The following is a 60,948-nucleotide window of genomic DNA, read 5'->3' on the forward strand; positions in this document are numbered from 1 at the left end:
ATTTTAAGAGCTCCTAGTCCCTTTAACACTTCTGCCTCGGTTATGCTAAAGTTATTTAAAACTGGATAGGAAATGGATGACATGTGGGGCATGTTGTCCATATCTTCCTTTGTAAAAACTTGTGAAAAGTAATCATTTAATATATTTGCTATTTTTTTCTTCATCTATGATTTTGCCATTTGTCAATATTGAAAAGTTCTGCCAGGCAAGTCAGAAAAAACATCATTAAACCTTTTCACTAACTGGTAGAACTTGTGTTTCTGATGCAGAAGTAACTATTCCCCCATTGGAATATTAGTCGTAGCCGGTGGATTGACAGTGGGACCAAAATCCTCTTCGTAACTGTCACCAGCTATAAATAGGGCCTCCCTTTCATTCAGCAGCCGGTTATCCTCTACATCCTTCCCCTCAATAGACCAAACCTGCCCCCAGATGTGTGCCAGAAAAGGGTCGTTCTTTTGCTCCAACGCTAGGTCCACATTTCGGTCCCAGAATTTCGGGATATCAAGCCGAGCTAAAGTTGCTTCAGCACTGGGGGCTTCAGTAACCCTTCTCCCTTACATTTGACCAATTCTGAAGTTTCCCACACCAAACCCCTGGCTTGTTTCATTAACATTCCTTCCCATTTTTCAATCTCTCTTTTTGTTTTTCTTGGGCGAAATTGGGAATGGAACAAATCAGTGTGCAGTGGAAAAATATCCCCAATAGTTTCCCTTGCTGCTCCCAAGGTCTTACTGGAGACTGGCTTCATAGTATCAAAATGTGACCAGTCTCGACCCAAAATAACTGGATATGGCAACTTTTCAGCCACAGCCACGATTATGCGGTGGGTATGACATCAAAACGTCAAATCTAATTTAGTGAGGGGGTAGTCATTGTTATCCCCATGGATACAAGAAATGACCACGACCCTACGTGACCAACGAGGTACCCCCGCCAATAGAGCTTTTCTAATTAAAGTTTGCCCACATCCTGAGTTAACTAATGTGTGGGTACTTACATCACTGATCTGTACATTAACAATACAAGGCCCCTCCCAATCATTACCCTTGGACTTATCTGGTGCTGTCAGGACATAATGGGAGGTCACACCACATTCCATAGCCACCGGGCAATTCCTGGGGAGGTGGCCGACCTCCTGGCACCGGTAACAAGTGGGGCGAAAGGGCGCCCACGGAGCTTGTAGTGTCCCACTGCCGGTTTGACAGCGGGGAGGGGTACTCTGCTCTTACCCCGCTGGGGGTCGCCCTCAATCTCCATTGTGTTGGAGGGAGGCTGCCCATGGAGTGACGTTGCAGCACTCGTCCATGGGCAGTGGGGGTGAGGCGTTGTGGCGGTGCCACCAGTCAGGGCTTGTTGGAGGAAGGGGCAGATGTGGTAACCACTGGAGGGGTGGACAGGGCATCCTCGAACCCATTCAGCCAATCTGACCACAGTGTTCAACGTGGTGGGACGGTGGCGGCTGACCCAGTTCTGGGTGTCTGGCCCCAGCACCTTTATGAACTGCTCAATCGCTATCAGCTCTGTAATCTTCTCAGCATTGTTGGTGCCGGGGCAGAGCCACCGGGTCACGTGGTCCACAAGTTGTTGCTCCACCAAGCGAGGTCACAGTCCTGGGGGTCGTTGGTATTCATGGAACCGGCAACGGTGTGTCTCTGTGATTTCTAGTCTCTGGAGAATGGCCTGCTTCACCTGGTCGTAATCAAGAGCATCTTCATTAGTTAGGGCTTGGTAGGCTGCCTGGGCTTTCCCGATCAAATTGGGTCCCAGCTGGGTAGCCCACCACTCCCGAGGCCACTGTGCTGCAGTTGCCTGCCTCTCGAAGGCTACCAGATAGGCCTAGGGATCATCCTCCAGCGACATCTTCATCACCCTTACCTTCGGAAAGGACACCTTTGGTTCAGTCGCCAGTTCCCTTCCCCGATTGGCTTCCAGGAAAATGACGTGCATTCTTTCCATCATGGTTGCCATCCCCTCCTTGTGTCTTCACTCCTGTGCCTCCAACATCACTCCCAGTGTGGCCACGTCCATCCTGGATCCCACTACTGACACCAACTGTGAAGTGTGTGAGTGGTGTGGTGAATAAAACAATGTCCAAATAGTTACTTTTCCCCAAAATATCTGTGTTTTAATAAATGAACACAAAGAACTACCCCTCTACCAGCAATGGTATTGGGGGGAACACGGCTAGTTTGCAGTCCAAAAAAAAAAACAATATTCCACAATAATCCCGTGCACTAAAGTGTGCTCTTAATCCTCCGGGTGGTATGTGGTGTCGTGTGGTGAGGGTAGTGCTCTGGTGATGTGGGCTGGCTCCGTGGCTGCAGCCGCTGGCTCTGTACTCCTCCTCTGCAAACAACAAAACAAACAACACGTAACAAACAAACGCAATCCTCCAGCCAGTGGTTACGTTCTCAGCGCAAGGCAGCGTACCGACGTAGCTGCTTCCCCTTTGTACCCATACACTCCTCCCTGAAAACAACCCGTCGCCATGGTCTCCCCAATAGAGGGCTGTGCCAAAGCTGCTTGCAATGGAGTCATTCTGGGTACTTGCAACTACGTGCCCCTCCTAATACGGTCACCTTCCAGTTTACACCTACCATCAAGGCAGTCCATCTAGGAGGCAGCATATATCAATGTGTGGACAAAATTTGAGTAAATGCCCTATAAAGATAGCAATTCCTGAAAAACAATGTGTGTTGTCTATTTTCACACTATGTGTCTGACTGGAGTTAGAAATAGTAAATAAAAATATAGTGAGAGTCAATGAGAAGACCCCACAAGTACAGAAATGCAAACATGTGTGTGTGTATGGGTGTATGTGTCTCAATGTGTGTGTGTGTCTTAGTGTGATAGTGTGTCTCAATGTGTGCATGTCTCAGTGTGTGTGTGTGTGTCTCAATGTGTTCGTGTCTCTGTGTGTGCGTGTGAGTGTGCCTCAGTGTGAAAGTGTCTCAGTGTGTGTGCATTAATGTGTGCATGTCTCAGTGTGTGTATGTCTCAATGTGTGTCTTAGAGTGAGCGTGTCTCATTTTGTGTGTGTGTGTGTGTGTCTCTCAGTGTGTAGCTTATTGATCCCAGAATCTCATCAAGCAGCTTCTGAAGGATCCCAGGTTGTCAGCTTCAACAACATTAACGGGGAGTTGGTTCCAGACCCTCACAATTCTCTGTGTGAAAAAGTGCCTCTTATTTTCTGTTCTAAATGCCCCTTATCTAATCTCCATTTGTGACCCCTGGAAAGTAGTCATTTAATATATTTGCTATTTTTTTATCTTCATCTGTGATGTTGCCATTTGTATCTCTTAGACATTTTACTTCCTCCTTGAATGTTCTTTTGTTGTTATAATATTGGAAAAACATTTTGGAATTGGTTTTAGCCCCCTTGGCAATGCTCATTTCTATTTCTCTCTTGGCCTTTCTAACTTCCTTTTTGACTTGCATTTGCAGTTCTGTGTACTCTTTCTGTGTACTTTCTTTTTGGTCCCTTTTTAACGCACTGTAAAATGCCTTTTTTCGTTGAATATTTTTTTAATTGATCTATTAACCATTTTGGCAATTTAGTTTTACTTTTAGATTTGTCTACTTTAGGGATGTAATTGTTTTGCGCCTCTAGTACTATATCTTTGAAGAACAGCCATCCTTTTTCTGTGGATGATCTACTTATGTTAGTATTTGTTTCATTCATAGTTTGCCTTTCTAAAATTGTAAACCTTAGCTTCTGTCGTTTTTTAAAAAATCACTTCAAATGAGACCATGTTGTGGTCTAAGTTTGCCAATGGTTCTCTGACCTCTGTTTTAGTTATTCTGTCTTTGTTATTTGAAAAGACTAAATCAAGGTATGCCCCCCCCCCCCCCCACCCCACAAATGTGGTGGGAATTTGCACTTATTTGAGTTTGATCTTATTTTCTACTGACTTTATTGTACTTTGTAACTCTTCTTAACTGTAATGTGATTTTTTGTACTGTGATATTTTAGAAGTTGATACTTTATATTGTGATATTTTGTAATAACTGTAAGTCACCCTGGATATGGGCGTCTGCTAAGAAATAAATAATAATAAATAATACAAGCCACGACCCGTTCCACAGTGCCCCATAAGTCTGTGCCCCGTTCTCCAGTGCCCCATAAGTCTGTGTCCCGTTCTCCAGTGCCCCATAAGTCTGCGTCCCGTTCCACAGTGCCCCATAAGTCTGTGCCCCGTTCTCCAGTGCCCCATAAGTCTGTGCCCCGTTCTCCAGTGCCCCATAAGTCTGTGTCCCGTTCTCCAGTGCCCCATAAGTCTGTGTCCCGTTCTCCAGTGCCCTGTAAGCCTGCACCGGTTTTTTAGCCATGTGTTCCAATCATCGCTTGTCATCTTGGCCCTGCATGTGGCAGCGGCAGGATTTTCGAGAAAACTACCATAGAGGCTCTGCTTTTAATCCTTGCCAGGCTCTATAAATTCATTTTACAGAGCCTCCTGACTCTGTTTACATGTTGTTTGTTCCCACGTGAACAATAACAACTAGATCACGATGCCTCTAAAAGTATTAAATACGCTAACATTCTACAGACAGCTGCTAGAGAAATGAGGAATTTAGTTGTAATCTTCGACCCCACTCTTTTATTTGAGAAAGGTATCAAAAAGATTACAAAATCACTTTTTTGCATCTGAGAAATATTGCAAAACTTAGAACTATAAACTATTAAACATTTCTTGAATAAAAATAAAAGTATATTTTGACTAGAAATCTAAACATACCGGTGGGAGGCTTTGTTTAACCAAGGATATGCTGTAATGAGTTTACTTAAACTGTTTCAGTACCAACTGTCATTTTGGAAAAAGGTGGGAGTAAAAAAACTGGAAACACCATTCAAAAAATAAAAGAACTTTCCTCTTCTGAAGCACATCTACTAGGGATGGTACAATGGAATGGCTTAAAAACATGTTAAAGCATTGACATGGTAAACAGTGAAAGGCAAGCTATGCTAGAGCAAGAAAAACAAACAAATAGAGAGATTTCTACTCGGCTAATAGGCATTACCCTGTATCTGGCTAGGCAAGGTATAGCCTTTAGAGGAGATGATGAAAGTTCAGGAAGCTTGAATAAAGGGAATTTCTTCGAGCTTGTTCGTCTATTTGCAAAGTATGACAGTGTGATGAATTTACATTTAAACACAATCACAAATTTGCAGAGCAGTAGAAAGCGTCCACAGGTATCTCTGCTGTCAAACAGCACGCAGAACAATCTTATCAAAGCTTTAGGTACACATGTCAGAAGAAGCATCCTTCAAGAAATTGAAGAAGCCAAAATGTTTTCAATTTTACTTGATGAAGCAACAGATGTGTCTCATGCAGAAGTGTCTTTTGTTGTTCGTTATGTACATGATATGAAAATAACAGAGCGGTTCATTCAAGTGTGTGATAGTCAATCCACAACTGCTAAAGAATTGGAAAATGTAGTTTTGTCCCTTCTTGAAAAGATTGGCCTGAACATTGACAACATCAGAGACCAAGGCTATGATGGGGCTGCCAATATGAGTGGACCTTCCAAGGGACTGCAATCTCGGATTCTCCAACAGAATGATAAGGCTCTCTATGTACACTGTTATGCACATTGCTTAAATTTGGTGCTAGTAGAGTCTGCTAAGTCAAGTCCTCATTTTGTTTCATTCTTTAATATGGTAGAAAATGTGTATGCATTTATTTCTACTTCAGGAAAATGTCATGCTGCTTTTGTGCAGAAACAATTGGCAATGTACCCTGGACAGCGGGTCCATGAGTTGAAAAGGCTGTCTGACACCCGCTGGGCCTGTCGTGAAGAAGCACTTAACACCCTAAAGAAGATCTTTGCTGAGGCAGTACAGTTCAAAAAAGACATGACTGTATGAATGTGGCAGGAGACGACGTTGCGGTGACCCAGACCAGAAGAAAGCACAACAAAAACAGAAGGTACGGTATAAGCTAAACTCCTAAAAACTAAGCTGTGTAGCCTTTGCAGGGAACATAGACTGTCAGACCTGATGCCATTTACCATTGAGAAGAACATTTCTTGTGTGTTTTTCTGATAACAAACAAGCTGAAACTCGGAGCAGCTGATTCAAATTCAGCGCCGTTCTGAGACACGGGCGAGGGGAGGAGCCAACAGCACAGCAGAACAACACAGTTAAACGAGGCAGTCTTCCCAGTGACAGAGAATGGAAGCGACATCAAGTGGGAGAAGTACAGGCGTGGAAAAGTACAGAGCAGTTTAGAAGCAGTTTGAAAGCAGGATGACGGCTGCAGAAGAAACTAAACTTCAAAAGAAAAACCCTCAACATGATATTCAAGCCAATAATCTGTGACACCTGCTTGATGTGGGAAATCCAAGAAAACCCAGTGGAGCTAAACCAAGTGTGCGTAAAGTGCCGCGCGATCCAGGACTTGCATAAACTAGTAAGTATGCTAGAAATGGAGCTGGAAGAAATGAGACAGCAACAGGATCTTGAGGAACTGGCACACCCACAATTCATGGAAGTCTGCATCACCCCTAACAGACTGAAAGCCACCAAGGAGATAGAAGGTCAGAACAGCTGGGTTCAGGTAGGCAGAAGCAGGGAAAAAAAGAAACTTTGTCAAACACAACCACCAGAAATCAAAACAACCAACAAATTTGAGTCACTTCAGAATTTTGATGAGCAGAACCAACAACAAGAGAATGAAAGGAACAACATCCAGGACCCCATTGACAGTGGTGACCAGACAGCAAAAAGAAGGGAGGTCATCATTGTTGGGGACTCCATATTGAGAAACACAGCAAGTTCAATTCACAGTTTGGACCCCCTTACTACAACAGTGTGCTGCCTTCCGGGAGCCTCGGTCAAGCACATCACTGAGAACGTGGACAGGCTCCTAGAACGAACAGGAGACGACCCGGTAGTAGTCGTCCACATCGGTACAAACAACATTGGAAGAGACAGACCAAAATCCCTGCAAAACAAATTCAGAGAGCTAGGAAGGAAATTAAAAGAGAAAACCAAAACTGTGGTATTTTCTGGTATACTACCCGCACCTTGCAAAGGACCATATGGACAGCTGGAAATAATTAATCAAAACGCATGGCTGAAGACGTGGTGCACACGGGAAGGCTTCACCTATCTTGATCATTGGACCACATTCTACAACGAGGACTATCTGTATAGACGGACTGCACTTAAATAACAAGGGAACCAGTCTACTTGGAGAAAAGATCCTCGAGCAGGTTCAGAAGCATTTAAACTAGAAAGGAAGGGGGGAGAAATCAACAAAAAAACAGAAGGGAGACCGCATCAAAACAAGAACAACAACTCAGGTAAGACAACCATTAAATGTATTTATCTAAATGCTAGAAGTATCAGAAACAAAATTCTAGAACTTGAAGCTACTGCACTAACAGGTAACTATGATGTGATAGGTGTTACAGAAACGTGGTTGTCTGAGAGTGATGGGGACGAATATAATATTTGTGGGTATACACTGTATAGGAAAGACAGGCAGGACAGAAGAGGAGGAGGGGTAGCGCTATACATAAGAAACAGTCTTGAAGCCCAGGTGTTAAACCTGGACAAAGAAAATAAATCCGAATCAATATGGGTCAGAATAACGGACAAAAATTCAAAGGGCATAATAATAGGAGCATGCTATAGACTGCCAGATTCAGACGGTGAGCAAAATAATCTGTTATACAATGACATTAGAAATGTGTGTAGCAAAGGAGAAGCCATACTAATGGGAGATTTCAACTTCCCCCAAATAAAATGGGAAAACCCGGTGGGTAGCACGAAGGATGAAATTGAAATGGTGGAAATGACAAATGACTGCTTCCTAACACAATCTGTCAAGGCACCGACTAGAGGGGAGGCATGCCTTGATTTAGTCTTTTCAAATAACGAAGATAGAATAACTAGAATAGAGGTCAGAGAACCACTGGCAAACTCAGACCACAACATGGTCTCATTTTAAGTGTTTTTTAAAACCCTGTGAGGCATGTGAGTACAAATGGATTTTCCAGACAGTGATTTACGTGTAACAATTAAAATTTTATTTAATATTACACGGAAAAAAAAATAATAAAGAAGGATGTGAGGGAGGGAGTGCGGGAGTAATCAAAAATAAAAGAACGGAAGCCTCTTAGTCCTCTTCGCGTTCTGCTTAAATCCAGAAATAAAACAAAAAGGAATAAAAACAGAAAAGAGCCAAGTTAGTAAGGCCTCCGTTCGTGACACAGTCCAAACTCCCAAGTACTTCCCTCCAGCCTTTTTTCCCCGCCTCTATTCCTTAGGACCAACCCCGAACACAGTAGCACGTTCCCTTTAGTATGCAAACCCCGCCCCGGTAGTCAGTGAATCACCAATCCCAAACTGATAGGTATCCTTAATTTCACTTGACTCCAGTGGCTGGAATTTACATACTCGTACTTCCGCCCCTCACCAAGGTGCCGCCCCTCAAAAAGATGACTTTTGTCATGGTCACAAGACCTTGGTAAGGGAAATCCCGAGTTGGTTTGATGCCTTCTACTGTTGGGAGGCTGAATTGCAGACCGAAACCCCTTTGACTCATCACAAACCCCAAAAGTAATGACTAAAGCTAAGGTTCACAATTTTAGAAAAGCAAACTATGAAGGTATGAAACAGAAACTAATAGAAGTAGATTGGAGTAAAATAGAGAAAACACCCACAGAAGAAGGATGGTTGTTCTTCAAAAATGTAGTACTAGAGGCGCAAAACAATTATATCCCTAAAGTAGACAAATCTAAATGTAAAACTAAATTGCCAAAATGGTTTAATAGATCAATTAAAAAAAATATTCAGCGAAAAAAGGCTTATAGAGCATTAAAAAAGGACCAAAAAGAAAGTACGCAGAAAGAGTACACGGAACTGCAAACGCTAGTCAAAAAGGAAGTTAGAAAGACCAAGAGAGAAATAGAAATGAACACTGCTAAGGGGGCTAAAACCAATTCCAAAATGTTTTTCCAATATTACAACAGCAAGTGAACATTCAAAGAGGAGATTAAATGTTTAAGAGATACAAATGGCAAAATCGTAGATGAAGAAAAAAAAATAGCAAATATGTTAAATGATTACTTTTCACAAGTTTTTACAAAGGAAGATACTGACAACATGCCCCACATGTCATCCAGTTCCTATCCAGTTTTAAATAACTTTAGCATAACTGAGGCAGAAGTGTTAAAGGGACTAGGAGCTCTTAAAATAAACAAATCCCCTGGGCCGGATGAGATCCTCCCAGTAGTACTCAAAGAAATGAAAGAAGTAATTTACAAACCGCTAACCAAGATCATGCAGCAGTCTCTTGACACAGAGGTGGTACCGACAGACTGGAAAATTGCAAACGTAATACCGATCCACAAAAAGGGAAACAAAACTGAACCAGGTAACTACAGACCAGTAAGCCTGACTTCTATTATATGCAAACTTATGGAAACTATAATAAGATCCAAAATGGAAAATTACCTATATGGTAACAGGGTCCGGAGACAGTCAACATGGTTTTAGGAAAGGGATATCGTGTCTAACTAACCTGCTTGATTTTTTTCAGGATGCAGCATCGATAATGGATAATTGCAAAGCATATGACATGGTTTATTTAGATTTCCAGAAAGCTTTTAACAAAGTCCCACACAAAAGATTAATTCTCAAACTGAACGCAGTTGGGATTCAAGGAAACACATGTACATGGATTAGGGAGTGGTTAACATGTAGAAAACAGAAAGTACTGATTAGAGGAAAAACCTCAGAATGGATTGTGGTAACCAGTGGTGTACCACAGGGATCAGTATTAGGTCCTCTGCTATTCCTAATCTACATTCATGATTTAGATTCTGGTATAGTAAGCAAACTTGTTAAATTCACAGACAACACAAAAATAGGAGGAGAGGCAAACACTGTTGCAGCAGCAAAGGTCATTCAAAATGATCTAGACAAGATTCAGAACTGGGCAGACACGTGGCAAATGACATTTAATAGAGAAAAGTGTAAGGTATAGCACGGAGGAAATAAAAATGTGCATTATAAATATCATATGGGAGATACTGAAATTGGAGAAGGAATCTATGAAAAAGACCTAGGCTAAAATAATTGAATCTGTTCAGTCTTGAACAAAGAAGACTACGTGGCGACCTAGTTCAAGCATTCAAAATTCTAAAAGGTATTGACAATGTTGACCCAAGGGACTTTTTCAGCCTGAAAAAAGAAACAAGGACCAGAGGTCACAAATGGAGATTAGACAAAGGGGCATTCAGAACAGAAAATAGGAGGCACTTTTTTACATAGAGAATTGTGAGGGTCTGGAATCAACTCCCCAGTAATGTTGTTGAAGCTGACACCCTGGGATCCTTCAAGAAGCTGCTTAATGAGATTTTGGGATCAATAAGCTACTAACAACCAAACAAGCAAGATGGGCCGAATGGCCTCCTCTCGTTTGTAAACTTTCTTATGTTCTTATGTTCTAAAGAGTGAGTAGCCCATTTAATGGCCAAACACTCTTTTTCGACTACGGAGTAGTTACGTTCCCAAGGTAAAATTTTTTTACTCAGGTACAATATCGGATGTTCTACTCCAGCTACTTTTTGGGACAAGACTGCACCCAAACCTACATCCGATGCGTCGGTGTGGAAGATGAATCTCTTGGTGAAATCTGGAGTAATAAGTGTGGGGGCCTGGCAAAGTCTACGCTTACTAGTATCAAATGCCCCCTGACACTCAGCTGACCACTTAATCAAATTTGGAGCACTCTTTTTGGTGAGGCCAACTAACGGGTTTACCACTGTGGCGTACACAGGGATGAAGTGGCGATAATAACCAGCTAAGCCCAGTAGTGACCTCACCTGAGTCTTGGTTTTGGGGGGATCACTGCATTAACCAAAACATGCTTTTTGGTGACCACAGGTCTCACCCTTCCATTCCCCATTAAAAATCCCAAATATTGAGTCTCTGTTTTGGCAAACGCACATTTCCTCCAGTTAGCTGTCAGCCGGGCTGCCCTTAGACACTGAAGAACGGCTGTAACCCTAGCCAAATGCTCTCGCCAGGTGGAGCTGTAAATCACCATGTCATCAATATACGCTGCTGCACATTCATGATGTGGGCGTAAAATCTGGTCCATCAGTCTCTGAAAGGGCGCACCATGTAGCCCAAATGGCATGGTTTTAAAGTGGAACAGCCCTTCTGGTGTTGAAAATGCTGTTTTCTCTCTGGAGCTGTGGGTTAAAGGGAATTGCCAGTATCCCTTTGTCCGGGATCCTGGAAGGTTCAATCACCCCAAGTTTGAGCATATCCCATACCTCTTTGTGAACGCCACTTCGTCAACTTTCCAGGATCCAATACGATCTCTCTCGCACTGTGACACTTGGTGGAGAGATAATGTCATATTTAATTAAGTTTGTTCTGCCGGGCAAGTCAGAAAAAACATTGCTGACCACATAAACAAATCTGGAGCTTACGCAGCTCTCTTTGCTGATTTGGAACCAATTGTTCCTCCATTGAAATCGTTCTTGTGCTAGGAGACTCTGGACAGAGGCCTAAATCATCCTCCATATTGCCTGGCTATAAATAAGACCTCCCTTGCCTGCCAGAGCTTTAACAAATTGACATGGTAAATTTCACGTTCATTACGGCGATCAGGCTGTCTAATTTCATAATTCACTTTCCCTATAGCCCAAATCACTTCATATGGCCTCTGCCATTTAACACATAGATTTGATTCTGATGAGGTAAGTAGAAGCATTACCTTGTCCCCTGGTCAAAAGGTTAGAATCCGTGCATTTTTGTTATAATGCTGCTGCTGTCGGAGCTGAGTTGATCTGAGGTTGTCCTCGGCCAAACGACTGACCAAATCCAGACTATTACTTTGTAGGAGCACATGCTTCACTACATTCTTGGACAAGCCTTTATGCTCCTCTCACCCATCTCTCAGCAGATCGAGGATGCTGCGAGGCTGCCAGCCGTACAGGATCTCAAAGGGAGAGAACCCCGTCGAACTCTGCGACACATCTCTCACTGCAAAAAGGAGGTAGGGAAGAAACGATGCCCAATGTTTTGTCTCTTGTGTTATGAATTGTCTCAGCATCAACTTTAGGGTCTGATTAAAGCGTTCCACCAGACCGTCCGACTGTGGATGATAAACGGACATCCCGGACATTTAATATTTTGTGCACCTGTTGTAACGTATTGGACAAAAAATTGGTTCCGTGATCAGTCAAGATCTCCTTGGGGATCCCTACTCTAGCCATAATCTGCACTAGCTCGGTGGCTATTGCAGCAGCACTAGTGGACCTCAATGGAACTGCCTCCAGGTATAGCGTTGCATAATCCACCACTACTAGTATATGTGTATACCCGGAGTCAGAAGGTAGCAAAGGGCCCACTATGTCCATTGCAATGTGCTCAAAAGGAGTGGAAATAATCGGCAGTGGGACCAAAGGGGCGGGGCGCACTCGACTTGGTGCTACTCACTGGCAGTCTGGGCATGTGGCTACATATCTCGACACATCAGTATGACCTACCCAATAGAATCGAGCCAATATCCATTCCCTCGTCTTCTCGGCTCTGAGGTGCCCCGCAAAAGGAATATCATGCGCCAGCCTCATGACCTCGGTCCGACAAGACGGGGGAACCAACAATTGTGTTACAGGCTGTCCTGTGCCCGTGGCTAGGTTTACCCTATACAGTAATTGCCCCTAGATTGTGAAATGTGGATATACTAGCGCCCCAGCGCCATCATAAGAACATAAGAACATAAGAAAGTTTACAAACGAGAGGAGGCCATTCGGCCCATCTTGCTCGTTTGGTTGTTAGTAGCTTATTGATCCCAAAATCTCATCAAGCAGCTTCTTGAAGGATCCCAGGGTGTCAGCTTCAACAACATTACTGGGGAGTTGATTCCAGACATCCTTACCTTCATTGAGAGGGGCTGGAATAACCTCTGCCCTAGCTGGCCTAGTAACCTCGCCTTCTCAGTCACACTGCGTTCCCACTCCCTTCGACTGACGTTTGTTACCATCCCAGCACTTTCCCACCAGACCCCAGCCGTGTCTCAAAGATGCCGTCGCAGTCCGTCTCTCCTTATTTGTTTTTCTAGGGCAGAAAAGAGGGGAAAACATTTCAGTATGAAAAGGAAACACGTCACCAATTCGTTCCCTTTTCTTTTTTTCTGCCACGTTTATGCGTGTGGCTGAGATTATTTGCATTAATTGTTTGAATTTTGGTCAGTCTCAGACCAGAATAACTGGGTGTGGCAACCTTTCTGCCACCCCTACTATGAGGTGACATTTTATCGGTCCTACTGATAGATATACTTTTAGGGTGGGGTATGCCGTTGTGTCTCCATGGATACAGGAGATGGCCACCTGACCTTGAGGCCTCCATGACCCACCACCCAGGAGAGCTGTCCTAATCAAGGTTTGCTCACACCCTGTGTCCACTAATGCGTGGGTTTTCACATTCCCTAAAACAACATTAATCGGACAAGGCCCCTCCCAACCATTTTTCCCACGCTTACCAGTTTCAGGTGTCCAGTTGCACATGGCCACGTCACACTCCATGGCAGTGGGGCATGACCTGGCCATATGTCCCGGCTGGTTGCACCTAAAACAGATAGGAGGGACAGAGGAAGCAGACATTAGAAATATGTCCCACTGCTGGTAGGGCAATGGGGCAGGGGCAGCACCTCTACCCCAGCTGGGGGCCAACCTTGGTCTCCATGGGGGGGAGGCAAGGGGGCCCAATGAGGTCAGCGTTCTCGGAGGTCTGGGTCCCGGAAACGAGGGTGGTGGTGGTGGTGTTGGAGGAGAGGGAGGGAGAGGTCGGCTACTGCGAAGGGCAGGAACCACCAGTATCCCAACCCAGGCAGAAGTCAGGGAGTCTTCAAAATCTTCAGCCAATTTGACTGCCTCCTCCAGGGTGTCAGGGTTGTGGCGCCGTATCCTCGCCTGGGTTTTGGCGCCGACCACATGGCAGAATTGTTCGAGCACAATGGCTTCCCCCATCTGTTGGGCGGTCTTCTTCCTGGGGGTCAGCCAATACACCATGTGGTCGCACAACTGCTCTGCAACCACCCTGGAGCATGTCTCCGGGGCTCTCCGGTACTCTCTAAACTGCGCCAGGTGGGTTTCTGCGGTTATATTAAGGCAGCGGAGGATAGCCTCTTTGATCAGGTCGTAATCGATGATGTGATGGTCACTCATGGCTTGGTAGGCTGCCTGATCCTCCCTGATCAGACAGGGTCCCAACTGGCTTGCCCAGAACTCCCGCGGCCAAGCAAAACAGGGCACAGTCCCGAACAGAAACGAACACACGGTCACCAGTCCTGGGTGAGTGCAGACGTGCTTGTGGTGAGTGAAGACACGGGTATTTCGTGACAGTTGGTGCAGTGGTGATCCGGTTTGTGCTGACCCTCAGTGACAGCTCTGGATTTGTGAGTTCAACTGTCTAGTGGTGAAAACACAGACAATTACTAAACAAACAAAACACAACACCCAACATGTATTCTTATTAAATGAGAGCTCCTCTTGATCCTTCTCTCTCTCCAGCGTTTACCCAAACGAAGGAAAAGATCAGCGTTACTGTGACGGGAAACTGCCCCGTCTATATGAATATGTTTGGAACTGGCAGGGAGGGAGTTCAATTTCTCTCTGCCAGAAAAACATGTGAGAATGTGGCTGGAGCGCTAATTGAATGATTATTGATTAATTGGGCTCCAGCCACAGGGGATAAAAGCCAGGGGAGAGACCCTGGCTGGAGATGTTTTCTGTTTGGAAGTTTGCTTTGTGTTGGAGAGTTTTTTGTTTGGAAGAAAGGACTGTCTTGTTTAAAGACTTGGAACCTGACCATTTACTTTTGTAAGTTCACTTATTATTTTTATTTGAACCTCTTTCTGTTGGCCCCTGTGCCTGTTTATTTGAATATTTTATTTAATAAAGAGCTTTATTTTTGACTTTACATTGTCTCTGAGCCTCAGCCCCCTGTCATCCTGTCACAGTTACCCTGGCCCCATAAATGTAATCCTGCATGACATCTTGGTGTTTAGTTGCAGCTGCCTTATTGCTTGCAGCTGCCCCTCGTTTACATTTCAGGTCAGTACGGTCTTACAACAGAGTCTCGCTTCTTTCCAGCCTGACTGACTTCCCGGTCCCGGAAACGAACTGTCAGGCCAGCCCTTCCAGATACTTCTCCTCCCGTTCTTTAGCGCCCTCACAGGCCCTCACAAGGTGGTTAAACCACAGTCAGTATGCCTGGCCCCGTAGACCCCAGCCCTCATCAAGTCTGAAGCGAGTGTTTGTGAGGGGTGTTGCAGAACAGTCAGACTTGTCCGAGAGCACGGAAAATCAGGAAGGGGTGTTTACAGTTATGATTAAAAAGAGGAGTATGAAAAAACACAATATAGTGCAGCCCGACGAGGAAAAGTCTTGTGCTGCTGTGTGTGAGTTACCTTGATTGATCTTGCGGGGTCTGGATCCAGTATAAAGGGAAACATAAACTCTGAAGCTCAGGTCTCAAAGGGAGACGTTCCTGAGCTTGTGAACCCTCCCAATGGGGAAAGTGAGCTGATGAGGCACAGGATCCCCAGCCTGGAGTAATTGTGGCCGGAGAGCTGAGTGGGAAAATTGTGGGAGATCTGGAGAAGGTAGAGGAGTTGGGTCTGTCTGAGGAGGAAGGGGAATTGGAGAAGGACAAGGAGGGGGGCTACTCAGATTCCTCTACTCTCTCTGAGATTCCAACCAGTCAGATAGGGAAGTGTGAGCCTTATTCGCTTCAGCAGATTGATCATTTTTTAGACGAGTGTGGCAACGTGCCCGCCCCTTGTGTATTTTGTGTTATCTGTTGTGTGTTAATGTTGGTGTATAGTCATTGGTACACAGGATATAAACGGGTCTATGTAACACGAGTGTTTAAAATGTATATGTGTATTTAGGCACAAGGATTGCACAGCACTTCGCATGCAAGTGAAACGTAATAATATGTGAGCACGGGGAATTGCACTTTATTAATTCACGTGCAGTTGTACCGCGACTCCAATTGAATGATTGATTAGCAATCGAGTCACGGTACAGCTGCATAAAAGCAGCATGTTTTCACCATTCTGGGTTGGGTGTTCAGTGAGTGGAGAACGGGACTGGAGAAGGAGGTAATAATAAGAAGAAGAAGAAGAAGAATAAGAATAAGAATAATAGTCGTTAAATCAGCTCACTGTGTTTGTCTGTATATTTTTGTTTGACTCTTTTGTTTTGGCGAATGTGCCATGTCCTGTATTTTGTTTTTCACAACCGTCTATTTTCTGTCTGTTTTGTTCACTCATTAAATGCTGAGCGAAGCCATTCACTCAGCTCCACCAAATTCCACCTCTCTCTGTCGTTTATTTCCTGTTTCTGATCTGACAGTCACCCACTCCGGCAGTCTTTGTGACAACGAGCCAAAAGGAAAAAAAGGAAAATTGTTAGAGTAAGTTTGCGATTGTAGCTTTGTGTTTTAGCAGGTGAAATGGATCACTGCTGGAATAGTTAGCAAGCTTGTAGCTTTGTGTTTTAGCGCCCACCCCCCTTACCTTTTTTATGATGCTTGCAATCATTGTAATTTCTTATTCTATTCTGGGGAACACCTTCAAATAACAAGCGCACATTCCCAATGAATTCCAGCTAAATCTCACAGTACAGTTTTAAAATTACTTCCCTTGATTTAAAAATTACTTCCCTTGAGATTCACAATGTATCCAAGCATCTTGTTAGCCTTTTTAATAGCTTCCCCACATTGTCTAGATGAAGACATTTCTGAGTCAACAGAAACTCCTAGGTCTTTTTCATAGACTCCTTCTCCAATTTCAGTATCTCCCATATGATATTTATAATGCACATTTTTATTTCCTGCATGCAGTACCTTACACTTTTCTCTATTAAATGTCATTTGCCACGTGTCTGCCCAGTTCTGAATCTTGTCTGGATCATTTTGAATGACCTTTGCTGCTGCAACAGTGTTTGCCTCTCCTCCTATTTTTGTGTTGTCTGCGAATTTAACAAGTTTGCTTACTATACCAGAATCTAAATCATGAATGTAGATTAGGAATAGCAGAGGACCTAATACTGATCCCTGTGGTACACCGCTGGTTACCACACTCCATTCTGAGGTTTTTCCTCTAATCAGTACTTTCTGTTTTCTACATGTTAACCACTCCCTAATCCATGTACATGCATTTCCTTGAATCCCAACTGCGTTCAGTTTGAGAATTAATCTTTTGTGCGGGACTTTGTCAAAAGCTTTCTGGAAATCTAAATAAACCATGTCATATGCTTTGCAATTATCCATTATCGATGTTGCATCCTCAAAAGAATCAAGCAAGTTAGTTAGGCACGATCTCCCTTTCCTAAAACCATGTTGACTGTCTCCCAGTACCCTGTTACCATATAGGTAATTTTCCATTTTGGATCTTATTATAGTTTCCATAAGTTTGCTTATAATAGAAGTCAGGCTTACTGGTCTGTAGTTACCTGGTTCAGTTTTGTTTCCCTTTTTGTGGATCGGTATTACGTTTGCAATTTTCCAGTCTGTCGGTACCACCCCTGTGTCAAGAGACTGCTGCATGATATTGGTTAGCGGTTTGTAAATTACTTCTTTCATTTCTTTGAGTACTACTGGGAGGATCTCATCCAGCCCAGGGGATTTGTTTATTTTAAGAGCTCCTAGTCCCTTTAACACTTCTGCCTCGGTTATGCTAAAGTTATTTAAAACTGGATAGGAACTGGATGACATGTGGGGCATGTTGTCAGTATCTTCCTTTGTAAAAACTTGTGAAAAGTAATCATTTAATATATTTGCTATTTTTGTTTTCTTCATCTAAGATTTTGCCATTTGTAGCTCTTAAACATTTAACCTCCTCTTTGAATGTTCTCTTGCTGTTGTAATATTGGAAAAACATTTTGGAATTGGTTTTAGCTCCATTAGAAATGTTCATTTCTATTTCTCTCCTGGCCTTTCTAACTTCCTTTTTGACTTAAGAACATAAGAACATAAGAAAGTTTACAAACGAGAGGAGGCCATTCGGCCCATCTTGCTCGTTTGGTTGTTAGTAGCTTATTGATCCCAAAATCTCATCAAGCAGCTTCTTGAAGGATCCCAGGGTGTCAGCTTCAACAACATTACTGGGGAGTTGATTCCAGACCCTCACAATTCTCTGTGTAAAAAAGTGTCTCCTATTTTCTGTTCTGAATGCCCCTTTTTCTAAACTCCATTTGTGACCCCTGGTCCTTGTTTCTTTTTTCAGGCTGAAAAAACTTGCGTTAGCAGTTCTGTGTACTCTTTCTGCGTACTTTCTTTTGTCCTTTTTCAATGCTCTGTAAAGTGTCTTTTTTCACTGAATATTTTTTTTAATTGATCTTTTAAACCATTTTGTCCATTTAGTTTTACATTTAGATTTGTCTACTTTAGGGATGAAATTGTTTTGCGCCTCTAGTACTACATTTTTGAAGAACAACCATCCTTCTTCTCTGGGTGTTTTCTCTATTTTACTCCAATCGACTTCTGTTAGTCTCTGTTTCATACCTTCATAGTTTGCTTTTTTAAAATTGTAAACCTTAGCTTTAGTCATTACTTTTGGGGTTTTAAAAAACACTTCAAATGAGACCATGTTGTGGTCTGAGTTTGCCAGCGGTTCTCTGACCTCTGTTTTAGTTATTCTGTCTTTGTTATTTGAAAAGACTAAATCAAGGCATGCCTCCCCTCTAGTCGGTGCCTTGACAAATTGTGTTAGGAAGCAGTCATTTGTCATTTCCACCATTTCTATTTCATCATTCGTGCTACCCATCGGGTTTTCCCATTTTATATGGGGGAAGTTGAAATCCCCCATTAGTATGGCTTCTCCTTTGCTACACGCGTTTCTAATGTCATTGTATAACAGATTATTTTGCTCACCGTCTGAATCTGGCTATAGCCTCTATAGCGTCTATAGCATGCTCCTATTATTATGCCCTTTGAATTTTTGTCCGTTATTCTGACCCATATTGATTCGGCTTTATTTTCTTTGTCCAGTTTTAACCCCTGGGCTTCAAGACTGTTTCTTATGTATAGCGCTACCCCTCCTCCTCTTCTGTCCTGCCTGTCTTTCCTATACAGTGTATACCCACAAATATTATATTCGTCCCCATCACTCTCAGACAACCAAGTTTCAGTAACACCTATCACATCATAGTTACCTGTTAGTGCAGGAGCTTCAAGTTCTAAAATTTTGTTTCTGATACTTCTGGTGTTTAGATAAATACATTTAATGGTTGTCTTACCTGAGTTGTTGTCCTTGTTTTGATACGGTCTCCCTTCTGTTTTTTTTTTTGATTTCGCCCCCCTTCCTTTCTAGTTTAAATGCTTCTGAACCTGCTCGAGGATCTTTTCTCCAAGTAGACTGGTTCCCTTTTTATTTAAGTGCAGTCCGTCCCATCTATACAGATAGTCCTCGTTGTAGAATGTGGTCCAATGATCAAGATAGGTGAAGCCTTCCCGTGTGCATCACGTCTTCAGCCATGCGTTTTGATTAATTATTTCCAGCTGTGCATATGGTCCTTGCAAGGTGCCGGTAGTATACCAGAAAATACCACAGTTTTGGTTTTCTCTTTTAATTTCCTTCCTAGCTCTCTGAATTTGTTTTGCAGGGATTTTGGTCTGTCTCTTCCAATGTTGTTTGTACCGATGTGGACGACTACTACCGGGTCGTCTCCTGTTCGTTCTAGGAGCCTGTCCACGTTTTCAGTGATGTGCTTGACCAAGGCTCCCGGAAGGCAGCACACTGTTGTAGTAAGGGGGTCCAAACTGCGAATTGAACTTGCTGTGTTTCTCAATATGGAGTCCCCAACAATCATGACCTCCCTTCTTTTTGCTGTCTGGTCACCACTGTCAATGGGGTCCTGGATGTTGTTCCTTTCATTCTCTTGTTGTTGGTTCTGCTCATCAAAATTCTGAAGTGACTCAAATCTGTTGGTTGTTTTGATTTCTGGTGGTTGTGTTTGACGAAGTTTCTTTTTTTCCCTGCTTCTGCCTACCTGAACCCAGCTGTTCTGACACTCTATCACCCCTTTGGCTTTCAGTCTCGTTAGGGGTGATGCAGACTTCCATGAATTGTGGGTGTGCCAGTTCCTCAAGATCCTGTTGCTGTCGCACTTCTTCCAGCTCCATTTCTAGCATACTTACTAGTTTATGCAAGTCTTGGATCGCGCGGCACTTTACGCACACTTGGTTTAGCTCCACTGGGTTTTCTCGGATTTCCCACATCAAGCAGGTGTCACAGATTATTGGCTTGAAGACCATGTTGAGGGTTTTTTTTTTTAAGTTTAGTTTCTTCTGCAGCTGTCAACCTGCTTTCAAACTGCTTCTAAACTACTCTGCACTTTTCCACGCCTGTACTTCTCCCACTCGCTGTCGCTTCCACTCGCTGTCGCTGGGAAGACTGCCTCGTTTAACTGCTTTGTTCTGCTCCTGTTGGCTCCTCCCCTCACCCGTGTCTCAGAACGGCGCTGAATTTGAATCAGCTGCTCCGATTTTCAACTTGTTATCAGAAAAACACACGTGGCTGTTTGACTTTGAGCTGCTGTGTTTCCCCAATGTCCTGTGTTTTCTGATTAAAGCAATTAAAGATACAATTTGTCCTTACTGCTTCTAAACTGCTCTGCACTTTTCCACACCTGTACTCACTCATTGATCAATTACAGTTCAGTTATACATTTATATGTCATTTGATCATTATGCTTGTATTTTTAATAACCTTTAGTGACCCTGTTTGTTTGAAAAAAATGAAAGTTGTATGGTATGTTTCTGCATTTGTACCTGTGATTATAATTGCAAAGCATATGACATGGTTTATTTAGATTTCCAGAAAGCTTTTGAAAAAGTCCTGCATAAAACATTGATTCTCAAACTGAACGCAGTAGGGATTCAAGGAAACACATGTACATGGATTAGGGAGTAGTTAACATGTAGAAAACAAAAAGTACTGATTAGAGGAAAAACATCAGAATGGAGTGTGGTAACCAGTGGAGTTCCACAGGGATCAGTATTAGGTCCTCTGCTATTCCTAATCTACATTAATGATTTAGATTCTGGTATAGTAAGCAAACTTGTTAAATTTGCAGACAACACAAAAATAGGAGGAGAGGCAAACACTGTTGCAGCAGCAAAGGTCATTCAACATGATCTAGACAAGATTCAGAACTGGGCAGACACATGGCAAATGACATTTAATAGAGAAAAGTGTAAGTTACTGCATGCAGGAAATAAAAATGTGCATTATAAATATCATATGGGAGATACTGAAATTGGAGAAGGAATCTATGAAAAAGACCTAGGAGTTTTTGCTGACTCAGAAATGTCTTCATCTAGACAATGTGGGGAAGCTATAAAAAAGGCTAACAAGATGCTCGGATACATTGTGAAAAGTGTGGAATTTAAATCAAGGGAAGTAATATTAAAACTGTACAATGCATTAGTAAGACCTCATCTTGAATATTGTGTTCAGTTCTGATCACCTCGCTACAAAAAGGATATTGCTGCTGTAGAAAGAGTGAAAAGAAGAGCGACTAGTATTATTCTGGGTTTAAAAGGCATGTCATATGCAGACAGGCTAAAAGAATTAAATCGATTCAGTCTTGAACAAAGAAGACTACGCGGCGACCTAATTCAAGCATTCAAAATTCTAAAAGGTATTGACAATGTCGACCCAAGGGACTTTTTCAGCCTGAAAAAAGAAACAAGGACCAGGGGTCACAAATGGAGATTAGACAAAGGGGCATTCAGAACAGAAAATAGGAGGCACTTTTTTACACAGAGAATCGTGAGGGTCTGGAATCAACTCCCCAGTAATGTTGTTGAAGCTGACACCCTGGGATCCTTCAAGAAGCTGCTTGATGAGATTCTGGGATCAATAAGCTACTAACAACCAAACAAGCAAGATGGGCCGAATGGCCTCCTCTCATTTGTAAATTTTCTTATGTTCTTATGTTCTAACCCTAACCCACCATATCTGTAATCTTAATCCTAACCCACGCTATCCCTAACCCTAACCCACCCTAACCATAACCCTAACCCACCCTAACCTTAACCCTAACCCACCCTAACCATAACCCTATCTCTAACCCACTCTCATCCTAGCCCTAACCCCAACGCTAACGCACGCTCACCCTAACCATAACCTCAACCCTAATCCTAACCTCATTCAATCAATAAATCAATCAATCAATATTTATTTTATACAGTGCCTTTTATAGTGGACCACCATCACAAAGCGCTTTACAAGATAGTGAGGAACAATGCATAATACATTAAATACAGTGAAATACAGTGGTACAGTACATTACATACAGTGAATTACAGGGCATAATACATTAAATACAGTGAAATACAGGGCATAATACATTAAATACAAACAGTAAAAAAAAAAAAAACTATGCAAATACATTAAATAGACATATTACATTAAATACAAGGCTAGGATGTGAATTCTAAACATGGATGCATGTGTCATACAGAATCATACGAATAACATGGAGTGAAAAATCTGAAGTAGCAATTTAGATAACAGCTAATAACAGATATGAGCATTGAAAGCAAGAGAGAACAAGTGGGTCTTGAGAGTTGATTTGAAGCGAGCAATAGTGGGAGCTGCACACAGTAAAGCTGTACTGTACCCCGGCCCAAACCCATGCTAACCCTAACCCTAACCTCAACCCTAACCCACGCTAACCGTAACCCTAACCCTAAATTCCAAATTAGGGCTAAGGCTACAATCAGAATCAAGGTTCGTGATATGGCTACGGATTAAACGTGACTCTGGTTATAGTCTTGATAACCCTCCTATCCACAGGTGGGTCTTGGTACTTTGTCTTCTAGTGTTCTGAGTCCCCATGGTTTTGTGTCTGAGGCGATGATTCAGGCTCTACATTGTCTAAGGGTAATTTAGTTAGGTTTCAACATCATTCATCTACAATGAGAAAACATGTTCACTGGCATCTAAATGTTAAAAAAAAACAAAAAAAAAAAAAACATTTTATTTCTGGGAGACTAATTTGAGCAAAATTTCCACCATATATGAATCCTTATATTCAAGTGGACAGCTTCCTGGCTAACTTCTTGCATTCAGCTAGAATGTGGCATAAGATATTGATTAATCAGGATACTCAACAGGTGAGTTTGTCCTTTGGCATTAATCTCAAGGATCAGAGAGCCAGAGACCCATGGTGTACACCCTATTCACAGTGCTATGGCAGGTGAATCAGTCCCATGGTGTACACCCTATTCACAGTGCTATGGCAGGTGAATCAGTCCCATGGTATATACTCTATTGACAGTGCTATGGCAGGTGAATCAGTCCCATGGTGTACACCCTATTGACAGTGCTATGGCAGGTGAATCAGTCCCATGGTGTACACTCTATTGACAGTGCTATGGCAGGTGAATCAGTCCCATGCTGTGCTATTGACAGTGGTATGGCAGGTGAAACAGTCCCATGGTGTAAACGCTATTGACAGTGCTATGGCAGGTGAATCAGTCCCATGCTGTGCTATTGACAGTGCTATGGCAGGTGAATCAGTCCCATGCTGTGCTATTGACAGTGCTATGGCAGGTGAATCAGTCCCATGCTGTGCTATTGACAGTGGTATGGCAGGTGAATCAGTCCCATGGTGTACACTCTATTGACAGTGCTATGGCAGGTGAATCAGTCCCATGGTGTACACTCTATTGACAGTGCTATGGCAGGTGAATCAGTCCCATGGTGTACACTCTATTGACAGTGCTATGGCAGGTGAATCAGTCCCCTATTGACAGTGCTATGGCAGGTGAATCAGTCCCATGCTGTGCTATTGACAGTGGTATGGCAGGTGAATCAGTCCCATGGTGTACACTCTATTGACAGTGCTATGGCAGGTGAATCAGTCCCATGCTGTGCTATTGACAGTGCTATGGCAGGTGAATCAGTCCCATGCTGTGCTATTGACAGTGGTATGGCAGGTGAAACAGTCCCATGGTGTAAACTCTATTGACAGTGCTATGGCAGGTGAATCAGTTCCATGGTGTACACCCTATTGACAGTGCTATGGCAGGTGAATCAGTCCCATGCTGTGCTATTGACAGTGGTATGGCAGGTTAATCAGTCCCATGGTGTACACTGTATTGACAGTGCTATGGCAGGTGAATCAGCCCCATGGTGTACACTCTATTGACAGTGGTATGGCAAGTAATTCAATCTATTTTTTTATATCCTACACAAATAAATTAAAATTAAAAAGGTTTTAATTGTATGTATTATCTCCCCCCTCGCGTGTCGTGCTGTGGTGTGTTTAGTTTTGACTAGCTGGAAACTCAAGCTTCAGACCTTTGACGGCGAGTCTCATCACGAGTTGCACAAGGCGTCCACTGGGATCATTTGGTACATCTGTTGTGGCGCTTGTCGTCATGTTTGCGTATCTAGCAACAAAGCGTACTACGCTGTCCACAGCACACACTTTCGCAAAATTATTTAAAACAAATGCTTAATTCCTCTCCGCCTTCCCCCGCAGCTACACTAAGAAGATATAGCCTAAATTGAGAACTATACCGGAGTGTTCCATTCTCCAGCAATCGAAGGGGGTTGTTTTTATCATGTGTCAAAAATAAATTGCATTTCGTGTTACGGTTATGAAAACAACTAAACACCAGCGAAATCGCATCACATATCGTACTCATCCTATATATTTCTATGAAAATTATTTAAATTTTAAATTACGTTTTCTATGTAACCCTATACAAATTAGAAATACCCCCCCCCCCATTCTGTGAGTGAAATGGTTTATTTATTAAACAATAAAAAAATGTACCTATTATACAATAAAATGAGCAGCAGACCTTAAAATTATTGCTATCAGTTATTTATGTTTTTGAAACTTCAGCTTTGTTTTCAGATAATACATCGATTTATTCACAAACTATTACGTAGTACGAGGCTGACAAACCCCAGTCATGTGACGGGGTGGTCTGAGGCCTGCTCGGAAAATGACAACAAGCCGAGGAAGTACGAAGAAAATATTCAGTGAAAAATTGACAGAAATATAACTTGCTGAAGTTATTGGCAAACCTGCGAGTGTCGAGCTTTTAATTAGAAATCGACAGCCATTTAATATATCTGTCCGATACCCGTTTTGGTTACGCTTCATACAGTACGGCGGAGAAGCAGTAAGTGAAAAGTTTCAGTTTTTGATCTTGTGAAGATCATGTGATGCGGTACGGTACATATGTTAGTTGTGTATCAGAAATAATTGTATAATTATAAATCCTAAATAATGATACCCTCCGGCATATGAGAGTTGAAAACAGCCACACTTGTATGGCATTAAGAGCAAGCAGAGACAGTGTGGGACTACTGCGACCTGCTTCCACGGGGGTCTGGGACATGCCCCTCTCGGAGAATCATTCAAATGTTAACTTTAAAATATGCAATTTGTAAATCTGTATATGTTTCATTATGTCTCGCAAAATCTCTCTAACAAATTCCGTCATGCTGAAGAGCCTGCCCTGTCTGCTTAACCCTGTGCTCCGCTGCCCTGTAACCCTGTGCTCCGCTGCCCTGTCTGCTTAACCCTGTGCTCCGCTGCCCTGTCTGCTTAACCCTGTGCTCCGCTGCCCTGTAACCCTGTGCTCCGCTGCCCTGTCTGCTTAACCCTGTGCTCCGCTGCCCTGTAACCCTGTGCTCCGCTGCCCTGTCTGCTTAACCCTGTGCTCCGCTGCCCTGTAACCCTGTGCTCCGCTGCCCTGTAACCCTGTGCTCCGCTGCCCTGTAACCCTGTGCTCCGCTGCCCTGTCTGCTTAACCCTGTGCTCCGCTGCCCTGTAACCCTGTGCTCCGCTGCCCTGTAACCCTGTGCTCAGCTGCACTGTCCTGGCCCACACTTGATTTGTTTTTGAAGCAGGTGGTATCCTTTTTTTAATTTTAAGAATGTGTATCTCTTACCCAAGTGCATAAATAAGAACTGGACTGGAGGATTGACAGTGCAGGTGAATCAGTCCCATGGTGTACACTCTATTGACAGTGCTATGGCAGATGAATCAGTCCCACAGTGTACACTCTATTGACAGTACTATGGCAGGTGAATCAGTCCCATGGTGTACACTGTATTGACAGTGCTATGGCAGGTGAATCAGTCCCATGGTGTACACTGTATTGACAGTGCTATGGCAGGTGAATCAGTCCCACAGTATACACTCTATTGACAGTACTATGGCAGGTGAATCAGTCCCACGGTGTACACTGTATTGACAGTGCTATGGCAGGTGAATCAGTCCCATGGTGTACACTGCTATTGACAGTGCTATGGCAGGTGAATCAGTCCCATGGTGTACACTGTATTGACAGTGCTATGGCAGGTGAATCAGTCCCATGGTGTGCTATTGACAGTGCTATGGCAGGTGAATCAGTCCCATGGTGTACACTCTATTGACAGTGCTATGGCAGGTGAATCAGTCCCATGGTGTACACTCTATTGACAGTGCTATGGCAGGTGAATCAGTCCCACAGTGTACACTGCTATTGACAGTGCTATGGCAGGTGAATCAGTCCCATGGTGTACACTGTATTGACAGTGCTATGGCAGGTGAATCAGTCCCATGGTGTACACTCTATTGACAGTGCTATGGCAGGTGAATCAGTCCCACAGTGTACACTCTATTGACAGTGCTATGGCAGGTGAATCAGTCCCACGGTGTACACTGTATTGACAGTGCTATGGCAGGTGAATCAGTCCCATGGTGTACACTGTATTGACAGTACAGTATTGACATCGCTAATGGCAGGTGAATCAGCCTCTAGTTCCACCTATGGCAGGTGAATCAGTCCCACAGTTTACACTGTATTGACAGTGCTATGGCAGGTGAATCAGTCCCACAGTGTACACTGTATTGACAGTGCTATGGCAGGTGAATCAGTCCCATGGTGTACACTGTATTGACAGTGCTATGGCAGGTGAATCAGTCCCATGGTGTACACTCTCTTGACAGTGCTATGGCAGGTGAATCAGTCCCATGGTGTACACTCTGTTGACAGGGCGCAGGCACCTCTCAGGGGAGGCGAGATGGTCACCGCCGAGGCGGTGCCGCTCAAGGGGACGCTCACCAGGGGACAGACGGTCGCCGCGCAGGTACCATCTCTGTCGAGAGCTGACAGAGACTGTGAGGGCTCAGCAAACTGTGCTGGAGACCCTATTAAAATCCCAGGGCAGGTTGCCCCCTACCACCGGGCAGCCCCAGCCCCCACAGTCTCGTTCCCCGTCCCCTCTGCCTAGACCGCCTAGCCCAGACGAGCTGTCCTTCACGGCATCCAGATCGGACATGTCGGACCCAGCCACCTCCGTCGGGCAGGCCACAGTGGGGAGCACCTTGCCGCGCTTGTCCGGGCACTAATGCAGCGGGCAGCTGCAGCCACGGACGTCCCATGGCCTGCAGAAAAGGAGGGAAAAGGGAACCGCTTCCTCCAGCAGAGAGGGCATCCACAGCACGCCCTCCCCTTATGCCAGGACTTCCTGGATTTGGTGCGCTCCTCCTGGAACAATCCAGCATCTGCACCCTCAACCTCCAGAACAGCTGAGTCTCTGCTGCAAACTGCAGGAACCCAAGAAGCAGGCCTAGGCGCATTCTCCACCATCGAGGACACAGTCACGGTGCTGGTGTAAGGTTCCACCTTCACCAAGGGGGATAAGGACCCAACATGCCCATCAAAGCCCTGCGGAACAACAGACGCAATGCTAAAAAAGGCATATGCGTCGGCACCGCTGTCCGTGTGAGCAGCAAACGCCATGGCTATACTGGTGCTCTACCAGAGCCAGTTGGAGGAGAGGCTGCAGGACAGAGCTACGGAGGCAGACACAGGGGAGCTCCAGGCAGTGGCTAAGGTGATGACTGACCTAATAGGGGAGTTAGCTCAGGCATCAGGGAGGTCGCTGGCGGCGATGGTGGCCGCTCACCGGCATTTGTGGCTGACGCAAGCTAACATCGTAGAGACCGAGAAGGTGGTTCTGCTGGATGCCCCATTACACCGGGGCAGACTTTTGGGGCGACCATTAATGTGAGCCTTGAGAGGTCCCACAAGGCCACGAAGGTCGCCTCAAAGTTCTGTAGCCTTCCAGCTTACAGTCTGAACATCGCCCTCCACCCCAGAGTAGAAAATCAGGCAGAGGCAGAGGCAGGGCCAGCGGCAGGGGACCACTGCAGACCAGGGGTAACCGGTTCTCCGGCTGGAGACCGAGGCCGGGGCCAAAGAAAGGTCCTCCCCCTCCCAAGCCTAAGGGAAACCACCCCTGAGGGGTGCACCCAGGACTCCTTCGTGCTATCGACTATGAGGCACAGATAGTCTCTACAATTCCACATAGGTCCACCACCCTTCAAGGGTTTGCTCTTCACCACCGTTGAAACATTGAGGGTGATTCTCCTTCAAAAAGAGATCGCCAGTCTTCAAAGGAAGAATGCTGTACGCTTGGTAAGTCCAAATGATGCCCTCAGGGGTTTTTATTCCAGGTACTTTCTGCTGCCCAAAAAGGACGGCGGTTTCAGACCAATTCTGGACCTCAGGGTCCTCAACTTGTTCCTCAAGCAGAGGAAGTTCAACATGTTGACAGCACAACGTATCCTCCAATTCATCCAACTGGGCGACTGGTTCACATCGATCGACCTGCAAGACGCCTATTTTCATGTCCCGATCCGTCCCGCACACAGAAAATATCTGCGCTTCGCCTTTCAAGGCCACGCATACGAATATTGCGTGCTGCCATTTGGCCTCTCGCTGCCACCCCGTATGTTTTCAAAGTACATGGATGCAGCGCTAGCTCCACTCAGGCTGCAGGGTATTCGGATCCTAAACTATCTGAACGATTGGTTGGTTTGCGCGCAGTTAAAAGCACGTGCAGATGCGCACACAAAACAGGTCATAGATCATGTGGCAATGGTAGGGCTCTCAATACATCAACAGAAGAGCAACTTCTTACTGTCTCAGTACACAGTTTTCCTGGGGATCAAACTGAACTCTGTGAGCATGTTTGCCTCACTGTCGGAAGACAGGATTCAGTCGTTGGAGACCACACTCTCCCTGTTCAGAGAGGATGCTCTCCTATAGGTCAAACTATATAAAAGGTTGTTGGTGCTGATGGCAGCCTCCTCGAGAATCCTTCCACTAGGGCTGCTGAGAATGCGCCCGCTTCAAGCCTGGGTGAATACACTCAAGGTGCACCCGGTCCGAGATCGGTACCGGCTGGTGCGAGTGTCAAGGCAATGCTAGAAGACACTGGAGTGGTGGCTCCTTCCCGGCAATCTGCGCCTCGGATCTCCCCTCGGATCCCCTCACAGAAGGGAAGTGATCACTACAGACACCTCCAGTCTGGGCTGGGGAGCGGTCTGGAACAGGAGAGGAATAAGAGGTCAGTGGAAGGGACATTGGCAGCAAGCGCACATAAATGCACAAGAGCTGCAAGGAGTGAGCCTGGTGTTATCCTATTTTCGCCAGCAGTTAGTGTACAAACGTGCTGGTCCGGGCGGACAATACCACAGTGGTAGCCTACGTAAATCACCAAGCGACCTGCGCTCACCGGGCCTTCACCACGCAGCACACAGACTCCTGTCCTGGACGCACATAAACTTGCGTTCCATCAGGGCAGTCCACTCATTGCCCCCTATGGTTCTCCATGGAGAGAGACAGGGGTCCCCAGGGAGTAGACGCGCTAGCTCACCCTTGGCCACATGATGCTGAAGAGCCCCTGCGTTCCCTCCACTACTGTTAATAACCCTGACACTAGAGAGGATCAGGGTGGAGAGAGCACAGGTTCTGCTGGTTGCACCCAGATGGCCGAGACACCCCTGGTTTGCTCTCCTCTCCAACATGTTGTTGGATCAGCCGTGGCAGCTCCCGCTGCGCAAGGACCTCCTGAGCCAAGCGGAGGGGCTATTGTGGCACTCGAACCCAGGCCAGCTCCAGCTCTGGATCTGGCAATTGAACGGAGCCGTCTATTCAGACGAGGTTTGGCAGATGCAGCAGTAGAAACACTACAGTCTGCTGGTGCGTCGAGCACTAGAGCCCAGGACTCATATAAATGGAAAGTTTTCCAAGACTGGTGCATCGCCGAAGGTCATGACCCTGTGACCTACCCTATTGAGATGATATTAACCTTCTTACACCACCTGTTTGACGCAGGAAAATCAGTGTCCACTTTGAAGGCATACCTGGCAGCAATATCAGTGTCCCCTGGGGCACATTTCCTGGCAGTGCAATTTCTTAAAGAAGCTCGGAGGCTTCGTCCTCCCATGAAAAATATGGTCCCCAAGTGGGATCTAGAACTGGTACTGCAGGTTCTTACAGGTCCCCCATTCAAGCCCATGGCATCAGCAGAACTGAGCCCTGTTTCATTGAAAGTGGCATTTTTAATAGTCATTAAGTCTGCCAGACGAGTAAGTGAGCTTCATGCGCTGTCCATCGATAACACATGTATGGCTTTCACTGGAAGTGACTTGCGGGTAACATTAAGAACAAATCCATCCTTTTTGCCAAAGGTGGTATCCTCATTCCATATTAGCCAACCAGTGGTTTTGGAAACTTTCAGCCCTCCCCCGCACAAGTCAGAGGAGGACCATAGACAACACTTGCTATGCCCAGTTCGGGCTCTGCGCTTTTATGTGGATAGGACGGCTTCCTGGAGACAGTCCAACCAGCCGTTTGTCTGCTGCGGGTCCCGCTCTAGAGGTCAGGCCCTATCGAAGCAACGTCTAGCGCACTGGGTGACAGATGCGATATGCTTGGTGTATGAACAGACGGACTCCCTGTTACTGGGGGACATTACGGCCCATTCTACCAGGGGCCAGGCAACTTCGTGGACTTTCCTTCATGGTGCCTCCTTAGATGAGTTATGCAGTGCTGCTTCATGGACAGGTAGTCAGACATTTGTGCGTTTTTACCGCCTTGATGTGACAAACCGAACGAGACCCTCTCTGTGCTCTAGAGTTTTGCAGGCGGCATGTCTTTAGGCGTCATGTGAGCTCTGTTGCTATCACCGTGGGGATGTACTGTCGGTAATCTGGAGCCACGACAGCTTTGGTACAGCGTTCCCATTAGGTAATGGTTGTCATTTGAATTGAAAGGGAATGTTAGGTTATTACCATAACCCTGGTTCCCTGAAAAGAGAATGACAACCATTACCTTTTGAGATCATGTCCCCAACTGACCTCTGTTTTCTAAAGAAAATGGCAATGTGCTACTGTGAGGACGTCCCTCTTCAGCAGGAGGTGGGTGGGACTTCCCCCTCACAGCAGGGTCCTGATAGGGTAGCTTTTGTATATTTGCTCAGAGGTTGACGGTCAGAGAGGCTCTTTCCCATTCGGTAATGGTTGTCATTCTCTTTTCAAGGAACCAGGGTTATGGTAATAACTTACCGTTCTGTTCTGTTCTATTCTGTTCTATTATATTGGGCTCACAGAGTGACACATGTTGTGTGCAGGTTTCAAGGGGGGAGGAAGCTTGTGTCCCTCCCTATTGAGGGAGAATGGAAACAAACTGGACTGTCACTGAGGTTCTTTCTTTTGGCTAACCTCTGGAAGAATGTAGTAAATGAACACAGCCACAGGAGGGATTCTATTTGAATGTCAAACTAAATAGGACTGTGGATCAGGGTCTCTCTGTCTGCAGCTTCCACGAAACTAAACTGAAAGATTGTAGTAAACTAACATAGACACCAAGAAGAAGGGATTATATTGTTGTGTCAGATTGAACAGAAATGTGGAGCTCTACTTTGAACAGAAATGAATAAATAAAGGACCTGTTTGTATGTCTAGCATATTGCCCAGAATGTCTCTCTTGCTCCCCCCCCTCTTTCTTTCTTTTATGCCAAAGTAAATGTATATTTTCTTAATATACTATGTTTACGCTGAATTTAAGTCGCCTCTGAGTTCAAGTCACATCCCCAAATATGGACACCAAAAAAAAAAAAAAAAAAAAAAAAAAAAGACCCTGAGTGCAAGTCATTTTTAACTCTTAATAAAAAAAAAAACAATATTAACGGTTAAATTACTTTTTAAATTTAGTGTGCTGGCAGGGAACACTATTACTGTATATTAAAGCATCAGAGAAAGTCACTTACTATGTTACAAATGCAAATGGGAAAAGAAAATATGTACAGTACTTTCAGTATTGAACGACAGTCATTGCAGTGTATGGTAGCTGGGAAAGGGTAAATTACCTTGAACTTTATTTCAGTCTGTTTATTGTCCTCGTTTGTTTAATTTGGCCAACATGACTCTGTCACGTTCGCAAGCAAACTGAGTGCAAGACAGAAATGTGTAGCTCATTTTGGGTTTGAATTAGGACTTTGGAGTTTACACTAGTGGGGTTCCTGTAGTAAACCAGGCACAGATCATAATAACAGTGAGTAAGTTGGACAATCCGCCATTAAGCAGTACATACCTTAGCGTTCCTGTTTCTTGTGCTCCTCCAGATAGAGAAAGAAAGATATAAATAAATTATTGTTCATTTTGAAGCCAGACCCGCGTTGATCATTTCAACAAGTACTATACTGGTAATATTACAGTATTGCATAGTCTTTCTATTGTGTCTCCATCTTCTGACACATAGATGCCGCAGTTTCTCTTTTCTTCAGAAAGCAAAATTACTTTTCTTGTAAAAGCTGCATTAATAAATGTTCACGAAGTTCACTGTGCAGTCATTTTAATATACTGGTATTGTAGCAAGACTAATATCTGTAGTGAGCAGTGCCAGCCAGAATAATTGACATGCACAGATGTAAACTGGGACCCAAACTAAAAACTAAAAACCTCTCCCCCCAAAACGGAACTTTCATTTTGGCCACAAAAGTGCAGCTTAAATTAGAGTAAATACAGTATATAACAAAAAAAGTCACAAAAGATTTCCTCTCTCTCTCTCTCTCTCTCTCTCTCTCTCTCTCTCTCTCTCTCTCTCTCTCTCTCTCTCTCTCTGTAAGGGTGCAGTGATCAGTCTCTCTCGCTCGCTCACTCGCTTGCTCTCCCTGTCTGTCTCTGTGTTTAGGGGTGCAGTGATCAGTCTCTCTCTCTCTCTCTCTCAGGTGTGATGAATGCTCTGGTCGCGCTCTGTCATTTCTGTGAACTCCATGGCCCTCGAACCCTCTTCTGCACAGAAGCTGTGCACTCCCCCACTCCCCTGGAGGCCAGGGGAGGGGCCAGCGCACAGGGGACAGAGCCTGGTAGGGGAAGCTCTGCCCTCTCCTTCTCACAAGGAGACACTGAGGGGGAGGAGCCAGGAGATGGAGGTATCACCATGAGAGCCAGAGACTCTGCCCTTGGACAGCAGGCCACACCCACCACCACAGGAAGTCCTGCCCCTCAGAGGGCAGACATGTGTGAGGTCAGCATAGAATCCTCTTCCATTCTATAGGAGTCTGATCTTTGAAGGAATGTAGTAAACTAAAGCCATGGGAACACAGAGTAGCTATACATCTATACATGATCTATATATTTTTCCATCCAGAAAAATGTAGTTCCACAATCGCAAAAAAAGGAATTAGCCCATATTTACAGAATTTTAAAAGCATAGCAACAAAACTGAAAAGTTGCTAATTTTTCTTCATTGGTGACACTAGAGTAGACTATAAGCATTATCTGTAGTGCACTGAGGGGTGTGGTGAGAAGCAACTTCTTATATATACTGTGCAGCCTCACATAAGTAAAATTATAAAATGGTTGGATAAATTAAGTGCTGTCATTGGCTGAACAAGATCACATGACCATGCAGTAAGAATGGTCTTTTGCATGACTAAGGGCGAATTACCTCTGGTCAATCAATTTCCATGCAGGGTGATAGTTCTTTTAAACACACTGCTGCAGGATCTGAAATTAGGATGGAGATCAGTTGCATTGGATCTCAACAGACAAGGGGCAGCATATGACAAAATAAAAATGTTTGTACATTCATATTTTCAAGAATATGGTATAAAACACTCAACACATTCCGGTAATTGCAGACACCGGTGTGTATTATAATGCAGTGAGCAGTTTTGTTCCGGTTGACTGCATTCTGCATGACTGGCTCGCTGACTGTCTGGAAGGTTCTAGAGAAGTTAAACAAATGTTGACACGAGACCTCGCCAGGACGTTGAAGCAATACAAAAATAAAGGTTCCGAGCGAGATTGTTGTACTGGGGAAACAGTGATTTAAAAAGTCAGCTTTATTTACCAAAGTGTATAAATCATGTAAATAAGCAGTTATATTTGTAGTATTTCAGTCTCTCTGTTTAGGGGTGCAGTGATTAGTCTCCCTGTCTCTATGTTTAGGGGCGCAGTGGTCTGTCTCTCTCTCTCTGTTTCTGTGTTTTGGGGTGCAATGATCAGTGTCTCTATGTTTAGGGATGCAGTGATCAGTCTCTCTCTGTGTTTAGGGGTGCAGGTCTCTCCCCTGTGGTCACCCCGGCTTCATCAGTCACGACAGCGAGACGTCCATCAAGTACCTGAGTCACCAGCACCCCCCCCACCCCCAGCTCTTCAGCATCGTGAGGCAGGCGTGTGTACGCAGCCTGAGCTGTGAGGTAATACAGCTGACTATACATCAACACAGCCTCTATACATTAATTACACATCCACACAGCCTCTATACATTAACTATACATGAACATGGCAAAAAAACTTCTTGTCCAGGGACAAAATGCTAGAAAAATCTACTTGCCCCCTTCCCGTCACAAAAAACACACGCAAAAAAGTTGAATATAACTTGTAGGATTTTGGTTTTATTTAACAGTGAAGACAATCAATCAATCTGTGATTAACAGGGGCGGATCTAGCCTTGTAGCTTGACGGGTTCACTAAATTCTTCAAGATACACAAACGGTTTCCCATTACCCCACCTCACTTCAACAAATGTTTGTATGACATACTTTAAGGAAATGTTCCTTGCAGTGCAGTTTGGAACACATTGCTAGTAAATTTAAGTAACACACTAAGAGTACAACTATAATGAGCAATACTTTGAGTTAATCAGATAGCTTCTGGCTTTTTTTTTCTTTCTTTCATTCTTTCTCTATAAGCTGAATCCAGCTCGTGATGTACAGGTGTTTCAGTGCTGAATCCAGCTCCTGATGTAAAAAAAAAAAAAATCTGTTATACAATGACCTTAGAAATGCATGTAGCAAAGGAGAATCCATACTAAGGGGGGATTTCAACTTCCCCCATATAAAATGGGAAAACCTGGTGGGGTGTACAACGGATGAAATTGAAGTGGTTGAAATGACAAATGACTGCTTCCTAACACAATTTGTCAAGGCACCGACTAGAGGGGAGGCATGCCTTGATTTAGTCTTTTCAAATAACGAAGACAGAATAACTAAAGCAGATGTCAGAGAACCACTAGCAAACTCAGACCACAACATGGTCTCATTTGAAGTGTTTTTTAAAACCCCAAAAGTAATGACTAAAGCTAAGGTTTACAATTTTAGAAAAGCAAACTATGAAGGCATGAAACAGAGACTAACAGAAGCAGATTGGAGTAAAATAAAGAAAACACCCACAGAAAAAGGATGGTTGTTCTTCAAAAATGTAGTACTAGAGGTGCAAAACAGTTACATCCCTAAAGTAGACAAATCTAAATGTAAAACTAAATTGCCAAAATGGTTTAATAGATCAATTAAAAAAAATATTCAGCGAAAAAAGGCACTTACAGAGCATTAAAAAAGGACCAAAAAGAAAGTATGCAGAAAGAGTACACAGAACTGCAAACGCAAGTCAAAAAAGAAGTTAGAAAGGCCAAGAGAGAAATAGAAATGAACATTGCTAAGGGGGCTAAAACCAATTCCCAAATGTTTTTCCAATATTACAACAGCAAGAGAACATTCAAAGAGGAGGTTAAATGTCTAAGAAATACAAATGGCAAAATCATAGATGAAGAAAAAAATAGCAAATATATTAAATTATTTATTTTTACAAAGGAAGATACGGACAACATGCTCCACATGTCATCCAGTTTCTATCCAGTTTTAAAAAACTTTATCATAACTGAGGCAGAAGTGTTAAAGGGACTAGGAGCTCTTAAAATAAACAAATCCCCTGGGCCGGATGAGATCCTTCCAGTAGTACTCAAAGAAATGAAAGAAGTTATTTACAAACCGCTAACCAAGATCATGCAGCAGTCTCTTGACAAAGGGGTGGTACCGACAGACTGGAAAATTGCAAACGTAATACCGATCCACAAAAAGGGAAACAAAACTGAACCAGGTAACTACAGACCAGTAAGTCTGACTTCTGTTATATGCAAACTTATGGAAACTATAGTAAGATCCAAAATGGAAAATTACCTATGTGGTAACAGGGTCCTGGGAGACAGTCAGCATGGTTTTAGGAAAGGGAGATCGTGTCTAACTAACTTGCTTGATTTTTTTGAGGCTGCAACATTGATAATGGATAATTGCAAAGCATATGGTATGGTTTATTTAGATTTCCAGAAAGCTTTTGACAAAGTCCCGCACAAGAGATTAATTCTCAAACTGAACGTAGTAGGGATTCAAAGAAACACATGTACATGGATTAGGGAGCGGTTAACATGTAGAAAACAGAAAGTACTGATTAGAGGAAAAACCTCAGAATGGAGTGTACCAAAGGGATCAGTATTAGGTCCTCTGCTATTCGTAATCTACATTAATGATTTAGATTCTGGTATAGTAAGCAAACTTGTTAAATTCGCAGACGACACAAAAATAGGAGGAGAGGCAAACACTGTTGCAGCAGCAAAGGTCATTCAAAATGATCTAGACAAGATTCAGAACTGGGCAGACACATGGCAAATGAGAAAAGTGTAAGGTACTGCATGCAGGAAATAAAAATGTACATTATAAATATCATATGGGAGATACTGAAATTGGAGAAGGAATCTATGAAAAAGACCTAGGAGATTTTGTTGACTCAGAAATATTTTCATCTAGACAATGTGGGGAAGCTATTAAAAAGGCCAACAAGATGCTCGGACACATTGTGAAAAGTGTTGAATTTAAATCAAGGGAAGTAATTTTAAAACTGTACAATGCATTAGTAAGACCTCATCTTGAATATTGTGTTCAGTTCTGGTCACCTCGCTACAAAAAAGATATTGCTGCTCTAGAAAGAGTGCAAAGAAGAGCGACCAGAATTATTCCAGGTTTAAAAGGCATGTCATGTGCAGACAGGCTAAAATAATTGAATCTGTTCAGTCTTGAACAAAGAAGACTACGCGGCAACCTAATTCAGCATTCAAAATTCTAAAAGGTATTGACAATGTTGACCCAAGGGACTTTTTCAACCTGAAAAAAGAAACAAGGATCAGGGGTTACAAATGGAGATTAGACAAAGAGGCATTCAGAACAGAAAATAGGAGGCACTTTTTTACACAGAGAATCGTGAGGGTCTGGAATCAACTCCCCAGTAATGTTGTTGAAGCTGACACTCTGGGATCTTCAAGAAGCTGCTTGATGAGATTCTGGGATCAATAAGCTACTAACAACCAAACGAGCAACAAGGTCCGAATGGCCTCCTCTCGTTTGTAAACTTTCTTATGTTCTTATGTACAGGTGTTTCAGTTTGCTGAATCCAGCTCCTGATGTACAGGTGTTTCAGTTTGCTGAATCCAGCTCCTGATGTGCAGGTGTTTCAGTTTGCTGAATCCAGCTCCTGATGTACAGGTGTTTCAGTTTGCTGAATCCAGCTCCTGATGTACAGGTGTTTCAGTTTGCTGAATCCAGCTCCTGATGTACAGGTGTTTCAGTTTGCTGAATCCAGCTCCTGATGGACAGGTGTTTCAGTTTGCTGAATCCAGCTCCTGATGTACAGGTGTTTCAGTTTGTTGTATCACAGAAATCATTGCCACTATTTCTGCTGCTATATGGAATTCTGTTTTTTTCTTGATGTTCTCTCAGTTTTGTTATTGCTGAACCCGTTTTTTAAAGGGCTTGTGTAAACCTTTGTGTAAAAGTTTCTCAGCATTTTTTACTGTTTCTACCAAATTGCATGCAGTATTTACAGTAGGGTCCGTTAAATTTGGAAAAGACAAAATGTTTTTTTCTGTTTTTTCTATTATATATTTTTTTTTAATATAGTGTTTAAATCTAAAAAACCTGTAAATCTGGTAAATAGCAAACTAGGTTATAAAACACTAAAATCAAAAGAAAACAAATCATTCAATGTTTTGCCAGGGAAAGTTTGTCTTGAATGCTTCTAAACAGTACTTCCTGTGTTTTTTAAACACCCCAACAAGTACACGCATGACCACAAAGTAGAATCTTTTATAAATTACACAACATTTTTTTCTGCTCCTATAATACCTTAGCAACTATAGTGGTTTTGTTTTGTAACTTTACAAGATTGTTGCATTCAAATGTCAGGTTCATGTATTAAGAAAGCTGTATCACATTTACAAAAAAACTTAACTAATACCCCTTGCCATAGGCTCTCCTGGAGCCAGGGTGGTCTGTTAGCTCCGCTGAGACTCACTGTTTGTCGGTTGCTTTGAGCTCCCTGTGAGATATTCAGATACAAACAAGCCCAGTATGAAGCTAATTTGATATGAATCAGATGCAAAGTTTGAAATAGATGAGAACACCATGCACAGTATCGTAGGAACCTGTTCATTGCAAGATGATATTTCCTAACTTTCACTTTATTTTCAATGTATGCTTTTTTCAGAACCAGTCAGTTATATTGAGAAAGCATCATTTAATTCAATTAGGTAACTTTTCTGAGCACTTTATGTTGGCTTTTTTCTTTGCTGATCATAGCTGGGGATATTTTTTTTTTTACTTGGGTCAATGTATGTGATTAGAATAAAGACAATTAAATAGTATTCCTTTCTGGACATACATTACATCTTTTCATCTGCAATTAGCAACACAGTGGGGGAAAAACAACTAGTTTATTTATTTTTTATGATATATGTTTTTTAATACCATGTGAGCGGAGCAGAGCGTGTGTATTTTTTTCTGCCACAGTGGATCAATAGTGAAGTGGGAATCTGCAAGCAGTGTGGAGTCTTGGAATCAAGTGAAAGAGCGGAGCAGGAATCGCAAGCAGTGGAGTGGAATGAATGAAAGAGGGGAGCAGAGGATGCTGTGGACAGTGTGGAATCCTGTCTCCGCTCACATTGTCGGATCAGTAGTGATAGGGGCGGAGCGGAGGATGCTGTGGACAGTGTGGAGTCTTGTCTCTGCTCACATTGTCGGATCAGTAGTGATAGGGGCGGGGCGGAGGATGCTGTGGACAGTGTGGAGTCTTGTCTCTGCTCACATTGTCGGATCAGTAGTGATAGGGGCGGGGCGGAGGATGCTGTGGACAGTGTGGAGTCTTGTCTCTGCTCACATTGTCGGATCAGTAGTGATAGGGGCGGGGCGGAGGATGCTGTGGACAGTGTGGAGTCTTGTCTCTGCTCACATTGTCGGATCAGTAGTGATAGGGGCGGGGCGGAGGATGCTGTGGACAGTGTGGAGTCTTGTCTCTGCTCACATTGTCGGATCAGTAGTGATAGGGGCGGGGCGGAGGATGCTGTGGACAGTGTGGAGTCTTGTCTCTGCTCACATTGTCGGATCAGTAGTGATAGGGGCGGGGCGGAGGATGCTGTGGACAGTGTGGAGTCTTGTCTCTGCTCACATTGTCGGATCAGTAGTGATAGGGGCGGGGCGGAGGATGCTGTGGACAGTGTGGAATCCTGTCTCCGCTCACATTGTCGGATCAGTAGTGATAGGGGCGGGGCGGAGGATGCTGTGGACAGTGTGGAATCCTGTCTCCGCTCACATTGTCGGATCAGTAGTGATAGGGGCGGGGCGGAGGATGCTGTGGACAGTGTGGAATCCTGTCTCCGCTCACATTGTCGGATCAGTAGTGATAGGGGCGGGGCGGAGGATGCTGTGGACAGTGTGGAATCCTGTCTCCGCTCACATTGTCGGATCAGTAGTGATAGGGGCGGGGCGGAGGATGCTGTGGACAGTGTGGAATCCTGTCTCCGCTCACATTGTCGGATCAGTAGTGATAGGGGCGGGGCGGAGGATGCTGTGGACAGTGTGGAATCTTGTCTCTGCTCACATTGTCGGATCAGTAGTGATAGGGGCGGGGCGGAGGATGCTGTGGACAGTGTGGAGTCTTGTCTCTGCTCACATTGTCGGATCAGTAGTGATAGGGGCGGGGCGGAGGATGCTGTGGACAGTGTGGAGTCTTGTCTCTGCTCACATTGTCGGATCAGTAGTGATAGGGGCGGGGCGGAGGATGCTGTGGACAGTGTGGAGTCTTGTCTCTGCTCACATTGTCGGATCAGTAGTGATAGGGGCGGGGCGGAGGATGCTGTGGACAGTGTGGAGTCCTGTCTCTGCTCACATTGTCGGATCAGTAGTGATAGGGGCGGGGCGGAGGATGCTGTGGACAGTGTGGAGTCTTGTCTCCGCTCACATTGTCGGATCAGTAGTGATAGGGGCGGGGCGGAGGATGCTGTGGACAGTGTGGAGTCTTGTCTCTGCTCACATTGTCGGATCAGTAGTGATAGGGGCGGGGCGGAGGATGCTGTGGACAGTGTGGAGTCTTGTCTCTGCTCACATTGTCGGATCAGTAGTGATAGGGGCGGGGCGGAGGATGCTGTGGACAGTGTGGAGTCTTGTCTCCGCTCACATTGTCGGATCAGTAGTGATAGGGGCGGGGCGGAGGATGCTGTGGACAGTGTGGAGTCTTGTCTCCGCTCACATTGTCGGATCAGTAGTGATAGGGGCGGGGCGGAGGATGCTGTGGACAGTGTGGAATCCTGTCTCCGCTCACATTGTCGGATCAGTAGTGATAGGGGCGGGGCGGAGGATGCTGTGGACAGTGTGGAATCCTGTCTCCGCTCACATTGTCGGATCAGTAGTGATAGGGGCGGGGCGGAGGATGCTGTGGACAGTGTGGAGTCTTGTCTCTGCTCACATTGTCGGATCAGTAGTGATAGGGGCGGGGCGGAGGGTGCTGTGGACAGTGTGGAGTCTTGTCTCCGCTCACATTGTCGGATCAGTAGTGATAGGGGCGGGGCGGAGGATGCTGTGGACAGTGTGGAATCCTGTCTCCGCTCACATTGTCGGATCAGTAGTGATAGGGGCGGGGCGGAGGATGCTGTGGACAGTGTGGAGTCTTGTCTCTGCTCACATTGTCGGATCAGTAGTGATAGGGGCTGGGCGGAGGATGCTGTGGACAGTGTGGAGTCTTGTCTCTGCTCACATTGTCGGATCAGTAGTGATAGGGGCGGGGCGGAGGATGCTGTGGACAGTGTGGAGTCTTGTCTCCGCTCACATTGTCGGATCAGTAGTGATAGGGGCGGGGCGGAGGATGCTGTGGACAGTGTGGAGTCTTGTCTCCGCTCACATTGTCGGATCAGTAGTGATAGGGGCGGGGCGGAGGATGCTGTGGACAGTGTGGAATCCTGTCTCCGCTCACATTGTCGGATCAGTAGTGATAGGGGCGGGGCGGAGGATGCTGTGGACAGTGTGGAGTCTTGTCTCTGCTCACATTGTCGGATCAGTAGTGATAGGGGCGGGGCGGAGGATGCTGTGGACAGTGTGGAGTCTTGTCTCTGCTCACATTGTCGGATCAGTAGTGATAGGGGCGGGGCGGAGGATGCTGTGGACAGTGTGGAGTCTTGTCTCTGCTCACATTGTCGGATCAGTAGTGATAGGGGCGGGGCGGAGGATGCTGTGGACAGTGTGGAGTCTTGTCTCCGCTCACATTGTCGGATCAGTAGTGATAGGGGCGGGGCGGAGGATGCTGTGGACAGTGTGGAGTCTTGTCTCTGCTCACATTGTCGGATCAGTAGTGATAGGGGCGGGGCGGAGGATGCTGTGGACAGTGTGGAGTCTTGTCTCTGCTCACATTGTCGGATCAGTAGTGATAGGGGCGGGGCGGAGGATGCTGTGGACAGTGTGGAGTCTTGTCTCCGCTCACATTGTCGGATCAGTAGTGATAGGGGCGGGGCGGAGGATGCTGTGGACAGTGTGGAGTCTTGTCTCCGCTCACATTGTCGGATCAGTAGTGATAGGGGCGGGGCGGAGGATGCTGTGGACAGTGTGGAATCCTGTCTCCGCTCACATTGTCGGATCAGTAGTGATAGGGGCGGGGCGGAGGATGCTGTGGACAGTGTGGAGTCTTGTCTCCGCTCACATTGTCGGATCAGTAGTGATAGGGGCGGGGCGGAGGATGCTGTGGACAGTGTGGAGTCTTGTCTCTGCTCACATTGTCGGATCAGTAGTGATAGGGGCGGGGCGGAGGATGTTTTTTAAAATGTTTTTGTGTAGGGACAGTGTGGAGTCTTGCTAGACTTCCGCAATTCCATTTTCAGAAACTTGATTGCTCTCTAGAAATATACCCGGAGTGTCTTTCCAGCAACAGAACTAACATAGTTTTTATTTATTTATTTTTCCTGATTTATTATTCCTTATTTATTTTTACCAGAATAGAGGTACGGTGCAGTGGCACATGCGCCGTTTTATTAATTAACAAAAATAAATAAATAAAATATTTGAACAAAAATAAACACTTGCTCACAGAGCACAAATAAAACAATTAAACGGAATAAATCATCTTATGCACACTCAAGTTTTCTGTTTTTTTGTCTTATTTCTTGTTTGTTTCACAATAAAAAATATTTTGCATCTTCAAAGTGGTAGGCATGTTATTAAATCAAATGATACAAACACCCAAAAAATCAATTTTAATTCCAGGTTGTAAGGCAACAAAATAGGAAAAATGCCAAGGGGAGTCAATACTTTCGCAAGCCACTCTATATATAATTAGGGCTGCAGTGAAGGGTACATTTTAACCTTTGACGGTTTGGAACACATTACCGAAGGAAGTTCGAAACCTTCGATGGTACTAATTTGCATAATTTACTGGTGATGTCATCATAGCTGCTTGTTTATATTTGGTTGAAAATCCTATTATTTTACAGGTAATCCATATAAATGGAATAAAACATTCACATGTAGTTTAAAAATACGTTTTATATAACAGTAATTATGTTTTTATAATTTAAAAATACACGTTTATTTACACGTAGTTGATGCTGCTTGGGATGTGTACAGTAAGCTTGCATTGCAGCAGCACCAGCTGCAGCGGACTGAGGGAAAACAAAGTGTTTACAAAGTATTCCAAGCAGGTTATGTCACAGTCACATTTTACTACTAAAGTATTAATAATAATACTGATAATAATATGAACTTACGCTTGTCAAGTGACCCCGGGGATTGGATGTGCCTCCATGAGACATCAACAGTCACTTGCACAGTTTGCATTCAACTTTTCTTTCAGCTCAGTGAGACCGTATGAAGTCCAATAAGACCAAAAAAAAAAAGAGATGGATCTGAGGAGTACACATAGTCCCTTCACCACAGACACAAACTAACAAGATAGCTGCTTCTGCATCTAGCACTCAAAGAATATCACAGACATTTGCCAAGCTTTTTGGGATGTTATAGTTTGGATAGCATTATTGAGGAGTTTGGTGATAACACAGTGATCATGGAAGATGATTTTCAGTATGCCATGTTCTATTAATAGCATTATTGAGGAGTTTGGTGATAACACGAGTGATCAGGAGATGATTTGTCAGTATGCATGTCTATTAAGAGAGATGTGATAAATACAACGAACAAGGAGTGGGGCTGGAGATACAGCACTGAGTGTCCTGCTGATATGCAGGGCCTTTAAACCTGTTTTACTGTGAAACTTTTAAACAGCGCGTGTGAAAATAAATTGGTCCCGACATGACTGACAGTCGCTGAGTAAATGGACCGCAGAGGGTTAATGCATGCTTTTATATCTAGAGTTGACTGTTGCAGTGGTCTTTTCATTGGGACTAAACTGACATTATTTCTCGCCTTCAACTTGTACAAAATGCTGCAGTCTCTGCACTGCACAATTATAAAAAAAAAATGCTACCTTGTACAAACGCAGTGTGTGTTGTGAGAGGATAATTCAATAAAAAAAACACAAATACATTTTAAAGCCAAGTCGTTTATCACAATTTCAATGTAAAATAAAATCGATCCAATAACTCCAACAAATCATTTTTTTGGGATTGTTTTTGTTTTTTTGGGTTTTTTTTTAGAGCTATACAGTATAAATCGAAAAACCACCCCCCAAAAACTCATAATAATTACTGTGGAATCCTAGAGAAAAATGGGGAGATGTGAATAAAATATATCCGCCACCGGAATTTAATACGGGAATTTTTTTTTTTTTTTTTTCCAAAAAAAATAAATCAAATTGTAGAACAGGAAAAAAATTCTGATCTGAAATATACAATGAGATAATAAAATCTGTCAATTATAAAAGTTTTTTGGTGAGTCATGGTAGAATTTATATATATTTTTTAAATTTGATAATAAAATTATGTCCTGTACAATTATATGTGTTATGAGGGGAGAAGAGATAATTCAATAAAAACACACAAGAAATGTCAAAGCCAAGTCGTTTTCATAATTGCAATGCATTATATTTTTTACATACTATAAAGGTTTTCTTGGAATTTTTTTATTTTTATTTTTTATAAATGGAGCAAAAGAAAAATAAATTCAAACCAAAAACTCCAATCAAGTCGTTTTTAGGATACGGGGAAAGGAGAAAAAAAGTATAAATCGAAAAACCACCTTCGCCAAGAAAACAAATCGTTGTCAATTCACGAGAGAAATTGGGAGAGTGAAAAATACATATATATAACCCTAAAAAATAAATGTAATAAATTACAGTTAATATCATTAATTAAAAAAAAAGAAGAAAATAAATCAAATGAACAGGAAAAGAAATCGGATGAATTATGCAATGATGAATAATAGTTTTTTGGGGCTACTGTCTTGTACAGTGCTTTGAGATTTGTATGAAAGCCCCTATATAAATTCAATTTGATTTGATGATAATTCAGTATAAATCTACTCCCCTCAGAGTTTTTCTGTCTGTGTTTGTATAATTTATTTTCAGTATCTCCCTGTGGCAAAGTGCCCACCCCGTGTGTATTTTGTGTTGTGTGTTAGTGTTGTTGTATGGTCATTGGTACACTGTATATAAACGGGTCTGTGTAACACAAGTGTTTAAAATGTATATTTGTATTTAGGCACGAGGATTGCACAGCACTTCATGTGCAAGTAAAAAGTAATAATATGTGAGCACGGGGAATTGCACTTTATTAATTCACGTGCAGTTGTACCGAGACTCCAATTGAATGATTGATTAGCAGTCGAGTCTCGGTACAGCTGCATAAAAGCAGCATGTTTTCACACACTCGGGGTTGTGTGCTCGGTGAGTGGAGAACGGGATAGGAGACAGAGGTAATAATTGTGATCATAAATAATAGAAGTAAAATATCTGCTCACCGTGTTTTGTTTAGTGTTAGTCCATTTTGTTTGTCTGTTTATTTTGGCAAATGTGCCGTGCCCTGTTTTTGTTTATTGCAACTGTTTATTTTTTGTCTGTCTGTTCATTCACTAAATGCTGAGTGAGACCATTCTCTCGGCTCCACCAAACTCCACCTCTCCGGCCGTCTTTGTGACACTCCCCTATCCTCTCTAGTTCGGTATGTTCTCTCTCTCAGGTGTGCCCAGGCTGTGAGGGTGTGTGTCTGTCTCTGCCTCTCTCTATCCTCTCTAATTCGGATGTTCTTGCTCTCTCATGTGTGCCTGGGCAGGGAGGGTGTGCGCCTGTCTCTCCTCTCTGATTCGGTATGTTCCCTCTCTCAGGTGTGCCCGGGCTGGGAGGGTGTGTTTATGTGTGTCTCTCTGTCCTCTCTGATTTGGTATGTTCCATCTCTCAGGTGTGCCCGGGCAGGGAGGGGCCAATCTTCTTCGGGGACGAGCAGCATGGCTTCGTGTTCAGCCACACCTTCTTCATCAAGGACAGTCGAGCCCGTGGGTTCCAGCGCTGGTACAGTCTGGTCCTGGTCACCATGGATCGGATCTACCTCATCAACTCCTGGCCGTTCCTTCTAGAACGAGTCAGAACCATCATAGAGGGACTGCAGAGGAAAGCCCTGCGGGTGAGAGAGGAGAGAGAAATTCAAAACATAATAACATAAACATGCATTCATTTAATAAAGTGCAGAGTAGAGGTCTTACAATACATCTCTTCTGTTCAAACTGGGATAATATTTGTGTTAAGGGTATCAGAATCTGGGGGTGTGTGGAGGCGCTGTCTGTCACACTTACATATTTGCATATATCTATAGAACATCTTGTCAGATTGTGATGAACTTGCTGAGGTCCTTCTCAATTACAAGTTATTGAGCGTATCGGACTCAGGGGGAAGGGGGGGTGGAGTCTGTCTGTCAGAAGGGAGAGTATAGAGTGAGCAGTTTCATGGTGTGTATGTTATCGGGACTGTGTCTCCAGTGTGTCAGTGTGTACTGTTATTAAGCTGGGGAGTTGATTCTCTCTCTCTCTCTCTCTCCTCTCTCCTGTGTAAAAAAGTGTCTCCTATTTTCTGTTCTGTAATGCCCCTAAGCTTGTCTCTCTCCATGTGTGTGTAATGGTATTAAGCTGTTTCTCTTTTCTGTGTGTGTAATGTTATTAAGCTCCCTCTCTCTCTCCTCTGTGCGTGTAATGTTATTAAGCTGTGTCTCTCTCTCCTCTGTGTGTGTGTGTAATGTTATTAAGCTGTGTCTCTCTCTGTGTATAATGTTATTAAGCTGTGTCTCTCCTCTGTGTGTGTAATGTTATTAAGCTGTGTCTCTCCTCTGTGTGTGTAATGTTGTTAAGCTGTCTCTCTCTCTCCTCTGTGTGTGTAATGTTATTAAGCTGTCTCTCCTCTCCTCTACCAGGTGTTTGACAGTGAGCAGTGTGTGTGTCCTCAGCGCTCTCTTAGGATCAACACTGTTTTCACTCCCGGGGTCTTTCCTCACCAGCGCAGCGGCAACGCGGCTCGATCTCTCCCCTCCCTGACCCACGAGAGCGGCCTGTGGGGGGCGCTGCACTCCTCCTTCTCCTGGTAACACACCCCATCCATCATCACACCCCCTCCATCATCACCATCACACCCCCTCTATCATCACCATCATCATCACATCACCATCACACCCCCTCCATCATCACCATCACACCCCCTCCATCATCACACCCCCTCCATCATCACCATCACACCCCCTCCATCACCACCATCACACCCCCTCCATCATCACCATCACCATCACACCCCCTCCATCATCACCATCACCATTACTCCCCCTCCATCATCGCCATCATCATCACACTCCCTCCATCACACAACATCCATCATCACCATCACACTCCCTCCATCATCACCATCACCATCAGACTCCCTCCATCATCACCATCATCATCACACCCCCTTCATCATCACCATCTTCACACCCCCATCATCACACTCCCTTCATCATCACACCCACTCCATCATCACCATCTTCAAACCCCAATCATCACACTCCCTGCATCATCACCATCATCATCACACCCCCTCCATCATCACATCTCCCCCATCATCACACTCGCTCTGACAGCAAAGCACTAGCTCTCAGTCACAGCCCAGCAAGTTAAACCATGATGAACTAACCCTTATAAAAGTGTCCCGTAGCAAAAGCACAGTAAAGTGTAATAAAGCACAGTGAAAGCAGGTTAAGCATGCTTATTGTCCCGTACCTCTCTCTCTCTCCCTCTCATGTACTAGCCCCTAGTAAGCACTTATCTCCCCTGTTCACATCTCTCCAGGCTGCTGAAGGCTTGTGGGTCTCGTCTTACTGAGAAGCTGCTGGAGGGAGCGCCGACTGAGGATACCCTGGTGATGATGGAGAGGAGAGCAGGTGCGAGACTGTGTTTCACAGTGTGTGGGTGTCTCGCTTTCTGTCTGTGTTTGTGTGTCTGTCTTTCTTTGTATTTCTGTATGTATGTGTCTGTTTCACTGTGTCTGTCTGTCTCACTTTTTTGTCTTTTTTTTTTTTTTTAAGAGCAAGAGGAGGAGCTGATTGGCTTGGGGGGAGCAGAGGGAGGTGTGTCCTCCCAGCCTGGGGAGAGCCAATCTGAGAGCCTCCTAGAGGCAGACCCATCCCCCCTGTTGGAGTGGAGTGACAGAGTGAGGAGAGAGGAGAGAGGAGGAGGGAGGTTCACTTCACTGAGACACATGAGACAGGTACCTCCTCTTTTTTCTCCTCTATCTTGTCTCTCTCCTTTCTTCCCTCTCTATCCTCTCACTCCATTCTCTCCTATTTCTTTTTTCTCACTGTTCCTTCCCTCTCTCCTCTCCTCTCACTCTGTTCTGTCTCCCTCTCTGTATTCGGTGACAGGTCCTTGGCGCCTCCGAGTTCCGCTCGCTTGCCTGGCACGTGCTGATGGGAAACCAGGTAATCTGGAGGGGGGCGGACCTTCATCTCATCCAATCAGCATTCAACATGCTCAAGGTCAGCTGTGCAAACAATACTGAATATTAATGAGGTGTGGGACAGGGACTGAATATTAATGAGGGGTACAGAGATACATATTTAGTATTAATGAGAGGATAAAGTATACTAATTAATATTAATGACTGGGTGCAGGAATACTAAAAGTCTCCACTTTAAAAGAATATTACTAAACCCTGTGTTTAATATTGTCTACTGCTCTGTGAACAGGTTGATTCTGAGCTGTATATTTTTACACTGCTGGGAGTGTTTGTAAACTATTTATTAATGCTCTACAATGTCACTGACATGTTCCTGGATCAGAACCACCACTGCACTTCTATATGAAACCTGCAATCCTGTAGTTATTCTAATAGAGGGGTACCCCTGATTGATCCTGTAGTTATTCTAATAGAGGGGTACCCCTGATCGATCCTGTAGTTATTCTAATAGAGGGGTACCCCTGATCGATCCTGTAGTTATTCTAATAGAGGGGTACCCACTGACTGTAGAGAGCTTGTTACGAATAATCAGTTGGAGCAGCCCCTGCCTGACTGAGTGGTCCTCCTCTATCCCATCAGACCCTGCTCCCTGTTGGCTGCGTGCGCTCCATCCCATACAGCCTGCAGTATGAGGAAGCGTATCGATGCAACTTCCTGGGGCTGCGCAGTGATGCCATCATCCCCGCCCACATCACCTGCTCAGGTAAGAGAGCAAGCACTGAGATTATAAACATGGGGCTTATCTGTGGAGGGATGGGGAGAGGGGAAGGGAGTGATAGGGGAGGGGAAGTAAGAAGGGATAGGGGAAGGGAATGATGGGGGGAAGTAAGAAGGGATAGGGGAGGGAGAGAGAAGGAAAAATTAGTGAAAGAGGGAGGGGAGGGGAGCGTGGGAAGAGGGGGTGGAGAGAAGGGGTTACGATTTGGCCGTAGCAGCTGCTATTGTGGAGGTTCTGCTACGGCACTACAGCGAAGGGGTGTAATACTACGATTTATGTTAAATAAAGAAGTGATGGATACTGCCTGAACGTTTATAAAATATTTCAATACCACGTATCTGTTTTCCTGTTATCACTTTATTTTGGTATTTTAACTGTTATACTAAAAACTGCGAGCAGGGTTGCTTAGTAACGAGTTTAGGGGTCCTTCAGAAACCGCTGCTCAATGTCGCCCTACTATCATTATAAATACAGTATAATCGTAAATCTCAAAAAACTACTTGCTTCTAAACCTTTTGTAGTCATTTTTGTATTACTTTAGTATAAATACATGTTAATTTGGATTCATATGTTGTTTTTTTCTGACTTTATGTGAACGAAAAGACACACATTTGCCCGTTTTCCCATTGGAAATAGTGATATTTTGAAATATCACTGTCCTGGTCACAAAAGCAAAGTTTGTGGGGAATAATAGCCATTTTCTATACTTTTGAGGCATAAGCAATTAGGAAATAACACTTACTACCCAGGAACAATAATTGTGTTACATAGTGCAATCGCACGTTAACTTGGTTGCTTGTCAGTAAGGTTGTGATTAAGTCACGGTGGACATGGATTCTGTGATTTTAGTAGAGAGCTTTGAACTTTACCAACACAACTTGAAATTCCACCTTAACCAAAAAAAAAAAAAAAGAAAACGCCTTCCCAGTTTAGCTAGTGATGCTGAACTGGCTTGGCTGCTTTACTTTGCAATGTAGCCATTCGCGCTGTGGATTTTTCTCAGTGCTGTCAATTGATTTAAACATAAATGCAGTGCAACTCTACTGCCCGATTTTGTCAACCTGCAACCGCATGTTTCAATGCCCGTCGTGTCTTTGACCCAAATCACGCATAGAATCTTGGCATAGCTGAGAAAGCAATGTTATTGAGGCCATTCTGCTGCTTGAAGACAACTGTGTAGCACAAACAAAATGGTCAGTTCAATGAATGAAATGCGACGTTTACCAGTTCTGGAAAAACATGGAAATAAGATTCCAAACTCGTGCTGTAATCATTTAAGAACCTTTTAATTTATAGGGCTAGCATCCCCTGGCCTTAAAAAAAAATAATAATAATCTGCTACTATGTGCTACTATATTTACGCTACTGTTTTCTACTTTCATAAGTTGGCATCTCTGGGTTAGAAGGATATACTGGTTCATGTAGTTTGTACTGGTTCACGTTGTTTGTACTGGTTTTTCAGAGTTCTCTGTACTGGTTGATGTAAGGCCAGCGTCTCGCTCCAGTTTCTACCCTGCACTTCTCTGCGATGAGGAGCTGCTCTCAAAATACCAGTTTGTGATGACGACTGGGAGCCCGGCGGCCACTGATAAAGGTGAGGCACTTAAACACATGGCAAAAGTGAGAGTGTGACAGGCAGACGGACAGATGTACAGACAGACACCCCCTTATACCCTCAGAATCCTCTGCTAAATAATGTTAATACCAAGTTTCAAGACAGTTGGACAAGGGGTTCTCCAGATATATGTGAAAATTTAAGTGAGACAGACAGACAGAAAGACAGCCTTCACACACCCTCGGATTCTTATACTCTCAATAACGGACAGACAAACAGACAGACAGCAGTCTATAACGATGTACCCTATTTACTCGAGTATAGGTCGAGAAATTTAACCCCAAAAAACAATCCTGAAGTTGAGGGTTTGACTAATACACGAGCAAAAATTCCCCTTATGTCAGCAAACCTTTAATGTCTGCAATAGTCATGGCCAGGTGTGTGGTTACTGCAGTCCTGGTCTGTACCTAGCAGGGTTTAGGACCCAGGGGAGCCCTGTGGCAGGCATGCATTCAGAGCTAGTGGCAAGCTCACAGACAGTACTTAGCCACACACCTGCACCCTGCCCCCTGTCGCCTCTCTACACTCCTGATTTAGTAATTTTCAAATGTTGACAGGATTGTAATAATAATAATAATAAGAAGAATTACGTTACCTTTTCAATTGCATGACCCCACAGCATAGTGCTTTGGGAAACAGCAGCACCTCCAACAAGGCCTTGTTGCCAGAGCAAATGCTTCTAATTCCATGTGGGCTAAGAAGGAACGGGGGGTGGGGCTTGTATGCTAAAATAATACGATTGCAGGCTATACAAAAAAAAACATGTACTGCGGTTCTAAGTAGAAGTACTTATAAAATGTTTTTTTTTTTTTTTTTTTTTTTTTTTTTTTTTTTTTTTGCAAAATACGGTATATTGACTCTGTGTTTTTCAGGAGGGCTATATATTTAATACATGTATTGATGTATATTGACACCTGAAATGCACTCTAAGAACAGTTTCGATTTCAGGAGTTACTTTTTGTTTTCTGGAGGGCTAAATTTACCATATTGACTGTTTTTGTGTTTTATGTGGAGGGCTGTATTATTATTTTTTTTTTTTTTAAAACTGTGTTTTTGTGGAGGGCTGACTATACCCAAATCTTGCCCTCTTCAATTGGGGAGGGGCTCGACTTTCACACAAGGTCGACTTTTACTGGAGTGATTACGGTATATTAACTCTATGTGTGTTTTTCAGGAGGGCTATATTGATGTATTGTTAACATGTGTTTAGGGATGGCTGTATTGATGTATATTGACTACTTGAGAAGGGCTGTATTGATGAATATTGACTGTGTGTTTTTGTGGAGGGCTGTATTCATGTATATTGACTGTGTGTGCAAGGCAGGGCTATATTGATATATATTGACTGTGTTTCAGGAGGACTGTATTGATATATATTGACTGTGTTTCAGGAGAGCTGTATTGATGTATATTGACTGTGTTTTTATGGAGGGCTGTATTGATGTATATTGAATGTGTGTTTGGGAGGGCTGTATTGATGTATATTGACTGTGTGTTTTTGTGGAGGGCTGTATTGATGTATATTGACTGCGTGTGCAAGGCAGGGCTGTATTGATGTATGTTGCCCTGTTTCAGGTCCCACACTGCTCAATAAGCTGGAGCTGGCTTTGTGCAATGAGAATCTCTCAGAACAGGTGGTGCAGGACTGTCTGCTGTGCCTGAAGGAGGAGTGGATGAAGTGAGTACCGAGGCCAGCAGGCGGCGCCGTTTCCACTCCCTTCACTCGATTAAGTCATTCACATTGTTAAACCAGGGATGCAAATAAATCTTGTATTGCACAGCAGCTTCACCCATTCCAAGGCTTTAATTAACAAGAGGATTTCAAAAAACATAATCTAGTTTATTTTAGTCAGAAAAAAATTAACAGATTATAGCTTGAGGTGGGAATACAGCTAACCTCTGCACCGACCTACTATCACCCATCATTGTCTTGCTGTGTTACTTACGCTGAGAAAATGACAAAACAAATTCAATTTAGTGTGGTTTTAAAACTGTCCTAACTGGACATCAGCTTTATTTTTATAAGAAACTGTCCATTGTGTTTATAGTTGAGAGAACTGGAAAATATGCTCCAGCTGAAACACAGAAGAGGGAGATACACGTACACCCAATATTTAATGCTGTGACATCCCTGTAGTAAAACCAAGAATGGATCAAACAGTAATGCTGTGGGAGTCTTATTTCCATCCCTGGTATAGCTCGCTCTCGCTCTCTCATATATAGATTATTATTATATATTCAGTAGCTTGATTTCCATTATATTCTGGCATTCAGTACATTTCAATATGGTGATGCAAAGCGGAGGGAAGGTAATATTAACAGGAGTGATATTAAAGTGTAACCTATCTCCTCTCCCTTGTCTCCTCTCTCTCCGATCTCTCCTCTCCTCCCCTCCCTCCTCTCTCCCCTCCTCTCTTCTTCCCTCTCTCTCCTCTCCCCTCTCCCTCTTCTCTCCCCTCTGCCTCCTCTCTCCTTCTCTCCTCCCCTTTCTCTCCCTCTTCTCTCTCCCTCCCTCCTCCCCTTCTCTCCCTCCCTCCCTCCCTCCTCTCTCCTCTCCCTCTCTTTCCCCTCTATCCCCTCTATCCCCTCCCTCAGTAAGGTGAAGGTTTTGTTTAAGTTCACGAAGGTTGACAGCCGCCCGAAGGAAGACACACACCGACTGCTCGGTATTCTGGGAGCTGCAGACGAGGACAATGTCAGACTTCTTAAATTCTGGATAACGGGACTCAGCAAGACTTATAAGACACATCTGATGACTGCCGTGAGGAACCCCCAGTGCTCCTAAGTAACCCCACACAGCCCTGAATAGATATCTCATGAGACACAGGACTCCTGTCCCTCATAGATCTTATAAGACTCATCTCAATACACACCTTACGTAAACAGCTGTAGCAACACATGGGAACATGTAACACAATAAAATAAAAAGGTCCTTATGTACCCTTTAATGAGACGGCCACCTTGACTGTTGTCTTATTCTCCTTTCACAGATATCTGTAAGGCAGGTTTCAGAAATTTATAAGATTGAGTGAGTGCTGTAAGAGGCCCACAGAACTGCTAAACCCATGAACAGATATATGTCTGTCTGTCTGAGCCACCTAGCCCCCCCCAGATAGGAACCCAAAAGCGAAAGGAAGGAATGAGAGGCAAGTGAATTTTACCCCGCTGTGTGTTTCAGCCACTTAAACCCCTTGGATTAGAACCCAGGCCACCAGAAAGGTTAATGCACTGAATGATGTCACTAGTGCCACCTAGCTGAATTTTAGGGAAGCTGAATTGTTTAGTTTTTTTTTTTCCCTGCTGTTGTAAATACTAACCATCACTGATATCAGTAATATATTATGAAGAAAGTGCAATGCTGCTGTTAATTCTATTTTATGCTTTAAACTAAATGATTGTACATGTAGCTCATAACAATCAGCTAACAGCTATACTGTCATAAATAAAATAATAAGATTTTTGAAAAAAGGGTGTTGGAGTGTTCTTTTCAATACAGCAGACTTGTCGGACTCGAGTCACAGCCGCAGAAGACTCGGACTTGACTGGACCTTGTGTGACTCAAACTCAGTCCTTTTTTTATTTTCTGTTGCACAAGTAATATTGCAGTTACTGGGAAATTGTGCAGAATAAAAACCACCCAACAAAACTCTTTAAAATGTAATCTTCAGTGCTGAACTGCACTAGGGTGACTTACTGTCATTCTTTTTTCTTTTCAGATTTCTGAGTCTCAATTCATGGCAATGCATGGAGCTTGAGTAGGGTCTTCAGGTGCACTGGTTAGCCCTGTTGTCTTTGCAGCCAATCACATTAAGAATAAGAAATTGGAAGCGAGTTAGGTTGTAGGTTAAACACAACTCCACACAAATCCAACTGCAACCAGCACAGACCCAGTTTTGTTTCCCTCTTGCATGAAGTTTTATAAGGAACCGATAATGTCAGCTTGTAAACAAATAAGTCATCTTTCTCTTTATTACTTTAAGTTAAGCACTGTAGAAATACATTTCTAAAACTTAATTCTTGAAAAATACGTAATTATATTAGTTCCCTGAATCTCTGGAATATAATGTATTTGTTTGCACTGAAAGCAATAGAACATTGGTCATCTTAATAATACTTTTGAGCTTTTTAATTCATATCAGGAAGTCGCTGTGTGGCTAAATATTCTGTGCTTTCCTTCTAATCTCCACTCGTTCCCAGCACACACCATCACTGTTGAAAGCAACGTCAATTAATTCACCTGGCAAATTCAGTGTAAAACTAGGCACTAAAGTCTCAAATCGAAAATTGCCTGCCTTGAAACAGGCAGATATATCAGACTGATATGACAGAAGGACTGAGTTATAGCACAAAAAAAAACCCAACAGAAACTTAATACCACTTCATTTACCAAAATGAAAAAAACTGATTATGGATGCAGGAAAAACACACTAACAATACGCTGTGCAGCGTCAACTTAGAAATCTGCTTTGTGTGAACATTATGAACCTAGACAAAGGGGAAATTCATAAATATAATACGTTTTTGTGTAAAAGAAAAAAACATCTGAAATCAAATGAACTGAAGCACAATCTCGTAAATGCATTGTTGTATTACAGAAGAATAATAAAAGTGCAAATGCAAAACAAATAATACAAATCATACTAATTTACTATTTAAGAACACAGTATATACAGTTCCAGTAATGTCTAAATCCGATTTTACCCGAATTGAAGTCCAGGTAGATGCTGGAAGTTTCATTTCTTACCGGTGTAGTGTTATTTCCAGGTTTGTGTTAAAGTGGTGCTCGCGCTATCTAAACAACTTCTGCTAAGAAAGTGGGGAAGAGCCCATTCAAATGCGGGAAGTTACGCTGTTTTCAATCTATTTTGCCACCATTAAGAAAATAGCATGTAAATATTTATCAGATGCAATACATTGGGTCTTTGTGGCAAAGTGGCTGATTGCGTACAGGTGCAGGAGCAATGAACAGACATAGATTTGTAATCCAGTTTAGAAAAGTAGTTTACTTCTGCAACTTTTTTGTCTGCTTCAAATTCAGGACCCCCTGATGACTTGGACTCAGGACTCTGACCCTGATGACTTGGACTCGGGACTCTGACCCTGATGACTTGGACTCGGGACTCCGACCCTGATGACTTGAACTTGAGACTCGGACCCTGATGACTTGAACTCGGGACTTGGACCCTGATGACATGGACTCGGGACTCGGACCCTGACGACTTGAACTCGGGACTCGGACCCTGATGACTTGGACTCGGGACTCAGACCCTGAAGCCTTGGACTCGGGACTTGGACCCTAGTGACTTGGACTCGGGACTCAGACCCTGATGACTTGGTCTTGGGACTCGGATCCTGATGACTTGAACTCGTGACTCGGACCCTGATGACTTGGACTTGGGACTCAGACCTTGATGACATGGACTCGGGACTCGGACCCTGATGACTTGGACTCAGACCCTGGTGACTTGGACTCATGACTCGGAACCTGATGACTTGGACTCGGGACTCAGACACTGATGGCTTGGTCTCGGGACTCAGACCCTGATGGCTTAGACTCAGACTCGTGATTCGGACCCGACTCGGGACTCGGACCCTGATGCCTTGGACTCGGACCTTGATGACTTAGACTCGGGACTCGGACCCTGATGATTTGAACTCGGGACTCGGACCCTAGTGACTTGGACTCAGGACTCAGACCCTGATGACTTGGTCTCAGACTCGGGACTTGGACTTTGATGACTTGGATTTAGACTCGGGACTCAGACCCTGGTGACTTGGACTTGTGACTCTGACCCTAATGGCTTGGACTCTGGACTCGGACTCGTGACTCGGACCTTGATGACATGGACTAGGGACTCGGACCCTGATGACTTGGACTCGGGACTCGGACCCTGATGACTTGGACTCAGGATTCAGACCCTGATGACATGGACTCGGGACTCGGACCCTGACGGCTTGGACAGACTCCTGATTCGGACCCTGACTTGGGACTCGGACCTTGAGGACATGGACTAGGGACTCGGACCCTGATGATTTGGACTCGGGACTCGGACCCTGATGACTTGGACTCAGGACTCAGACCCTGATGACATGGACTCGGGACTCGGACCCTGATGGCTTGGACAGACTCATGATTCGGACCCTGACTTGGGACTCGGACCTTGAGGACATGGACTAGGGACTCGGACCCTGATGATTTGGACTCGGGACTCGGACCCTGATGACTTGGACTCAGGACTCAGACCCTGATGACATGGACTCGGGACTCGGACTCGTGACTCAGGCCTTAATGACATGGACTAGGGACTCGGGCCCTGATGATTTGGACTCGGGACTCGGACTCTGATGACTTGGACTCGGGACTCGGACCCTGATGACTTGGACTCGGGACTCAGACCCTGATGACATGGACTCGGGACTCGGCCCTTGATGACTTGGACTCAGACCCTGATGACTTGGACTCGGACTAGTGGGATTCTGAAAATTACAATTTATAAAAGAGATTGCTATATTGAAGTATCTGAATTAGAAATACAAGTCATAAAATAATTTATTAAACTGTTACACAAATAAATTTATTGTTGAAAGAACACATTACAGTTAAAAATGAGAGTTCAGTGCTAACTGACACTGTCACAATACTGTAATAACTGTACTGTGTTTTAAAGAATATACAATTCTTTAGTACATGCAGTACTAAAATTTTCTTTTACTCCACTGATATACACAGAAGACAAGAGGTTAATTTTTAATTAGGCACCTACTTGGCAGCAAATGCAAACTTAAGACTGCTATACTTTGAAACAGACTAACATCCTCATGCATTTACTAAAATTACTATATTAAGTTTCTTGTTTTAAAATGTCTTTCTATTTATTTAAATACTTTCTTTTTTTTCCTATAGCAGAACCACAAATCTATTTAGTTCAATTGTTTCTGGCATATATTAACTGTGCTCCATAGAGTTTGCGATGCAGCTCTCATTGGATCAGAATGTTTTAAGGCTCTGAGTCTAATTAAAAAGGATGTTGTTGCCTGATAAGGGTGGTTTGGAACTTTTTTATTTTAATAGGCTTCTTCACACAAGTTGTACCAATAACATGTTTACCAGTTATGCAGATTACTTAAAGAATACAGCATCCTACTTTAACAAGTTGTTTAGTATTTCTGTTGGCTTTATAGTATTTAAAACACATTAAGTCATTATAATATGTTTTGCAGTTTCACAAATGTTCAATTTCTATCCCAAAGGTCAGCCTGCTTCTAGTAGCTGTGACAGTATTGGGTCAGTTTCTGCTCTCAGTGAGTCTGCCAAAGCCACCACAGGTGTGGGTGACAGTCTTTAAAAGCCTGATACCTGCAAAAAAACTTAAATCCTGTTAGCTGGGCTCCCATCTCTACAGTCTCATTCCCATCAATAGGGGACTTCAAATAAATGAAGCTGTTTCTATCAAAGAACCAGACATCTCTGCCGCATACACCTTTCGCTCAAAAAAGGTGCTTGCACCTTGTACAAGGGAAGACTGTTTTAAGGTCACTCGTGACACGCCCATGCTCCTTTTGGTGTGTCGTTCTGGTGGCCGTGGTCACAACTGGGTTAATGACCACTGTTGTATAGAAACACCAAGTTGTAGACCAGTGGCTCCTAGTGGTCATGCCAGTGGTATTACATTTAACTGCTAACATTGGGTTTATGTGCTTAAGGCCATAAGAACATAAGAAAGTTTACAAACGAGAGGAGGCCATTCGGCCCATCTTGCTCGTTTGGTTGTTAAATGCTTATTGATCCCAAAATCTCATCAAGCAGCTTCTTGAAGGATCCCAGACTCACTCGGTGTCAGCTTCAACAACATATCCAGCTCTAGGCTCATATAGCTATTCTGAGCCACCCTGTTCCACTAGTTACAGCCACCGACCCCTATCTACCTCTGCATGGTGTGGGGCACTGAAAAGATGCCTGACTATTTTGGGTATGTTTTTCAGCGAGTACCTTACTCAGCTTTTGGGCAGAGTTTAATGACGCAACCATTGACCCATTTTACAAATATGTATTTATTTATTTTGCATACCAAATGTGTTTTACCATCCTTTCACTAGGCTTTACTACACGTTGTTGCATTTTACCATGGAATACAGCAGTAGAATAAACACAAAATTACTCTAATGTTCACTCACACACATTCAGCCTTGGTTTGAGCCTCTAAACACACTAGAAAATTAAAAATCAAAGCAAGGCAGTTCGGCGACAGTGTGGGAAAGATATTGTGCGAGAAGTGCATCGTTTTAAAAGTGGAGAGCAGTTAGAAGCAGTAAGAAGAAATTAAACTGGAATTGCTTTCATCAGAAAATACATTAATTGGGAAATTAATGCAGCTTAAATTCTAACAGAAACTAAACTTAAACTTACAAAAACAAAACAAACAAAAAAAAATTAATCATAATAATAACATGGCCTTCAAGCCAGTAATCTGACACCTGCGCCAAAAAACCCAGCAGCGCTAAACCAAGTATGTGTAAAGTGCCACAGCATCCAGGACTTGAACAAGTGTACTAGAAATGGAGCTGCAGGAAATGAGAGAGCAGCAGGAGTGTGAGGAGCTGGCACACCCGATATTCTTGGAAGTTTGATCCCCTAACAGACAAAAGCCACCAGGGAGATAGAAGAGGGTCGAAACAGCTGGGTTCAGGTAGGCAGAAGCAGGGAAAAAAAGAAACTTCGTCAAACACAACCACCAGAAATCAAACCATCAAACAAATTTGAGCCACTTCAAAATTTAGATGAGCAAAACCAACATCAACAGAACGAAAAGAACAACACCCAGGACCCATTAACAGTGGTGGCCAGACAGCAAAAAGAAGGGAGGTCATGAGTGTTGGGGACTCCATATTGAGAAACACAGCAAGTTCAGTTTGCAGTCTGGACCCCCTTACTACAACAGTGTGCTGCCTTCCGGGAGCCTTGGTCAAGCACATCACTGAGAACGTGGACAGGCTCCTAGAACGAACAGGAGAGGACCCGGTAGTAGTCATCCACATCGCTACAAACAACATTGGAAGAGTGTGGCAAAGTGCCCGTCTGTGACAAAGTGCCAGCCCCTGTGTATATTATCTGTTATATGTTGTGTGTGGTGTGTTAAATGTTGGTGTATACACATTGGTACATGGGATATAAACGGGTCTGTGTAACACGAGTGTTTAAAATGTATATGTGTATTTAGGCATGAGGATTGCACAGCATTTCACGTGCAAGTAAAAAGTAATAATATGTGAGCACGGGGAATTGCACTTTATTAAATCACGTGCAGTTGTACCGAGACTCCAATTGAATGATTGATTAGCAATCGAGTCTCGGTACAGCTGCATAAAAGCAGCATGTTTTCACTCACTCAGGGTTGTGGGTTCGGTGAGAGGAGAACAGGATTGGAGACAGAGGTAATAATAATAATAATTGTAATAATAATAATAATAGTTCAAATATCTGCTCACCGTGTTTTGTTTAGTGTTTGTCTGTTTATTTTGGCTACCAGTGCCGTGTCCTGTTGTTTTTGTTTGTTACAACCTTTTTATTTACTGTTCTGTTAATTCATTAAATGCTGAACGCAAGCAAGCGCTCAGCTCCACCCAACTCCGGGTTCCTGTTTCTGGTCTGATGCCCCCCACCCGGCCGTCTTTGTGACAAAGAGACAGACCAAAATCCCTGCAAAACAAATTCGGGGAGCTAGGAAGGAAATTAAAAGACAAGATCAAAACCGTGGTGTATTCTGGGATACTGCCCGCACCTTGCAAAGGACCATATGGACAGCTGGAAATAATTAATCTAAACACGGCTGAAGACGTGGTGCACAAAGGAAGGCTTCACCTATCTTGATCATTGGACCACATTCTACAAGGACTATTTATATCGGCGGGACAGACTGCACTTAAATAAAAAGGGAACCAATCTACTTGGAGAAAGGATCCTCCGGGAGGTTCAGAAGCATTTAAACTAGGAAGGAAGGGGGGGAGAAATCAACAAAAAACAGAAGAAAAAACACAAAAACAAGACAACAACTCAGCCATTAAATGTATTTATCTAAATGCTGGATGTCTCAGAAACAAAATGTTAGAACTTAAAGCTACTGCTACAAATAACTGTGATGTGATAACTGTTACAGAAGCTTGGTTATCCAAGAGTGATGTAGACGAATATAATATTAGTGGGTATACACTGTATAGGAAAGACAGGGAAGACAAAAGAGGTGGAGGGGTAGCACTG

General features: G+C 43.7%; 1 protein-coding gene across 1 annotated transcript; it reads left to right on the forward strand.

The window, feature by feature from the left end:
- Window positions 1–24,954: 24,954 nt before the first annotated feature.
- flcn (folliculin) lies at window positions 24,955–54,161 on the forward strand. Its single transcript, XM_041232291.1, has 12 exons — window positions 24,955–25,186; window positions 33,078–33,376; window positions 34,407–34,553; window positions 45,788–46,009; window positions 46,790–46,956; window positions 47,694–47,785; window positions 47,930–48,111; window positions 48,266–48,379; window positions 48,940–49,063; window positions 50,541–50,672; window positions 52,269–52,371; window positions 53,289–54,161. The coding sequence occupies exons 2-12, from the start codon at window positions 33,083–33,085 to the stop codon at window positions 53,476–53,478; spliced, it is 1,767 nt and encodes a 588-aa protein (XP_041088225.1). The 5' UTR covers window positions 24,955–25,186; window positions 33,078–33,082; the 3' UTR covers window positions 53,479–54,161.
- Window positions 54,162–60,948: the final 6,787 nt, after the last annotated feature.

This window comes from Polyodon spathula, chromosome 29 (genome assembly GCF_017654505.1).
Source record: "Polyodon spathula isolate WHYD16114869_AA chromosome 29, ASM1765450v1, whole genome shotgun sequence".
NCBI classification, from domain to species: Eukaryota; Metazoa; Chordata; class Actinopteri; order Acipenseriformes; family Polyodontidae; genus Polyodon; species Polyodon spathula.

Excerpts from the sequence above, each read along its gene's own strand:
- flcn (XM_041232291.1), top strand. The coding sequence starts at position 33,083 with ATGAATGCTCTGGTCGCGCTCTGTCATTTCTGTGAACTCCATGGCCCT. Across the intron at positions 33,377-34,406 it reads AGAGGGCAGACATGTGTGAG|GGGTGCAGGTCTCTCCCCTG; the intron begins GTCAGCATAGAA and ends CTCTGTGTTTAG. Across the intron at positions 48,380-48,939 it reads CAGCATTCAACATGCTCAAG|ACCCTGCTCCCTGTTGGCTG; the intron begins GTCAGCTGTGCA and ends CTATCCCATCAG.